At 48.6% G+C, this 72,089-nt stretch overlaps 1 protein-coding gene across 1 annotated transcript; it reads left to right on the plus strand.

Annotated features, from left to right (window-relative positions):
* Window positions 1–363: 363 nt before the first annotated feature.
* Window positions 364–32,634, plus strand: LOC144591007 (polyunsaturated fatty acid 5-lipoxygenase-like; the record flags this gene model as incomplete). The annotated part of the gene is made up of 10 exons (XM_078395355.1): window positions 364–437; window positions 1,624–1,796; window positions 2,425–2,565; window positions 3,420–3,623; window positions 5,922–6,008; window positions 11,172–11,341; window positions 24,734–24,855; window positions 27,245–27,345; window positions 30,770–30,940; window positions 31,392–32,634. Coding segments are annotated over 10 exons (1,423 nt in total), but the record flags the coding sequence as incomplete, so codon positions are not given.
* Window positions 32,635–72,089: the final 39,455 nt, after the last annotated feature.

The following is a 72,089-nucleotide window of genomic DNA, read 5'->3' on the forward strand; positions in this document are numbered from 1 at the left end:
CCCTGCCCCCCCCCACCCGGCCCCCCTGCCCCCCCCCACCCGGCCCCTGCCCCCCCCCCGCCCCACACGGCCCCTGCCCCCTCCCCCCCCCACCCGGCCCCTGCCCCCCCCCCCAACTCGGCCCCTGCCCCCCCCACCCCCGGCCCCTGCCCCCACCCGGCCCCTGCCCCCCCCCCCCACCCGGCCCCCTGCCCCCCACCCGGCCCCCGGCCCGCTGCCCCCCCTGCCCCCTGCTCCAGCTGTTCCCAGCTGTGGTCTGTGGTTGGGTCGACCAAAACATCTGGATGGCTGTGAAACAAACGCCTGACATCGGCAGTCCTTCATGTCCGGCTGAACCTGTTGCTTCTGTCTTTGTCTCTGCAGCATTTCAAAGCTGTTTCCGTGTGAAGAGACACATACTGAGGTTCAGCCTGTAGCCTACATAACTTCAGTCAAAGGTACGTTTTTCCTCAGATCCTGAGTCCCTGGGTCCCGGCTGCCCAAACCTCTTCTCCGAGCACAGCGTCAGTAGAAAAGGATGGATCTCCAAAATGGAGATGAGGAATTTCTGTAGCCAGAGGATGGTGAATGTGTAGAATTCATTACGGCAGACGGCTGTGGAGGCCAAGTCAATGGGTATTTTAAAAGCAGCGATTAATAGGTTCTTGAATAGTAAGGGTGCCAAAGGTTATGGGGAGAAGGCAGGAGAATTGGGTTGAGAGGGAAAATTAGATTATGCACGATTGAATGGTGGAGTAGACTCAGTGGGCCGAATGGCCTAATTCTGCTCCTATACCTATGGACTTATGGACTCAACATCCCATGATTTTACTGTCGCTGGTACAGAACTGCCGCCACCCGCATTGTCACTAACCACTGTGTGTGGGGAGCTCCCTGTAGGGGGTTGTGGGTGGTGGGCAGGGCTGTGATGCCCTTCCCTGTATTGCCCACCACCAACACTGGTGCCAAGAGGACAGTGGCCAACTCAGGCTGGGCACGACTTCAACACTGCTGGAAACTCTGCCACTGGTTGGGAAGCCAGAGGTGGAGGGGCCAAGTCGTCCCGTGGGTGAGGGGAGGGGCCAGTGGAGCAGAAAGTCTCCCAGACTCATCTGACACCTCTTGAACTTCTGTCCAGTGGCAATCTGCTCCAAGTGACATGTAGCCTCTGAGAATCTGTTGAGTGGGAGAGATGGACACAGTGCCATGGGGTTAATGCAAGAAATCTTACTGCCATACATTGATGAAGTTGGGTGGCACGGTGGCGCAGCTGGTAGAGTGGCTGCTTCACAGTGCCAGAGACCTGAGTTCGATACTGACCTCGGGTGCTGTCCGTGTGTGTGTGTGGAGTTTGCACGTCCTCCCTGTGACCTCGTGGGTTTCCTCTGGGTGTTCTGGTTTCCACCCACACTCCAATGATGTGCGAGTTTGTAGGTTAATTGGCTTGTGCAAATTGGCCCTAGTGTGCAGGGAATGGAAGAGAAAGTGGGATACATAGAACTAGTGTGAAGCTGATTGGTGGTCGGTGTGGACTCGGTGGGTTGAAGGATCTGTTTCCATGCTGCATCTGTGAACTAAACTCGAACTAATGTCCATTCTTCCAATGTCGGATGAGATGAACGTGTGTCTGCTTTGTTTCATCAGACTATGTGAATGAGCATTGGAAAGAAGACAGGTTATTTGGTTATCAGTTCCTGAACGGATTGAACCCTATTCTCATCAAACAGTGTAAAGAGATTCCAGAGAAGTTCCCTGTGACCAAGGCAATGGTCGGCCCCTTTCTTGGACGAAAGACCAGTCTGCAGCAGCAAGTCCAGGTCAGTCGCAACACGGCTCCCACCATCAGCGAACACATGGAGTACAACCTCTCACGTTCCAGAGAAAACAAGCCGAGTCTATCCAACCTCTCCCTTGTACCTGAAACCCTCTAATCCAGGCAGCATTCGAGTAGACCCCCTCTTCACCCTCTCCAAAGCCTCCATCTTTCCGGTAATGGGGTGACCAGAATTGCACGCTTTGCTCCAAATGCCTTCTATGAATAAATGTCCTTTATGAATAAACCAGTTCTGAATCCATACGACCAAGTCACTCCTCTCATAATTTTATTCACTTCTATCAAGTCTCCCCTCAACCTCTGACGTTCCTGAGAAAAGATCAATCCAACCTCTCCCTGTAGCTGTAGCCCTCCAGTCCAGGCAAGCCTCCAATATTGCAACCAGCCCTTGAAGGAAACGAGGACTGACCCAGCTTTGTGTCTGCAGTCTGAGGTTGCCAATCAACAAGTGTGCAAGCATTAATGAACTCAACAGTCATTAACAAGATGATTTTGCAGCAGAATTTTGGAAACGAGACTGCCTCCTTCCTGGCTTTCTGTTGCATGTGGAACTTGCTTGCTGACGCAGTCCACCAGTTCTTTTTACATGTCTGGTCCTGTTCTCATTACAGAAAGGGAATATATACCTTGTTGACTACGAGATGCTGGATGGAATTAAAGCCAATCCGGTAGCCGGGCACGAATATCTCGCAGCACCAATGTGTCTTCTGTACGCGAATCCAATGAACGAACTACTCCCAATTGCCATCCAGGTACGGTCTCTCCCGCCACCACCAGCCCTGCTCCTGCATCCTTCCTGAACACCCCTTTTCTCACTCTTCCTCCAGGGCTATTCTCAAAGTAATGCAACTCTCGTCTTCAGCTGATGAAGTTCTTTAGGCTTTGCATGTCTGAGACTGTTTCTTCATCTGTCTTGCTCTTCCTTTCTCTGAATTGGTCAATTCTAGGCCTCCATAGTTATCCAACGTGGAAACAGGCCCTTGGGCCCAACTTGCCCCATACCGACCAACATGCCCCACCTACACTAGTCCCACCTGCCCCCACCGACCACCATACCCCACCTATACTAGTCCCACGTGCCCACACCGACCAACATGCCCCACCTACACTAGTGTAACCTGCATGCATTTGGCCCATATCCCTCTAAACCTGTCCTATTCATGTACCTGTCTAAATGTTTCTTAAACGTTGCAATAGTTCCTGCCTCAACTACTTCCTTTGGCAACTCGTTCTAGACACCTACCATCCTTTGTGTAAAAAAGTTACCCCTCGGGTTCCTATTGAATCTTTCCCCCCTCACCTTAAACCTACGCCGTCTGTGGCAATGAATTCCACAGATTCACCACCCTCTGGCTAAATAGATTTTCCCTCATCTCCATTCTACGGGTACGTCCTTTAATTCTCAGGCTGTGCCCTCTGGTAAAGAAATTCCTCCTCATGCTGCTGTCCTCAGTTTAGTTTAGAGATACAGTGTGGAATCAGACCTGGGTCTCTGGTGCTGTCAGGCACCATCTCTACCGCTGTGTCACCTCTGCTCTTTGCTGTCCTGTCTCACTCATGTCATTCCGCTTGCCTTGGGTTTACCTGTGAATTGTGTTATTGACAGATCAGCCAGCACCCTGGGCCGGAGTGCCCGATATTTCTGCCGAGCGACAGCGAGTTGGACTGGCGTCTGGCCAAGATCTGGGTCCGCAACGCTGACTCGCAGGTTCACCAGTTGGTCTCACACTTGCTCAGGACACACCTGTTTGGTGAAGTCTTCTGTATCGCAACTTTACGCAAGCTCGCAAGTGCACACCCGATATTCAAGGTACTCCCAGGTCACGCGCAGTGTCTTGTGAACAAAGCAGAGCTTTGGAGCAGTTAGCAGAGGGAGCCGCCAGCTTTGCTACACTATGACGGTGGAGCTAACCTTCTCTCACACCACGGCCACTGTTCTTCCAATGTCCACAGCAGTTGTAGTCGAGAGTGACGATGCAAATGTAGACCGTGCAGCACTGACACGGGTCCTTCAGCTCATCACGTCTGTGCCCACCATGCCAATCTAGTTAATGCCCTCTGCCCTCACAAGGTCCATATCCCCCCCATTCCCTGCCTGACCCTGTGCCTGTCTAAGTAAACAGTAGAGCACATGAACAGGCCCTTCAGATCATCACATCTGTGTAACCATGATGTCAGTCTTTGCCTGCACCTGGTCCATACCCCCCCCCCCCCCCACCCCCCCACATTCCCTGCCTGACCATGTGTCTTTCTAAAGGAACAGTACAGAACAGGCCCTAAAGCCCACAATGTCTGTGCTGAACATGATGCCTGGACAGAATCCTATCTGCCTGCACATGATCCATATCCCCCCATTCCCTGCACTTCCATGTCCTTATCTAAAAGTCTCTTAAAAAACACCATTGAATCTGCCTGCATCACCATCCTGGCAGGGCATTGCACGCACCCACCACCCTCTGTATCAAGTAAAAGCTTGCCCTGCACAACTCCTCTCCACATTGCCCCTCTCGCCTTATAGCTCTGCCCTCTAGGATTTGATATTTCCACCATGCGAAAAGAATTCTGAGTAAATAACGCCTTTCACAATTTTACAAAAATGTCCATCAGCACCTTTACGTTTATGATTAAATCAATTAAGATCTAGATTTACGAATGTTACTGCCGAGGTACAGTGAAAGCTTTGTTTTGTTTGCTGTCCAAACAGATCAGATTTAAACAAAACAATCAGGTCAAACTCAAGAACAATAGCAGGAGCAAAGGGGAAGAAAATATCCTGATCCCTCCGATGAGAACTTGGTGGGAGGAGTGTCTACCTCACTTACTGCAGAGACTAGAGGAACAAGCAACTACCCCCCCCACCCTCCACCATGTTCCCCTCCCTCATTCCCCCACTCTCCATTCCCCCTCCCTCTATCCACCCCTTCAACATGACCTCACCCTCCACCCCTACCCCTCCATCTCCCCCTCCCACCCTCTATCCCCTCCTCCTCTCACATGTCCCCATCCACACCGTTCCCTAGAGCCCCCATCCCCCTCCCACAAGCCCCCACCTTCCTCCCCCTTATCCCCCCCTCCACAAGTAGAAACATCTGGGATTTGGAGGTTGCTGTTTTGAGCGTTGCTGTGAATGTTTCTGAGAGTGTGTTCATGATGCCCATCAGAACGAGTCTTCCACACATCTGTGATGTCTCCACCAGTGGCAGAGTGTTTGCTCCCTGCATCCCAGCGAGTGCACACTGGAGCACTTCACTTAATGGGGCCGGGTTTGGGATGACACTTCTCCCTTGTGCCAGTCCCTCTCAACACGAAGCTCAACTGAATGGCGGTGATGGACATGAAGGGCTGGAGTAACTCATTGCCTTTAGACAGCATCTCTGGAGTAACATGGATAGGTGACGTTTCACAGAGTGCTGGAGTAACTCAGCGGGTCAGGCAGCATCTGTGGAGAACATGGATAGGTGACGTTTCACAGAATGCTGGAGTAACTCAGTGCCTTTAGACAGCATCTCTGGAGTAACATGGATAGGTGACGTTTCACAGAGTGCTGGAGTAACTCATTGCCTTTAGACAGCATCTCTGGAGTAACATGGATAGGTGACGTTTCACAGAGTGCTGGAGTAACTCAGTGCCTTTAGGCAGCATCTCTGGAGTAACGTGGATAGGTGACGTTTCATGTCAGGACCCTCCACAGTGCTGAGGCCAGGCGCCAGCTCTAAGACACCTCCACAAACCTACCCCATGACCATGACCCATAGATGGACCCCAACACCAGGCCGTCATCTCCAAGACTTTTCTAATCTCATCGCCTATGGCGATCTCCCCTCCATAGCCTCCAACCTCATGGTTCCCCAGCCTCGCACGGCCCACTTCTATTTCCTCCCCAAACTCTCCAAGCAGGACTGCCCCCTGGCAGACTCATTGTCTGCCTGCTCTTTACCACTGTGCTCATCTCGATTCCATCCTATCCACCAACCCCTTGTCCAGTCCCCACCCACCTACATCCGAGGCACTTCACACGCCCTTCAACACTTTGACTGACAGTGAAGTTTGTCACCTCTTTATCTTGCCTAACGTTGCTCAAAGTAAGTTCAAACTTTTCACCTTTCAGCTTTTGATGCCTCATGTGAAATATACTTTGCACATCAACATTGCAGCGAGGAAACTCCTTATCTCCGAAGGTGGCGTCTTTGATCGGGTGAGCCTGTTATTCCATATTTTTATTGGAAGTATTTAGGATATATTGGCTGTTCAGAAATCCTAATTCCACAGTCATTGACTTGTCGAGTCATGCAACACGAAACAGTCCACGAAATGGACGCATTGTGATAATTTTCCAATGTTGAATAGATTCGGCATCAGTTGCTGTGGATTGGAGGATAGCTAATGTTATCCCACTTTTCAAGAAAGGAGCGAGAGAGAAAACGGGGAATTACAGACCAGTTAGCCTGACTTCGGTGGTGGGAAAGATGCTGGAGTCAATTATTAGAGGTAATAACGGTGCATTTGGATAGCAGTAAAAGGATAAGTCCAAGTCAGCATGAAAGGGAAGTCATGCTTGACTAATCTTCTGGTGTTTTTTTGAGGACGTGACAAGTAAAATGGATGAAGGGGAGACAGTGGATGTAGTGTATCTAGACTTTCAGAAAGCGTTTGGTAAGGTCCCGCACGGGAGATTGGTGACAAAAATTGGAGCACATGGTATTGGGGGTAGCGTGTTGACATGGATAGAGAATTGGTTGGCAGACAGGAAGCAAAGAGTAGGAGTAAACGGGTCCTTTTCCGAATGGCAGACAGTGGCGAGTGTGTTGGGGTCGCAACTGTTTACCATATATATTAATGATTTGGAAGAGGGAATTAGAAGCAACACTAGCAAGTTTGCAGATGACACAAACCTGGGTGGCAGTGTAAACTGTGAAGAGGATGTTAGGAGGTTGCAGGGTTACCTGGACAGGTTGAGTGAGTGGGCAGATGCTTGGCAGATGCAGTATAATATAGATAAATGTGAGGTTATCCACTTTGGCGGCAGAAACAAGGAGGCAGATTATTATCTCAATGGAGTTAGGTTAGGTAAGGGGGGAGGTGCAGCGAGACCAGGGTGTCCTTGTACACCAGTCACTGAAAGTTGGCGTGCAGGTACAGCAGGCAGTGAAGAAAGCTAATGGAATGTTGGCCTTCATAACAAGAGGATTTCAGTACAGGAGTAAAGAGGTTCTTCTGCGGTTGTATAGGGCCCTGGTAAGACCACATCTGGAGTATTGTGTACAGTTTTGGTCTCCTAATTTGAGGAAGGACATCCTTGTAATTGAGGCAGTGCAGCGTAGGTTCACGAGATTGATCCCTGGGATGGCAGGACTGACATATGAGGAAAGATTGAAAAGACTAGGCTTGTATTCACTGGAGTTTGGAAGGATGAGAGGGGATATTATAGAAACATATAAAATTATAAAAGGACTGAAGAAGCTAGGTGCAGGAAAAATGTTCCCAATGTTGGGCGAGTACAGAACCAGGGGCCACAGTCTTAGAATAAAGGGGAGGCCATTTAAAACTGAGGTGAGAACAAACTTTTTCACCCAGAGAGTTGTGAATTTGTGAAATTCTCTGTCATAGAGGGCAGTGGAAGCCAAATCATGGGATGGATTTAAGAGAGAGTTAGATAGAGCTCTGGGGGCTAGTGGAATCAAGGGATATGGGGAGAAGGCAGGCACGGGGTATTGATTGGGGACGATCTGCCATGATCACAATGAATGGCGGTGCTGGCTCGAAGAGCCGAATAGCCTCCTCCTGCACCTATTTTCTATGTTTCTATGTAACACAAGGAAACACAGAATCTAGTCTCCAAAAAAAGACACAAAGTGCTGGAGTAACGCAGCAGGTTAAGCAGCATCTCTGGAGAACATGGATAGGTGACGTTTTGGGTCGGGACCCTTTTTCAGACTGATTGTGGTGGGAGGGGAGAGAGCTGGAAGAGAGGAGAGGGCAGGACAAAGCTTGGATGAGGGTTTTTTTATTTATTGGCAGATGGTTGGACAGAGATGAAAAGCCAGAAGGTGTGAAACTTCAAAAAGGATTGGAGTTGCACATTGTGAAGTTAGAGGAAGGAATGTAAGTGGATGGGGAGGGGGGAAGACTTAGGTGCGAGTCCAGAGGGGGGAGAGAGTGAAAAAGAAAGGAGGAGGGGTGAGGTTTTTTAGTTACCAAAAATTGTAGAATTCAATGTCCATACGATACTTGAGTGGTCTATATAAGACCGCAAGATGTAAGGGCAGAATTAGGCCATTTGGCACATTGAATGAAGTACCCCACCCATTTATAATGGCTATCTGTTTCTCTCTCAACCCCATTCTCCTGCCTCTCACCCTTACCAATCAAGAATCCTTCAATCACCGCTTTAAAAATACCCAATGACTTGGCCTTCAGAGCCGTCTGTGGCAGTGAATTTGTGTTGGCAGACATCACCGACCAAAGCCAGCCTGCCCACCTGCAGCCATCCTGTGGTGACACCTTCAGTGCTGGTCTGGGCTCTAGTGGAGAAGTGGGGGAGTGTTCAGTGTCTATCCCCCACACCCCTCACCCTGGCTCATCCTGGCTGTTCCACTTAATTACTCACTTCCTGGCCATTACATTTGCAGCTTTGGCACAGGATTAACAACGGCAAACTGTTAAAGGAAGAATTCATCATTTAGTTTCGAGATGCAGCCCACCGAGTTCATGCTGTCCATCGATCACCTCTTCACCTGCACTCTCTTGTTTCTCCAATTCTGAAGAAGGGTCTATTTCTAAGTCATCCCACTTTCTCATCCACTCCTGACACACTAGGGGGCAATTTACAGAGGCCAATGAACCTACAAACCCGCCCGTCTTTGGGATATGGGAAAGAACCTGAGCACCTGAAGGAAACCCAGGCAGAAACCACACAGACAGCACCCGTACTCAGAATGGACAGGACCTGTGCTCTAGATCTGTGAGGCAGCAGCTCTACCCGCTGTGCAACTGTGCTGCCCTCATTCTAAATTCTTAAATACAATGTGCATCCCATTAAAAAAAATACTTCCAGGGAACAAAGGAATATCTGACATGGAAGACACACAGTGCTGGAGTGACTCAGTGGGTCAGGCAGCATCTGTGGAGAACATGGATAGGTGACGTTTCACATAGTGCTGGAGTAACTCAGCGGGTCAGGCAGCATCCCTAGAGAACATGGATAGGTGACGTTTCACAAAGTGCTGGAGTAACTCAGCGGGTCAGGCAGCATCCCTAGAGAACATGGATAGGTGATATTTTGGGCCAAGACCCTTCAGAATTGGAGTCTGCAGTGAAACACAAAGTGCTGGAGGAACTCTGGGTCAGGCAGCATCTGTGGAGGGAGGTAATGGACAGACAACTCTTCGGGTTGGGACCCTTCTTCAGACGGAACCGCTGAGGTTTCATAGAACAGTAGAGCAAAGGAACCGAAGATGTTTAGACCGAACATGATGCCAAGTTAAATTGATCCCACCTGCGTGCACACGATCCATGTTCCTCTATTCCTTGCATTTCTATGTGCTTATCTTAAACCACTACCGTATCTGCCTCCACCACCACCCCTGGCAGCACGTTCCAGGCCCCCACCTCTCTCCACGTAAACAACAAAACGGCCTGCACATCTCCATTAAACCTTTAGATAAACACAAAATGCTGGAATAACTCAGCGGGACAGGCAGCATCTCTGGATAGAAGGAATGGGTGAGATCCTTCTTCAGACTGAGTCATGGGGAGGGAGTTGAGAGATGAGGAAGTGTAAGAGATCAAAAGAGATGCAGGTCAAGGAAAATGTCGAATACATCATTATTAGCTGGGAGAAGGTGACAACAAAGCAAACAGATGGTGGAAGAACTGGAAAGGGGAGGGATGGAGAGAGAGGGAAAGCAAGGGTTAGTTGTAGTTAGAGGTCAATGTTCATACCCCTGGGGTGTAACCTGCCCAAGCGAAATATGAGGTGCTGTTACTCCAATATGCGCTGGGCCTCACTCTGACAATGGAGGAGGCCCAGGACAGAAAGGTCAGTGTGGGAATGGGAGGGGGAGTTAAAGTGCTGAGCGACCGGTAGATCAGGTAGGTTTAGGCGGACTGAGCGGAGGTGTCCAGTGAAACGATCACCGAGCCTGTGCTTGGTCTTGTCATTAAACCTTTCCCCCTCTCACCTCAGCCTCCAATCCTCATCCTAACCTCTACCGCCCTCTAGTGTTGGCTATTTCCAGCCTAATCTATCTATGCCTCTCATAATGTTACATACTTCTATCAGGTCTCCCCTCAAACACTGCAGAGAAAACAATCCCGGTTTGTCCAACCTCTCCCTGTAGCTGAAACCCTCTAATCCAGGCAGCATTCTGGTAAACTACTTGGCACCCTCTCCAAAGCTTCCACATGTTTCCTGTAATGAAGCGACCAGAACTGCACACAATACTCCAAATGCAGCCCTCCCAACCCTTCCCAACTTGGCCATAAGTTTCCACTTTCTTATATCGTTTTCACCATTCCGATTTCGCCTCACATTTTTCTGCAAAACACATGCCTTGCCGCTCGACCTGCCCCTTGCCTCGCGGCCAGCCCCGCCTCGCAAAAGTCCGGCCTTGCCTCACCCGCGGCACAGCCTCGCTATTACCCCCGGCCCCGCTGCATAGTGTGAGGCCCGTTGATGTTGGGAGACGATGGGGTGGGTGAATGGGGGAGGGGGGCAGGGGAGGGGGGGTGGGGAGATGGAGGAAGGGAGGGGGGGTGGGGAGTAGAGTGGGGTTGGGAGGGGAGGAGAGTGGGAGTGGAGGTGTGGGGGAGTGGACGTTTGGGGGAATGGGGATAGAGTGGCAGGGGAGAGTGGGTGGGGGGGAAGGGGAGTCGAGTGGGTGGGTGGGGACATGGACCGTTGTGATTTACTGTTGAAGATCACTGGAGCAAGTATGTCTTCAATGAAATTAGGAATGTGCAGTTTTAAATTAAACTCTTCATAACTTAGTCATACATTTTATGACCGTTGTTCTTTTATTCAATACCAAGAGAATTGGGATGTGTAAGGAACAAGCAAAATAGAAGAAACAAAACAAAGCACATTTTTCTTTGTGATGTAAAAGGTTTTTCTGTTCAATAATCTTTCTATAAATAGCAGAATATACTCATGATAGGCCTGACATTGTACACGTAGTCCAAGAACTACAGACTGTTGGAAATAATAGTCGTTTTTCACACATGAATGTAGCACAATGCGTATGCACATTTGGCGTGCATACTTTTTTTTGCTGAAAAGTTGCTTTGCGCGCCAAATTAGGTAGGATCCTATAGAACTGCATCATGACTTTCTACTGAGTTTTTTAATCTGTTGTTCCAGGCATTCTCTTCCGGAGGAACTGCCACCGCGCAGATCGTGCAGCGTGGCCTGGAGGGCGCTACCTACCAATCCATGTGTCTCCCAGACAATCTGGCTGCTCGAGGAGTGAAAACGATCCCCAATTATTACTACAGAGATGATGCTCAGAAGATCTGGAAGGCCATCAAAAAGTGAGAGAACCCTAACCCTGCCTCGGATGTCTCCCCCGCCTTCGTCTGACACAACCTCACCTATTAAAGCCATTTACAGTCATTGAGGAGACAAGGGGTTGGTAGACGTGAGTCCTTGAACAACCCATCCACTGAGCAGTGACTGATACCTGAGGCAGTGCTAAGGCCACATACAATCACTGCATTTGAGTAGTATTTAGACACTTCTGCAAGGTGCAGGTGGATACTGATCTAATACAGGGAGATGCGATCACGTAGAGGGTGGCACAGGGGCACAGCAGCAGGAGAGTTGCCTTAGGGACACCTTTTTTACTCGGGGTGTTATCTTTGGGCATGGGGCATCTTGGTCAGCATGGATAAGTTGGGTCAACGGTCCTTTCTTGTCACATATAGAGGTACAGTGAAATTTGATTTACCAAACAGTCATACAAAAAAAGCAACAAGATACATAACTACATGAAGATGAAACACCAACTTCAACAGCCACCACGGTGACATGTGAGAATCCCCAGGCACACAGCATACGTGGAGATCACAGCCATCAGTTCAAAGGGTCTGTTCCCGAGCTGTGTCAATCTGTGTGAGGTGTTGCACTTCAAGAGGCCAAATATAAGTGGAAAGTATAGAGTCAATGGCAGGACCCTTTGGATCATTGGTGTACAGAGGGATCTTGGGGCTTCAAGGCCATAGCTCCCTGAAAGTGGCAGCACACATATTTGGTAAAGAAGGCACATGATAAGATTGCCATAATTGTTCAGGGCATTGAGAAGAAGCATCAGGAAGTCATGATGCAGAATTATAAGACTTTGATTTGGCGCATTGAGTATTAAACATAGGAAATAGGTGCAGGAGGAAGCCATTCGGCCCTTCGAGCCAGCACCGCCATTCATTGTGATCATGGCTGATTTTCCACAATCAGTAACCTGTGCCCAACTTCTCCCCACATCCCTTGATTCCACGAGCCCCCAGAGCTCTATTTAACTCTCTCTTAAATTCATCCAGTGATTTGGCCTCCACTGCCCTCTGTGGCAGAGAATTGCACAAATTCAAAACTCTCTGGGTGAAAAAGTTCCTTCTCACCTCAGTTTTAAATGGCCTCCCCTTCATTCTAAGACTGTGGCCCCTGGTTCTGGATTTGCTCAACATTGGGAACATTTTTCCTGCATCTAGCTTGTCCAGTCCTTTTATAATTTTATATGTCTCTATAAGATCCCCTCTCATCCTTCTAAACTCCAGTGAATACAAGCCTAGTCTTTTCAATCTTTCGTCGTATGACAGTCCCACCATCCCAGGGATCAATCTCGTGAACCAACGCAGCACCTCCTCAATTACAAGGATGTCCTTCCTCAAATTAGGAGACCAAAACTATACACAATACTCCAGATGTGGTCTTCCCAGGGCCCTATACAACTGCAGAAGAACCTCTTTACTCCTATACTGAAATCCTCTCGTTATGAAGGCCAACATGCCTTTGTAAATTTTCCTGGTGTGGGACGAATAAAGGAATATATTATGCCATCAGCTCACCAATCTCCCGTGTGGGACCTTTTCAAAGGCTTTCTGAAAGCCTAGATACACTACATCCACTGGCTTCTCTTCATCCATTTTACTTGTCACAACCTCAAAAAAATTTCAGAAGATTAGTCAAGCATGATTTCCCTTTCACAAATCCATGCTGACTTGGACTTATCCTTTTACTGCTATCCAAATGCACCGTTATTACCTCTTTAATAATAGACTCCAGCATCTTCCCCATCACCGATGTCAGGCTAACTGGTCTGTAATTCCCCGTTTTCTCTCTCGCTCCTTTCTTGAAAAGTGGGATAACATTAGCTATCCTCCAATCCACAGGAACTGATCTTGAATCTATTGAACATTGGAAAATGATCACCAATGCGTCCACTATTTCTAGAGCCACATCCCTGAGTACCCTGGGATGCAGACCATCAGGCCCTGGGGATTTATCAACCTTCAGTCCCATCAGTCTACCCAATACTATTTCTCGCCTAATGCAAATTTCTTTCAGTTCCTCTACCCCCCGAGATCCTCTGTCCTCTACTCTAGTACATCTGGGAGATTGTTTGTGTCTTCCTTAGTGAAGACATCCGAAGTACCTGTTCAATGCTTCTGCCATTTCCTTGTTACCCATAATAATTTCATCCATGTCTGCCTTCAAGGGACTCACATTTGACTTTGCTACTCTATTTCTCTTAACATATCTAAAGAAGCTTTTACTGTTCTTCGTTATATTCTTGGCCAGCTTCCCCTCGTACTTCATCTTTTCAGCCCCTATTGCCCGTTTTGTTACCTTCTGTTGTCCTTTGAAAGTTTCCCAATCCTCTGGCTTCCCGCTACTCTTTGCTGTGTTATACATCTTTTAGTTTTATTCCATCCCTAACTTCCCTTGTCAGCCACGGTTGCCTCCTACTCCCCTTAGAATCTTTCTTCCTCTTTGGAATGAAATGATCCTGCATCATCTGGATTATGCCCAGAAATTCCTGTTCCACCGTCATTCCTGCCAGGATCCCTTTCCAGTCGACCTTGGCCAGCTCCTCTCTCATGCCTTCATAGTCCCCTTTGTTCAACTGCAACACTGACACTTCCGATTTAACCTTCTCCCTCTCAAATTGCAGATTAAAACGAATCATATTATGATCACTGTCTCCAAGCGGTTCCTTTACCTCGAGTTTTATCAAATCTGGTTCATTGGACAACACTAAATCTAGAATTGTCTTTTCTCTGGTAGGCTCCAGTACAAGCTGCTCTAAGAGTTCATCTCAGAGGCACTCTCCAAACTCTCTTTCTTGGGGTCCAGAACCAACCTGATTTTCCCAGTCTACCTGCATATTGAAATCCCCCATCACCACAGTGGCATTAGTGTATGTAGTATTGCATGTAGTTATGGTTGCCCCATTACAGGAAGGACGTGGATGCTTTGAAGAGGGTGCAGAAGAGTTTAGGGGTGGCACTGTGGCGTTGCGGTAGAGTTGTTGCCTTACAGCGCCAGAGATTCGGGTTCCAGGCTGACTGGCTGCTGTGTGTACAGTTTCCTGTGACTGTTATGGTGCCCTGAGCTTCGAAATTAAGACAGGCGACACGGAGAATTCTTTGAGAAGTTAAAAGCCCTTATTTGCAAACAACGGCTGGGACAATCAGGAAACCAACCACCTGACTGCCCACTTTGTACACCAGGCAGCCTATTTTTATAGAAGTCTTCCAAACCTTATTTTCTTTATCTCACCTCATACCCACACTCTTTTCTACAATCATTCATTTCTTTGCAGTCACCCGTCTGTCCCGCCACCATTAAATCCCATTTAGTAATTTATCCTTATCTTAATGCTCACATCTCTTCATATTCCGCCACCCTTGTTTTCTATTCTAGTCCATCCATCATCCCAAGACATATGTCTTTTCTTATCTCTCCACCATTATCTTGCATCCAAATGTGACAAGGTTAATGTTTGGTGCACATTAAAGGAATGCCTAAGCAGTTACAATGTGACAAAGTATAAAGAATGCCTAAGTAGTATACATCAAAGTATAAAGAATGCTGAGATAAAGCAGTCACAATGTAACTGGTAAACTAATTATAGCAGTTACAATGCCCCAAAATATAAAGAATGCCTAAGCAGTTAATGTTAAACTCCCATATATCCCCCCTTTGACACCTAAGTGGTCTCACAGAAAAAGAAAACTAAAAGCCGCACATGTTGTTAACTTAAATCATAAATCCAATCACAATCATTAGCCGCCAACAGGGTATTTAGATATATATAGTGTGCAGCTTGTCAGTGTTCTCTTTCTGACATACTAACATCCTGGGTTACTAGGCCAAAAACCCACCCCCATTTGCCTGGGGTAGGAAAAAAGACCCAGCTACCCTTACAAACTACATCCTTAACAATCCTCCAAAGCAATTTGCTTGTCATTGTAGTATTCTATCGGCGGGGTCTGCTTCCCTTGGAGGTTAGACTCGCTCTGGTCCTGAAACAACGGAAGCTGCTTCGCAGTGGCTTTTACGAGTAGAGATTTGATGCATGGAAAAACACAACACAGTACAACAGCAATTACAAACAGGGCGATTCCGATAGTAATCCCGATTTTAGCCAACCACGCTCCCCAGCTGCCTAGCATGTTTTCCAGCCAGCCAAAGAGTCGATGCCCAAAACCTGCATTTTGTTTAACTTCTTTCCTTAGATTTTTCTATTTTTCCATTGCCTTAGTAAAAAGCCCGTCCGTCCGGGTTGGTATTGTTGGGTATAAAAGTACAACAGTGTTCCCCAAAAAGGATATAGACACCCCTTTTTCAGCCAATAACCAATCCAGGGCCTGCCTGTTTTGCCACGCCATCTTGCTGGTGGCACATATGATGCATTGTGATAGTTTCATAGTTTGTGCCGTGTATTGTGCCCACTTATACCAATCATTAGTGGCCGCTGTGAGCCACGTAACCGAGTCATAGCCATCCCTATTCTTAATGTCCCTTCGATTCCGCACCTGCTCCCCTGACCCCAGCAGGGCAACGTTAGGGCCAGTCTGGTTCCGCCAAGTCTAAATCTGTAAAGTCGAGGACTTCCAAGTCTGAGTGGGAAGAGGCAATAGTGGCCTCCCCCATGTCGCCTCCGCCCATATTGTAATGAGGAAGACGGGGGCCCATGACCTCATCTTCAGCAACCTCAGAATCACTAATGTCGCCCAAGATTTTATGAACTGGGCAATGCTTGATCCTTCCCCTACGTTTGTGTTCTCACGTTCGCTTACCTCGAGGTTATTCCCAGGTTGTGCCTGTGGGACAGTCCTTGTGCAATGATTGAGATGGTACCATGTAGATCGGCCTTCTACCTGGACAGCAGTCGGTGAGGCTTTAGTTACCGTGAACGGTCCTTCACTTCTTGGCTCATTCCACCTTCGTCGAAAGGCTCGCACATAGACCTGATATCCGGGTTTAATAGGTCCTTCTCCCTGGTCCACCTCTGGCTCCTTTTGCTTTTCCTGTGTATAAATAGACTTGTGTATCATAGTTAACTGTCGCATGTATTGTTTAAATCCCACCTCTAATTGTTCCAAGCTTGGTTCCTTGTAAGGATCTCTCCATTTGGGCATCGGCATGGGTCTGCCAGTGAGCATCTCATGTGGTGTTAAATGAGTTATTCGATTAGTTTGCATGCGACAGCTCATTAATGCCAGTGGCAGGGCATTGATCCAATTTAACTTTGTGGTTGCACAAATCTTATTCAGCTTGGCCTTCAATGTTCCATTAACTCTTTCTACCATGCCCTGAGATTGAGGGTGGTATACACACCCAAATCTTTGTTTCACTCTTAGGGCTTGCAGCACCAACTTAACTGTTTTTTTGGATAAAAGCTGCTCCATTGTTGGAACTGATTTCGGTTGGTATGCCGAATCGTGGGATGAGCTCGTTAGTCAGAAACTTGACTACAGTTCCTGCACCCAAATCTTTAGACGGTACCGCCTCCAACAGGCCCTGTATAGTTAGTGCTATGCCTTCCTCTGCATCTGGCTTCAAGGGGTATTGCGGTCTCCTTGGCGGAATTGCCCCCTGCTTTAGTTCTATTTCTACCGGGTTTGCGGATTTCACTTTTCCGACATCTGTATCATGTTGTGACCCTAAGCCAGGCGGCAGTCTGTTTAACGTCCTCCTTTACCTGACCTTCTCCCTTCGTCAATAAAAGGAGATGTTGCTGGGGACTAACTTCAACTTCTTTTGTTGTTCCCACCATATCTATGCTCACCACTATCTTGATATAATTATCGTCCTCGGATTTCCATACCTTCGGTGTAATCTATTCGCAGTTAATAATAGTGTCCACCTGTTTCATCAGGGGCCCCATGTCCCTGGACTGATATCCCTTATTTACTAGTAATGTCACATGGGGTGCAGTTCCTGGCACCCCAAACCACTGTTCAAAAAAAGTGTTCCATTTAATCTGCAGGGCTGCCCCTTGTTTTCCAACTATTATGGCTTCTGCCCTTAGGTGCTGCTGGCCGCATGTTCCCAGGCGCCACAACCATTCCTGCTCTATGTCCTGGGTCTCGTCAAAATGTACCGTACAATGTAGCTCAGTTTTGGGTGGGGTTGCTTCAGATAATATGGTCATCACTCCCTCTTTCCACCTGTTCCACGTTTTCCAAATTTGATCTTCTATATTTCCTATCCAAAATACATGAACTTTTCTAGCTTCCCGCATGAACAACTGAGCATTCGACCTTTCCACGCTCAGACCATCTTTGGTACATTCCAACTTGAATTCTAGTTTCAACAAGGCATCCCTGCCTAGCAGATTAATGGGGGTTCCTTCAGACACCAATATCGGTAATACTATTTCTCTATTGCTTATTTTCAAACTTACGAGGGTTGTGCATCGTGTTAACTGTGTTTTTCCCGAGAACCCTACAGTTTTAACAAATGTTCCTGACATGGGAAGGTGGGAGGCATACTGCGGCTGCACACCAGTATATGTGGCCCCAGTGTCTACCATCATAGGTGTTAGTCGCCCTCCCAAAATTACCTGAACCATGGGTTCTTCTTCTGCCTGTCGCGTTATCATTGGGTAAAGTTCCTTCCCATCCTGGTTCTCTGGGCTCCCCTAATATCTAGCATTGGGGTTCATGAGTCCAGTTGGGCCTCCAGTCGGGCCCGTTGGGGCCGACCCTGGGTTAAAACACTGCTCACCCTCTATGGGTTCCTGTTGGTATGGACCGGGCCACGGACGGTGTGGGCAGTCCCTCCTCAGGTGCCCTACCTGATTACATCCCCAACATATTTTATCAACTATCCGTCTACTTACTGGCCTTCCTCGTCCCCTTCCTTGTGTCCCCCCTTGGGGGGCCCAGTCCTGTCGGGGCTGATTTCCTGATTTATTTTGTCCCTGATAGGGCATTTGCGGAAACGTTCCCCCAAAGACATTTATTATTGGCATGGGATTCTCCGGCCTCCGTCTGGCTCTGCCATAGGACTCACTATGCATCGGTGCATTGTTCATTTCTGCTGTTTCAGCCGGGTCTGTTGTTACTGCCAGCATTTCATTTCCTTTTTCACGTTCTTTCTTTTTCAGTTCTTCTAGTTGCATTTGCATCAATTTTCTCTGCACCTCATCTTGTTGGTCCACCAGTCTTTGTCTATCCTTACGATATTTGTCGACTGCATGAACCAGGTGGTCCCTGAACTGGGAGTGGGGTATGGTTGACAATCCCACCACTTCCTCCAGTCTGGACTTAACCTGAGGGGGCATGGCATCTACCACAAAGTGGTCATTAACTCATTACCGTCTATTTTTTGTTCGGTTTCAAGTCTCCACTTTTTCAGTTGATCCTCCAGATAAGCCGCTGGGTTTTCCGTGTTCCCCAGCGGGTCTCCCCTCAATGTCTTTGGGTCCACCTTGAGCGGGTAACAGTCTCTGAGGGCCTGCAATACCTCCCGTCTGACTCGGTCATATGGCCGGCCATCAACCATCGGGTTATTTGCTGCGTTTTTTTATCCCAGCCATTTCAAATAGTTCTGCTAATTTCGTGGTTCCTATCACTTTCACCAGTAGTGCCTTCAAATCTCCCATAGCCAATAACCGTCCCGTAGTTTCCTCCTCAAAGGCCCTAATCCATTTTCCTGCCCCGTCATATATGTTGGGCAAGGTGTTTTTCAGCCCTTCTAGGTCTCGGGTCGCCCAAGGAATATACTGGGTTTGAGCTGCCTTTTTCAATAGACAATAGACAATAGGTGCAGGAGTAGGCCATTCGGCCCTTCGAGCCAGCACCGCCATTCAATGTGATCATGGCTGATCATTCTCAATCAATACCCCGTTCCTGCTTTCTCCCCATACCCCCTGACTCCGCTATCCTTAAGAGCTCTATCTAGCTCTCTCCTGAATGTATTCAGAGAATTGGCCTCCACTGCCCTCTGAGGCAGAGAATTCCACAGATTCACAACTCTCTGACTAAAAAAGATTTTCCTCATCTCTGTTCTAAATGGCCTACCCCTTATTCTTAAACTGTGGCCCCTGGTTCTGGACTCCCCCAACATTGGGAACATGTTTCCTGCCTCTAACATGTCCAACCCCTTAATAATCTTATACGTTTCGATAAGATCCCCTCTCATCCTTCTAAATTCCAGTGTATACAAACCTAGTCGCTCCAGTCTTTCAAAATATGACAGTCCCGCCATTCCGGGAATTAACCAAGTAAACCTAAGCTGCACGCCCTCAATAGCAAGAATATCCTTCCTCAAATTTGGAGACCAAAACTGCACACAGTACTCCAGGTGCGGCCTCACTAGGGCCCTGTACAACTGCAGAAGGACCTCTTTGCTCCTATACTCAACTCCTCTTGTTCTTCACTGCCTGCTGTACCTGCATGCTTCCTTTCAGTGACTGATGCACTAAGACACCCAGATCACGTTGTACGTCCCCTTTTCCTAACTTGACACCATTCAAATAATAATCTGCCTTCCTATTCTTACCACCAAAGTGGATAACCTCACACTTATCCACATTAAACTGCATCTGCCATGCATCCGCCCACTCACACAACCTGTCCAAGTCACCCTGCAACCTCATAGCATCTTCCTCACAGTTCACACTGCCACCTAGCTTTGTATCATCGGCAAATTTGCTAATGGTACTTTTAATCCCTTCATCCAAGTCATTGATGTATATTGTAAATAGCTGCGGTCCCAACACCGAGCTTTGCGGTACCCCACTAGTCACTGCCTGCCATTCCGAAAGGGACCCATTTATCCCCACTCTTTGCTTTCTGTCTGTCAACCAACTTTCTATCCATGTCAGTACCCTACCTCCAATACCATGTGCTCTAATTTTGCCCACCAATCTCCTATGTGGGACCTTGTCGAAGGCTTTCTGAAAGTCGAGGTACACCACATCCACCGGCTCTCCCCTGTCAATTTTCCTAGTTACATCCTCAAAAAATTCCAGTAGATTAGTCAAGCACGATTTCCCCTTCGTAAATCCATGCTGACTCGGAACGATCCTGTTACTGCGATCCAAATGCTCCTCAATTTCGTCTTTTATAATTGACTCCAGCATCTTCCCCACCACTGATGTCAGACTAACTGGTCTATAATTTCCCGTTTTCTCTCCCTCCTTTCTTGAAAAGTGGGATAACATTAGCTACCCTCCAATCCACAGGAACTGACCCGGAATCTATAGAACATTGGAAAATAATTACTAATGCGTCCACAATTTCTAGAGCCACCTCCTTAAGCACCCTGGGATGCAGACCATCAGGCCCTGGGGATTTATCAGCCTTGAGTCCCATTAGTCTACCCAAAACTTTTTTCCTGCCTAATGTGGATTTCCTCCAGTTCCTCTGCCACCCTAGGATCTCTGGCCACTAGAACATCTGGGAGATTGTTTGTATCCTCCTCAGTGAAGACAGATCCAAAGTACCGGTTCAACTCTTCTGCCATTTCCTTGTTCCCCATAATAAATTCCCCTGCTTCCGTCTTCAAGGGACCCACATTTGCCTTGACTATTTTTTTCCTCTTCACGTACCTAAAAAAGCCTTTACTATCCTCCTTTATATTATTGGCTAGTTTACCCTCGTACCTCGTTGCCTTTTTAGTTATCTTCTGTTGCTCTTTAAAAGAGTCCCAATCCTCTGGCTTCCCACTCTTCTTTGCTATGTTATACTTCTTCCCTTTTATTTTTATGTTGTCCTTGACTTCCCTTGTCAGCCACGGGTGCCTCTTACTCCCCTTAGAATCTTTCCTCCTCTTTGGGATAAATTGATCCTGCAACTTCTGCATTATTCCCAGGAATACCTGCCATTGCTGTTCCACAGTCTTCCCTGCTAGGGCCTCCTTCCGGTCAATTTTGGCCAACTCCTGCCTCATGCCTCTGTAATCCCCTTTGCTATACTGTAATACTGACACCTCCGATTTTCCCTTCTCCCTCTCCATTTGTAGAGTAAATTTCTAGGTCTCGGGTCGCCCAAGGAATATACTGGGTTTGACCTGCCTTTTTCAAAAGTAACGGCATTATTCCACCCCTCAGCTCCAGTCTCCCGTTTGCCATCCCCTGCTGTGGTTCTACCTGTATGTTTTCCCACCTCATTCCTCCCTGGGCGTACACCTGGCTTTCCTTTCTTTCTCTCTTTACGATCTCTTCCAACTCCATTATGTCTGTCTCTAAGTGCTTCATGTGTGCCTCTATTTCCCTTCTATACTCCAATGTCCTCGTTCTTTCCCCATCACTTTCTAATTCCGATTCATTCTCAAAGTTTTGCCCTTTCTTTGATGCCTGCTGATTACTTGCCTGTGATTCTGCGTTGCCGTCTCCCTCATACTCCTCATTTGCTGCCTAACAGGTCTCATAGATCTTTCTGTCCCTGAGGTCCTGCAGCCTTCTAATGTCTGCTTCTAGTTCCCGTTCTTCTTGCTTCATCCTTTCCTTTTCTCGTTGCCCCCTTCTCTGTCTATATGCCTTCATCGTTCCAAGCTGTGACTTCTCCCTCTATCTCCACTATTCCCTTCACCAAAGGACACTGCTTTATTCCGTCCTGGCCGGAATAGGGAGGGGGATACCCAGGGTCCCTTAGGCTGGGATACAGAGTTGATTTTTTCTCCTGAAACTCCTGACTTTCATGCTGTTTTTCGGGTTTGTTTGGGGTGGTATTCCTTTCTTGGTATGCTTTCCTCAGCCTCACTCCTTCTATTTTGAATAATTTAAGCACGCCTAGTTCCTTTTCCTTTTTCGTTGCTCGCGTTTCCGATTTGTCCTTAGGCCTATAGTTCTTAATCAACAGTTCCATTTCATCACACATATTTATATCGAACGTGCCTTCCTTGGGCCATTTCGTAACCAATTTTTTCGTCCTTTTCCCCCATTTTTCAGAGTGTTTTTTAATATCCTCTTTGGATACGGGAATTTCTTACTTAATAGTTCAACTGCAGTTATCTTATTCATTGTACTCGTCCTTTTTAGTGCACTTGGTCAGTCAGTTCAAATGCAGTCTTTGTTCGTTCCGTCTCTATGGTCACTATATTACCTATTACGCTACTTCTATCTTCTACAGTTAGTTCTACTATATTCCTTTAATATTTTCCAATTTTTTCTTTATGTTATCCAATTATTCCAATTCTTATTCTGCCTGTACAGACCCCTATTCACTTAGGGCGGTATCCACAGAATGCCTTATCCTGCCCGTACAGACCCCTAGTTACCTTGGGCGGTATGCACAGAACATCTTATCCTGCCTGTGCAGACCCCCAGTTAACTAGAGTGGTATCCACAGGACGTATTTTCTTTTCCGTGCAGATCCCTAGTTAACTAGAGAGGTATCCACAGGACCCTCATCTATTCAGTCCCCTATCCTCTTAGGGCGGTATCCACGAGGTCTTAATCATATCACACAAAATCTACTTTCTTAACTTAACTATTTTCTACTTACCCCACTGCGCAGCCTTCTTGAGCAATCCAAATAAAGCGGAAAACCGCCTACCTTTTTGCGGGTGGCCACCCTTATCCTGTTGTCCCGGGAAACCTCTGTGGGGCTAGGAAGCGCCCTTGGCTGGTCGTCTTTTACCCCACTGCGCAGCCTTCTTGAGCAATCCTCCGGATCTTTTTCGGAGCCTTTCTTAATTTCGAAGCTCAGGGAACCAAAACAAAATTGGCGTAGTCGGCAGGATCGGAAAGAGGCCCATTCGGTAAGATAGGCAACACGGAGAATTCTTCGAGAAGTTAAAAGCTTTTATTTGCAAACCGGCTGGGAGAATCAGGAAACCAACCACCTGACTGCCCACTTAGTACACCGGGCAGCCTATTTTTATAGGAGTCTTCCAAACCTTATTTTCTTTATCTTACCTCATACCCACACTCTTTTCTACAATCATTCATTTCTTTGCAATCACCCGTCTGTCCCGCCACCATTAAATCCCATTCAGTAATGTATCCTTATCTTAATGCTCACATCTCTTCATATTCCGCCACCCTTCTTTTCTATTCTAGTCCTTCCATCATCCCAAGACATATGTCTTTTCTTATCTCACCACCATTATCTTGCATCCAAAAGTGACAAGGTTAATGTTTGGTGCACATTAAAGGAATGCCTAAGCAGTTACAATGTGACAAAGTATAAAGAATGCCTAAGTAGTATACATCAAAGTATAAAGAATGCTGAGATAAAGCAGTCACAATGTAACTGGTAAACTAATTAAAGCAGTTACAATGTACCAAAATATAAAGAATGCCTGAGCAGTTAATGTTAAACTCCCAGATGACCACGTGGGTTTTCACCGGGGCTGCATTTTTTCCCCACACCAAAGATGTGTGGGCTTACAGGTTAATTAGCTTGGGTGAAGATTGTAAATTGTCCCTGGTGTGTAGGATAGTGCTAGTGTACGAGGTGATCGCTGGTCGGCGCGGACTCGTTGGGCCAAAAGGTCAGTTTCCACTCTATATCTCTAAACTAAACTAAGAGTTCATGAGAAAGATGCCTGGATTAGAGGCTATGTGGAGAGGTTGGACAAACTCTGGAGCATCGGAGGCTGAGGGGAGACCTGATAGAGGTATACAAAATGTCCTGAGTGCTAGTTGTCAGAGTTCTTTTCCAATGTGTGAGGGCACAGGTTTAGGTAAGAGGGGGAGGAGTTTACAGGAAATGTGCAAACCAAGTTGTTTGATACCGAATGATGAGTGTTTGGGACATGCTGCTGGGGGCAGTGATGGAAATAGATGTGAGAGGCAGCAAATGGAGGGCTTTGATTCAAGGAGTTAGTTTAACTTGGTATCATGTTAGGCATGGACAGTGTGGGCCAGGAAGCTGCTTCCACTGCTATACTGGTCTATTTTCTAAAAGTGAACAACTCTTCCACCTAATATTTTATTTTCCCTATCCTTGCCCAATCACTATGCCTTTCCATGTGCCCTGATGCTTCCTACATCCTCGTCGACTCTCACCCTACACAACCTGTATCCTCTCTCCGTCTCCCTCCTGAGTGACAGATGGAGGGTTACAGATTCCTGTGCTGGAGTCGGGATGTATGAGGTTTGACGAGACCTACACACAAGACTGGAACTGTAAGATTGGAGCCTGAGCCTGCCGCTGCTGTTCCGAGAGTGGCACAAATGGGTAAACTGGTCGCAATGTTATTTTCTCTTTGAGCGTTACTCCAGCCATTTGTTTGAAATCCTCATCCACAAGTCCTTCCATGACCCAGCCCATCTTGACTGACCTCTCCCACCCTCTGACCTGCCCTTCCCTCCCTCGTGACTCCCCTCTCATTGCCCCTTGCATCTCGTCAGTCGCTCACAGATCCTTGTTGCTTTCATCCACTTGCTCCAGTGTACAGAAGCAAATCCAACAGTGGTCTTGAGTTTTCTACACCATTCCTTCATAAATGCTCTCCTTCCTTCAAAGGTTTACAAAAAACATTGTTGACCTTTACTACAAGAATAACGCCAGTGTCCAGAGTGATACTGAACTTCAAGACTGGGTGAAGGAGATCTTCACCGAAGGATTATTGGCCAAGCAATCGTCAGGTACTCTTCTACCCTCGTCTTGTTGATCAGTGTCGATCGGCCGCTGTTGGTATCCAGTCCTCATAAGGTCATACTTGATAGGAGTAGAATTAGGCCATTTGGCCCATCAAGTCTACTCCACCATTCAATCATGGCTGATCTATCTCTCCCTCCCAACCCCATTCTCCTGCATTCGCCCCGTAACCGCTGACACCCGCACTAATCAAGAATCTATCTATCTGTCCTGTCACGAAGCTCTGGGGTAGACAATCAGGAGGCAGTGCCCTCTATCCCTTATCACCTTATCCCTGTGCCCTCTAGTTTTAGACTCCCCTACCCTGGGGAGAGATTGTGACCATTTATCCTCTCTCTGCCCCTCATGATTTTATAAATTCAACATTAGTTTTGTTTAGTGTAGTTTACTATTGTCACATGTACCGAGGTACAGTGAAAAGCTTTTGTTTACATGCTATCCAGTCAAAGGTAAGACTGTACATGACTACAATCACACAGTGCACAGGCAAAGGGCACATCCTCCAGTGCAAAGATATAACATTGAAATCTGATAAAGCTCGATTGAAGACAGTACAAAAGTCTCCAATAGGGTAGATGGGAGGTCAGGACTGCACCCCAGTTGATGAGATGACCATCCAGTTGCCTAATTACAGCAGGGACGAAACTGCACAAAGGGAGGAGGGTAAAACATTTTACAAGATATGACATTATCTGCACTGTATCTGGGCCTAATTTTTAGTTTAGCTTCGAGATACAGCGCGGAATCAGGCCCTTCGGCACACTGAGTCCGTGTCGACCAGCGATCCCCGCACACTAGCACTATCCTACCACATACGAGGGACAATTTGCATTTATAACAAGTCACTTAAGCTACATACCTGCACGTCTATGGCGTGTGGGAGGAAAACGATGATCGCGGAGAAAACCCACGTGGTCACGGGGAGAATGTATAAACTCCGTACAGACAGCACCTGTTGTTGGGATGGAACCCGGGTCTCTGGTGCTGCAAGCACTGTAAGGCAGCAACTCTGCGCCACCGTGCCGCCCTTATTGACAGAACGAGGGCACGCCATTAGCTTTGTGTTTGCGACTCCTTCAGATATCCCCATGAATTCTGGATAGGTACATGGATGTGCAGGGATATGGATTATGTGCCGGCAAATAAAAATTGGTCTTCGCATCATGTTCAGCACAGACATTATTTAGAAAACATAGAAAATAGATGCAGGCGAAGGCCATTCGGCCCTTCGAGCCAGCACCGCCATTCATTGTGATCACGGCTGATCATCCACAATCAGTAACCCATGCCTGCCTTCTCCCCATATCCCTTGATTCCACTAGTCCCTAGAGCTCTATCTAACTCTCTCTTAAATCCATCCAGTGATTTGGCCTCCACTGCCCTCTGTGGCAGAGAATTGCACAAATTCACAACTCTCTGGGTGAAAAAGTTCCTTCTCATCTCAGTTTTAAATGGCCTCCCCTTTATTCTAAGACTGTGGCCCCTGGTTCTGGACTCGCCCAACATTGGGAACATTTTTCCTGCATTTGCTGAAGGAACTGCTACTGTGCTGTAATGTTCTCTGTTGTAGGAAATATGTTGTTAAGCTGGAAAGAGAGCAGAGAAGATATACGAGGATGTTGCCAGGACAATAAACAATAGGTGCAGGAGTAGGCCATTCGGCCCTTCGAGCCAGCACCGCCATTCAATGCGATCATGGCTGATCACTCTCAATCAGTACCCCGTTCCTGCCTTCTCCCCATACCCCCTCACTCCGCTATCCTTAAGAGCTCTATCCAGCTCTCTTGAAAGCATCCAACGAACTGGCCTCCACTGCCTTCTGAGGCAGAGAATTCCACACCTTCACCACTCTGTGACTGAAAAAGTTCTTCCTCATCTCCGTCCTAAATGGCCTACCCCTTATTCTTAAACTGTGGCCCCTTGTTCTGGACTCCCCCAACATTGGGAACATGTTTCCTGCCTCTAATGTGTCCAATCCCCTAATTATCTTATATGTCTCAATAAGATCCCCCCTCATCCTTCTAAATTCCAGTGCCTGAGCTATGGGTAGAGGTTGAGCAGGTCAGGACTGTATTCCTCAGAGCGCAGGAGGTTGAGAGGCAATGTGATAGAGGTGTAAAAGATCATGAGGGAAATAGATCGGAAAAATGCACGGTCTTTTATCCAGAGGAGGGGAATCAAGAGCCAGAAGACATAGGTTGAAGCTGAGAGGAGGAAAATTGAATAGGAATTGATGGGAATTTGTTCTCAAGGGTGGGATGCTGACACTGCTCGGCAGAGTGTTGATGCATTCATTGCTGCAGTTTGCATTCTATGTGCTGAGTGCTTTGTTGGTCTCCAGTTCATTCTTGTAACACCTCTGATCTTTCTCACTAGGCTTCCCTTCATCATTCCTCTCCAAGGCTGAACTCATCAAGTTCCTAACCATGGTCATCTTCACCTGTTCCGGCCAGCACTCTTCAGTCAACGCTGGACAGGTCAGCTCACATTTCACACAACACAATGCACTGAACGGTCACGCACACAGCAGCAGCATCCAGCGCAGTCTGGAACCTGACCTCAGGTGCTGTCTGTGTGGAGTTTGCACGTTCTCCCCGTGACCACATTGGTTTCCTCTGGTGCTCCGGTTTCCCCCCACATCCCAAAGATGAGCAGATTTGTAGGTTAATGGGCCCTCTGTAAATTGTTCCCTTGTGTGTCGGGAGTGGATGAGAATGTAGGATAACATGGAGCTCGTGTGAACGGGTGATCGATGGTCGGCATGAACTCGGTGGGACGAAGGGCCTTCAGTGCAGTATCTCCAAACTAAAACTAATCCCTAATCCATGACCTTTACAAACAATGGATAACCTTGGACACACTAATGATGTGTGTCCTCATCTCTTCCCATTGCCCAGCCATCCAACCCAAACATCACCCCTGCACCATTTGATGAATAAACTCCAAGATGCCATTTCCCAACCCGTCCTGCCACTTTGGTTGACCCCTGCTGAGGTTTCTGAACTGCTTCCTTTTTGTGTCCTTCAGTTTGCGTTGTTCCACTGTGTTCTTCCGACCTAAATTCCAAACTTCATCCGCAATATTGATGATCTCCCAGTATCCACCTCCCCTCACATCCGGAATCTTGGAATCATCTTTGATCAAACCCTCTCCTTCGACAAACACATCACAAAGACAGCCTTCTTCCACCTCAAAAACATTGCCCGTCTCCGTCCATCCCTCTCCTTCACAGCTGCAGAAACCCTCATCCACGCCTTCATCACCTCCCGTCTGGACTACTGCAACAGCCTCCTCTATGGCTCACCCTCAAAAATCATCAGTAAACTTCAATATTCAAAACTCCGCTGCCCGTCTGCTCACCCACTCCCCGATCCGTGACCATATCACCCCCGTCCTTTACAAACTCCACTGGCTCCCCATCCCCCAGAGAATCCAGTACAAAATCCTCCTCATGACCTACAAAGCCCTCCATAACCTGGCCCCATCCTACCTGACTGACCTCCTCCACAGGCACACTCCAACCTGCACCTTCCGCTCTGCTGCTGCCAATCTCCTGTCCCCCCCCCATCCGGACCAAACTCAGATCCTGGGGGGACAGGGCTTTCTCCATCGCTGCTCCCACCCTCTGGAACTCACTACCCCAAACCGTCAGAGACTCCTCCTCACTCACCACATTCAAAACATCACTGAAGTCTCACGTCTTCAGCACCGCCTTCAACCACTGAAGGTCACCTCACCCTCTGTCTCCTTTCTCTGTTCGTTTACTTATCTATTTATTCACTTCTCTATGTTCTACAAATCCCTGTAAAGCGTCTTTGAGTGTTTGAAAAGCGCTATATAAATGTAATGCATTATTATTATTATTAAATATAAATCTATCGATCTCCTTCCTTCCCCCCCCCCCCCCCCATCCCAGTTCTTTGGCACGACCCCCATCTCCTCGAGCTCCATCCAACCCTGCTCCATAGAGCATGTCCTGGTAACCCCAGGCACATACAACACGATAAAACTTTATTCATCCGTGTGGGGACATTTGTCTGCAGGCAGTCACAACACACAAGGAAGACAAAACTTGAAATTAAAAGTGAAGATAAAAAGACAAAGAGAAGCAACTGTTGTCTGGCTGCCGTGTGCACAGCGCCTTCACCGGAACAAACAAACACAGACTTATCCCCTGGGCAGAGGATTCTAAACTAGAGTTGTCGTGTGTTCTCCCCCCCCCCCCCCCCCCCCACACACACACACACACACACACACACCGGGTCCCTCTTTGTTCTGCCACCGTCCCTCATGGTACCTCCCCCACACTGGGTCCCCACTGTCTTCCCCTCCCCCCTCACGCTCATCGACCGCGAGGCCCCACTGCCATCGAGGCTCCCATCGCCGTCACCGCTGCGGCTCCTTCAGCCCAGACAGGCCTGGCTTCTCCACTGTCCCCTGGAAGGCCTGTGGGGAGTCGGGCTGACTGAGGCACATTCTGGTCTTCGATCGTCGTTCTGGTCGGCGGTGGCGCAGTTGTTCTGAGGGTAGATCGGGTCCGTGCGGGTTCCCGGGACATCTGAGAATCTTCCTAACACTGGGAATGTCTCCCGCCGCTGGCAATGTCTTTGGAGGGAAAATGTGCCGCAGTTGGAGAACCACGTGCAGTTCTGATCGCCCCAATTCAGGAAAGATGTGGAAGAATTGGAGAGGGTGCAGATGTTTACCAGGGTGCTGCCTGAATTAGAGGGCTTCAGCTACAGGGAGAGGGTGCAGATGTTTACCGGGGTGCTGCCTGGATTTGAAGGCTTCAGCTACAGGGAGAGGGTGGCTAGTCTTGGATTGTTTTCTCTGAAACTTCGGAGAGGGAGAGGAGACTTGATAAAAGTGTGCAAAATCATGAGAGGCGTACGTGGGCAGACAGTCAGAACCTTTTTTCCAGGGTGGAACTAGCCAACAGAGGGGGTAGAGCTGTGAGGTACAAGGGGGAAGGTTTAATGGAGATGTAGGGTGTGGTGGGGCCTGGGACGCGTTGCCAGGGTGGTGGTGGAGGCAGATACGATAGTGGTGTTCAAGAAGCTTTTGGACAGGCAGATGGAAGTGCAGAGAATAGAGGTGGGAGGGGAAGATGGAACGGACTGGACTGGGGAGGGGAGTGGGACGTTCTGGGGAAGGGAGAGTGCGATGGGATTGGAACTGGAGCTGGTCCACTCACACCCATTGCTTCCTGATTTCAGACTTGACCCAAAACTACGACTCATCTGGTGTGCAGCCCATACACGGCTCCACTGCAGAACCTCTTCATAGTATGCCCACTCTGATAAAGGTCTGGGTCTGAAGCAGATGTTGGTGAGGCCACACCTGGAGTATTGTGTTCAGTTTTGGTCACCTTGCTATAGGAAGAATATTGTTAAGCTAGATAGTGCAGAGAAGATTTACGAGGATGTTGCCAGGACTCGAGGGCTTGAGTTATAGGGAGAGGTTAGGACTTTATTCCTTGGAGTGCAGGAGTTTAAGAAAATACGAGGAATAGAGAGGTTGAATGTACAGTCTCTTACTCAGTGTAGGGTAATCAAGAACCAGAGGACTTGGGTTTAAGATGAGGGGCAACTTTTTCACAGAGGGTAGTGGGTGTATGGATAGACTGGTACATGGATAGGGAAGGTTTAGAGGGATACAGGGCAAACAAATGCACGTGGGAATAGCATAGATGGGGTATCTTGGTTAGCATGAGCAATTCGGGCTGAAGGGCCTGTTTCCATGCTATATGTCTATGACTATGCGTCCTGACCTTAAACGTGTCCTGTCCGTTCCCTCCTCAGATGCTGCCTGACCTGCTCAGTACTTCCAGTACTTGATGTTTTGCTCCAGATTCCCACATTTGCATTCTACTGTGTGTCTATATCATGTTTGTTTTCCTAGTATGAGTGGAGCTCCTGTGTACCAAACAACCCGTCCCTAATGAGGAAGCCTGCACCGACCAAAAAGGGCCAAGTCACCAAAGAAGATATTGCCGACACTTTGCCAAAGGGAATTCAAAAACTCACAGTGATTGCAACCACCTATCTGCTCAGTCAACCATCTCCCATTAACGTAAGTAGCAGAAAACCTTTTCAGCCAAACAGAGAAATGTTGCACTAAAAGAATGAGTTGTTTTTCTGTCTCTCTGGCATTTCTTCTGTGTGTGTGTGTGTGTGTCCCTGTGTGTCTGCGTCTCCCGGCGTGTGTCTGCCTGTGTATGTATTTTTCTGTGTGTCTTAAGTGTGCCTGTCTGGGTCTGTGTATGCATGTCTGCGCACCTATGTCAGTGTGTGTGCTTATCTATATGTGTGTTTGACAATATGTGTCAGTGTCAGTATGTGTGTCAGTGTATGTGTGTGAGTACATCTGTGTACCTGACTAAATGTTTTTGTGTGTGTCTTTCTAAGTGTGTGTGTACAGTTTGTGTGCGTACCAAGGCCAGCACGCGCTCTGTGTGTGTGTGTGTGTGTACCGAGCTGTCGCCCTGGTTTGACCACAATACCCTTCTCTTCACTCCCTGCAGACCAAGCTGGGTAGTTACGTGGAAGAACGTTTCACTGAGCTGAAGGCGGGAGCGTGCATCTTAGAGTTCCAGCAAGACCTGCAGAAGATCGAGCAGGAGATTATAAAGAGGAACAAGGCCCTTCCTCTGCCCTACAACTATCTCCTGCCCAGTTTGATTGACAATAGCGTGGCAGTCTAACCATGCCATTGCACCTTCACCTAACTGCTTCCTGCTTTGGCCTAGATTAAAATTATAATTGCAAAACCTTTATTGCCAAATTAAAGCAGCCAATCTCTCCCGCCCTCTCCTTTCCTGTCTCATTATCCCCTCTGATCTTCACCGCACACATCCAACCTGACATTCCCCTCTCAATGAATTCCAAGGCCCTTCCATCACCTCCACCTGGAACCTGAGGAGCAACTTTTTCACTCAGAGGGTGGTGGGTATATGGAATGAACTACTAGAGGAGGTAGTTCAAGCAGAAACTATAACAATGTTTAAAAGGCATTTGGACAGTGCCTGAGATCCAGTTCTCATGTCCTCTGCTCTCAGTCAGATCAAGGGGACTATTCATTTTGTTCTTGCCTCCCTCTCCACCAGTCTCCCATTGAATAAAACCTCCCTCTAACTGAAGAGCGAAACTCTTCCTCACTCCAGTGCATACAATGAGGTCTCCTCTACACTGGAGAAAGCAGGCAGACCTGCTGACTTATGGTCTTATGTGACCCCCACCTCCCTGATCCAATCTGGGGCTTTGCTCAATTCACACCCTGAAGACCATGTTCATCAGATACAGGAGCAGAATTAGGCCATTCAGCCCATCAATTCTTCTCCACCATTCGATCGTGGTTGATCTATCTTTCCTACTTTCTCCCCGTAATGTTTGATGTCCTTACTGATCCATACTGAAGGCTGGTTTTTAAAGCAATTGTTGCCCTGACCACTTTGCTCAGTTGCTAATCAGCAACACTCCCGCTCTGCAGGAACTTGCTTGCTATTCCCTCTCCCGTGCACTGCCTCTCCTTCTCTAGAGACACTGCCAGCCATGGCAGCGTTCCTGGGTTTTGTTTCCGTTTCCAGCATCTGCACTTTGATGAATTGAAACTCAAAAGGTTTATTTTTTATTGATCAAAATGAAATATAAATTCCAAAGCTGGCTTTCATTCTGAATTTTGTCTCTAAAGCTTGTAACTGCAACACTATAGGGGTGCATGCTTAATGTTCTCGTTAGGAGTTGAGAATAAAATTGCATCAGTGCTTGACAAAACTCTGTTCTGTGGGCATTTGTGTACAGATGCACGAGTTAAGCAAGATCCTTAAAATGACAAAGCGACATGTTACTGTCAAAAATGCTGGAGCCAGGCTTACCGGAATATTGCATCAGATGGTTGATCTGATCCAGCAGTCCTGAATAGAGATACTTGAAGTGGGTAGGAAGAAACTGCAGATACTGGTTTACACCAAAGTACAAATAGCTGGGAGTGTACCTGGACAGTAAACTGGACTGGTCCAGAAATGCTGAGGCCCTGTACAAGAAGGGACAGAGCAGGCTGTACTATTTGAGAAGGCTCTGCTCCTTCAACGTCTGCAGTGAGATGCTGCAGATGTTGTACCAATCGGCGGAGGCCAGTGCCATCTTCTTTGCTGCCGTGTGCCGGGGCAGCAGGGCGAAGGCCGCAGACGCCAGTAGGATCAACAAACTCATCAGCAAGGCTGGTTCCATCCTGGGCTTGGAGTTGGATTCATGGGAGGCGGTCTTGGAGGGGAGGATGCTCCTCATAACTGTGGAGCATCCTGAACAATGCAGCTCACCCCCTCCGTGACACACTGGTCAACCTGAGGAGCACCTTCAGCAACAGACTGGTCCCACCAAGATGCAGCACAGAACGCCACAGGAGATCCTTCTTCCATTTGGCTATCAAACTGTACAAACCCTCTCCCTTCTGTCGTGGGGTCGACTGAGACTGATTCCCCTCCACAATCTTTGCCCATTCCCAATCCTTTCCACTCCTCACTTTAATCTCATCTTTCATGTAGTTTGTGTTTTTATGACTTGGCAAATCAATTTCCCTCCTGGAATAAATACAGTTCTATCGAACCGTACGGAAATGTCCACCACGAGAGGGCAGAGCTGTAACGTGAGAGGGGGAACGTTTAATGGAGATGTACAGGACTGTTGTTTTACACAGAGTGGTGGGGGAATTTCTGTAGCAGGATCACACAACACAGCATAACACAACACAGTAGCACACAGTACAGTGTAGGATCCACAGTACAGGGCAGTATGCAGGAGAAAAGAGTGCAGGGGGAGTCTGCAGGGAGGGCTCCAGGGAAGTGCAAGAGGGCAGCGTGCAGGGGGGTTTGTAGGGGTGGATGCCGGGAGGGTGGGGGGTGTAGGGGTAGATGAGCTCACTGCAGGAAGGCATCACAGCCTGGGCATGCCCTTATCAGAGGCTGCCTGCCACCCTGTATGGCAGCAGTGTGCATGACTGCTCTGGATGGCAGTGCATTTCTGCACTGGAAGGCAAGCAGTGTGTATTGCTGCACTGGAGGGCAAGCAGTGTGCATTGTTGCACTGGAGGGCAGCATGCGTTGCTGCACTGGATAGCAACAGTGCATTCCTGCAGCCTAATGCTTGCTGTTGCATCCCTGATCATGCTTGGGCCCGGCCCAGCCTGGGGCAGTATTACTCAACGCCAGCCCTCCCCTCTGCTCTGCTCTGCAGCTGCCTGTGACTGAACAACCCCGGACATGTCGGCAAACAGCACTGACATTCCTCACCCTCCCGCACTGCCTCTCCCCTCTGCTCCGCCACATCTGAAACCCCTTCAGTCCCCACACCCCCCGGCCCATTCCCGAGTCTCTCCATCTCACGATCTGGGATCACCTCACCCCAGCTTGTTCCACGGGACCCTGCCCTTCAGCCCCCTGAGTGGCCCCTTGACCAAGAACACTGCCCGCCACCCTCCACCATAGGTGGTGCAGCGGGTAGAGCCACTGCCTCACAGCGTCAGAGACTTGGGGTCAATCCTGACAACGGGTGCTGTCTGCGGAGTTTGTATGTTCTCCCCGTGACCGCGTGGGTTTTCTTTGTGTGCGCTTGTTTACAAAGACGTGCAGGTTTGTAGGTTAATTGTCCCTGGTGTGTGTAGGATAGAACATGTGTCTAGGGTGATCGCTGGAAGACACGCACTCGGTGGGCCGAAGGGCCTGCGTTCACACTGCATCTTTAAATTAGAGTAAAAGGGAAGTACACTTCCAGCGACTGATTCGCTTTGGTTGCTTAGTTTAGACATACAGCAAGGAAGCAGACCCTTCCCCACCGAGTTCACATCGACCAGAGATCACCCCGTACATTTGCACAATCCTACACACTAGGGACAATTTACACAAGGCAATTAATCCACAAACCTGTGAGTTTTTGGAGTGTGGGAGGAAACCGGAGCACCCGGAGAAAACCCACGTGGTCACAGGGAGAACGTACAAACTCCGTACAGACAGCACCCGTAGTCAGGATCGCACGCGGGCGGGCCTCCGGCGCTGTGAGGCAGCAGCTCTACCCCCATCCTTTCTCTACCTCTCTCCCCTCAGACGTTCTGCATAATCTGAGCCCCAGCTGGGTCTTCATCACCAGCCCCCATGTTGCTCACCATCTCAGTACCATGGGTCATTTGACCCCATTACAGACACAATCTAACTGTTGTTCCCTCTGGTAACCAACAACCAGTCCCTTCATGTGCGGTAGCTCCATGTGACTTTAGTTCTGTTACCATTATACATTTGAATCTTTGTCAGTAATGTTTTTAAAGTGCCGTGAACGCAGCCTGGTTTGGGAACAGCTCTATCCAAAACCACAAGATCATCACGCAAACCCACCTACCTTCCATTGACTCTACCGACACTTCACTCTGCCTTGGCAAGGCCAGCAGCATAATCAAAGACCAGTCTCGGCCCAGGTAGACACTTGGATGAAGGGATTTAAAGTATTTCAGTGACTGAGGACACCCAGATCTCGTTGTACGTCCCCTGTTCCTAACTTGACACCATTCAGATAATAATCTGCCTTTCTATTCTTACTTCCAAAGTGAATAACCTCACACTTATCCACATTAAACTGCATCTGCCATGTATCCGCCCACTCACACAACCTGTCCAAGTCACCCTGCAGTCTTATTGCATCTTCCTCATAATTCACACTACCCCCCAGCTTAGTATCATCTGCAAATTTGCTAATGGTACTTTTAATCCCTTCGTCTAAGTCATTAATGTATATCGTAAATAGCTGGGGTCCCAGCACCGAACCTTGTGGTACCCTGGTCACTGCCTGCCATTCCGAAAGGGACCCATTTATCCCCACTCTTTGCTTTCTGTCTGTCAACCAATTTTCTATCCATGTCAGTACCCTACCCCCAATACCATGTGCCCTAATTTTGCCCACTAATCTCCTATGTGGGACCTTGTCGAAGGCTTTCTGAAAGTCGAGGTACACCACATCCACTGACTCTCCCCTGTCAATTTTCCTAGTTACATCCTCAAAAAATTCCAGTAAATTTGTCAAGCATGATTTCCCCTTCGTAAATCCATGCTGACTCGGAATGATCCTGTTACTGCTATCCAAATGCTCAGCAATTTCGTCTTGTATAATTGACTCCAGCATCTTCCCCACCACTGATGTCAGACTAACTGGTCTATAATTACCCGTTTTCTCTCTCCCTCCTTTCTTAAAAAGTGGGATAACATTTGCTATCCTCCAATCCACAGGAACTGATCCTGAATCTATAGAACATTGAAAAATGATCTCCAATGCTTCCACTATTTCTACAGCCACCTCCTTAAGTACCCTGGGATGCAGACCATCAGGCCCTGGGGATTTATCAGCCTTCAGTCCCATCAGTCTACCCAAAACCATTTCCTGCCTAATGTGGATTTCCTTCAGTTCCTCCATCACCCTAGGTTCTCCGGCCCCTAGAACATTTGGGAGATTGTGTGTAAGTTCCTCAGTGAAGACAGATCCAAAGTAACGGTTTAACTCGTCTGCCATTTCTTTGTTCCCCATAATAAATTCCCCTGCATCTGTCTTCAAGGGACCCACATTTGCCTTGACTATTTTTTTCCTCTTCACGTACCTAAAAAAACTTTTGCTATCCTCCTTTATATTATTGGCTAGTTTACCCTCGTACCTCATCTTTTCTCCCCGTATTGCCTTTTTAGTTAACTTTTGTTGCTCTTTAAAAGAGTCCCAATCCTCTGTCTTCCCACTCTTCTTTGCTATGTTATACTTCCTCTCCTTAATTTTTATGCTGTCCCTGACTTCCCTCGTCAGCCACAGGTGTCTCTTACTCCCCTTAGAGTCTTTCCGCCTCTTTGGAATAAATTGATCCTGCAACCTCTGCATTATTCCCAGGAATACCTGCCATTGCTGTTCTACCGTCTTCCCTGCTAGGGCCTCCTTCCAGTCAATTTTGGCCAGCTCCTGCCTCATGCCTCTGTAATCCCCTTTGCTATACTGTAATACCGACACTTCCGATTTTCCCTTCTGCCTTTCCATTTGCAGAGTAAAACTTATCATGTTGTGATCACTGCCTCCTAATGGCTCTTTTACCTCTAGTCCCCTTATCAGATCAGGATCATTACACAACACTAAATCCAGAATTGCCTTCTCCCTGGTAGGCTCCAGTACAAGCTGTTCTAAGAATCCATCTCGAAGGCACTCTACAAACTCTCTTTCCTGGGGTCCATTTCCAACCTGATTTTCCCAGTCTACCTGCATGTTGAAATCTCCCATAACCACCGTAGCATTACATTTTTGACACGCCAATTTTATCTCCTGATTCAACTTGCACCCTATGTCGAGGCTACTGTTTGGGGGCCTATAGATAACTCCCATTAGGGTCTTTTTACCCTTACAATTTCTCATTTCTATCCATACTGATTCAACATCTCCTGATTCTATGTCACCCCTTGCAAGGGAATGAATATCATTCCTTACCATCAGAGCAACCCCACCGCCTCTGCCCACCTGTCTGTCTTTTCTATACATTGTGTACCCCTGAATATTCAGTTCCCAGCCCTGGTCCTCTTGTAGCCATGTCTCAGTGATCCCTACAACATCATACTTGCCCATGACTAACTGAGCCTCAAGCTCATCCACTTTATTTTTTATACTACGCGCATTTAAGTACAACACTTTAACTTCTGTATTGACCTCCCCTCTCACATCGGTCACAATTGGCCCTGCCCTTAATTTCTTTTCCCCTCTAGAACTTCTGTTCCCATTCTTCCGAGAGTCTTTTGCAATATCTCCTGCATTCCCTTTTTTTACCTCATCTTCATATTCACAATTTGTTAACCCCTCCCCCCCACTACTTAGTTTAAAGCCACAGGTGTCACACTAGCAAACCTGCCTGCCAGAATGTTTGTCCCCCTGCTGTTAAGATGTAACCCGTCCCTTTTGTACAAGTCACCCCTAGCCCAGAAGAGATCCCAGTGGTCCAGAAATCTAAATCCCTGCTCTCTGCACCAGCCCCTCAGCCATAAATTCATACCCTCTATCTCTCTGTTCTTGGCCTCACCAGCACGAGGTACCGGTAGCAGTCCAGAGATAACCACCTTCGACGTCCTACTTCTCAGTGTTTTTCCCAACTCTCTAAACTCCCGCTGTCGCACCTCCTTCCTCTTCCGCCCGACGTCATTCGTGCCCACATGCACGACTTCAGGTTGGTCGCCTTCCCTCACTAGGATTTTCTGAAGCCGGTCCGTGATGTGTTGAACCCTGGCACCAGGGAGGCAACAGACCATCCTCAAGTCCCTCCTGCTGCCACAGAATCTTCTGTCCGTCCCTCGGACGATGGAGTCACCGACCACTACGGCTCTTCCTGACTTCGGTCTCCCCTGTCGAGTATCCTTGCCAACAGGTCCGCCACTCGGACTGGAAACGTCTTCTGCCCCGACAGTTCCCAAGAGGGTATACCTATTTGCAATAGGCACAGCCACTGGGGTCTCCTGTAGTCCTCGTCCACTCCCCCCTGAAACAGTCTCCCACCTTCGCTCGACCTGGACCCTTGGCGTGACAGCCTCACAATAGGTCCTGTCGAGGAAACTCTCGCATTCCTGGATGACCCTGAGGTCATCCAACTGCCTCTCCAACTCCACCACACGTCCCTTCAGGAGCTGCACCTGGACACAGTTCTTGCAGGTGTAGCTCCCAGAAGCTCCAGCGACGTCCCTATCTTCCCACATCCTGCAGGAAACACACTGCACCAACTTTTCCGCCATTACCTTGTGTCTACAAACAGTTCTGGCTTAAAACAATTGTAACCTCCTCACCTCAGCCTCCTCGCCGAAGACTCGCAGCAAAAGACTCGCACTTTTCTCACTGGGCACTTCCCTCACTGGGCTGCACCAATCTCCCGTGTGGGACCTTATCAAAGGCTTTCTGAAAGTCTAGATACACTACATCCACTGGCTCCTCTTAATCCATTTTACTTGTCACAACCTCAAAAAAATTTCAGAAGATTAGTCAAGCATGATTTCCCTTTCACAAATCCATGCTGACTTGGACTTATCCTTTTATTGCTATCCAAATGCACCGTTATTACCTCTTCAATAATAGACTCCAGCATCTTCCCCATCACCGATGTCAGGCTAACTGGTCTGTAATTCCCCGTTTTCTCTCTCGCTCCTTTCTTGAAAGTAGGATAATATTAGCTATCCTCCAATCCACAGGAACTGATCCTGAATCTATTGAACATTGGAAAATGATCACCAATGCATCCACAATTTCTCGAGCCACCTCCCTGAGTACCCTGGGATGCAGACCATCAGGCCCTGGGGATTTATCAACCTTCAGTCCCATCAGTCTACCCAAAACTATTTCTCACCTAATGCAAATTTCTTTCAGAACCTCTGTCCTCTACTCTAGTACATCTGGGAGATTGCTTGTGTCTTCCTTAGTGAAGACATCCGAAGTACCTGTTCAACTCTTCTGCCATTTCCTTGTTACCCATAATAATTTCACCCGTGTCTGCCTTCAAGGGACTCGCATTTGACTTTGCTACTCTTTTTCTCTTAACATATCTAAAGAAGCTTTTACTGTTCTTCATTATATTCTTGGCCAGCTTCCCCTCGTACTTCATCTTTTCAGCCCCTATTGCCCGTTTTGTTACCTTCTGTTGTCCTTTGAAAGTTTCCCAATCCTCTGGCTTCCCGCTACTCTTTGCTGTGTTATACATCTTTTAGTTTTATTCCATCCCTAACTTCCCTTGTTAGCCACGGTTGCCTCCTACTCCCCTTAGAATCTTTCCTCCTCTTTGGAATGAAATGATCCTGCATCTGCTGGATTATGCCCAGAAATTCCTGTTCCACCATCATTCCTGCCAGGATCCCTTTCCAGTCGACGTTGGCCAGCCCCTCTCTCATGCCTTCATAGTCCCCTTTGTTCAACTGCAACACTGACACTTCCGATTTAACCTTCTCCCTCTCAAATTGCAGATTAAAACTAATCATATTATGATCACTACCTCCAAGCGGTTCCTTTACCTCGAGTTCTCTTATCAAATCTGGTTCATTGGACAACACTAAATCCAGAATAGCCTTTACTCTGGTAGGCTCCAGTACAAGCTGCTCTAAGAGTCCATCTCAGAGGCACTCTACAAACTCTCTTTCTTGGGGTCCAGAACCAACCTGATTTTCCCAGTCTACCTGCATATTGCAATACCCCATCACCACAGTGGCATTAGTGTATGTAGTATTGTATGTAGTTCTGGTCGCCCCATTACAGGAAGGACGTGGATGCTTTGAAGAGGGTGCAGAAGAGTTTAGGGGTGGCACTGTGGCGTTGCGTTAGAGTTGTTGCCTTACAGTGCCAGAGATTCGGGTTCCAGGCTGAGTATGGGTGCTGTATGTACAGAGTTTGTACGTTCTCCCTGTGACCATGTGGGTTTTCACCGGGTGCTGCGTTTTTTCCCCACACCAAAGATGTGTGGGCTTACAGGTTAATTGTCTTGGGTGAAGATTGTAAATTGTCCCTGGTGTGTAGGATAGTGCTAGTGTACGAGGTGATCGCTGGTCGGCGCGGACTCGTTGGGCCAAAAGGTCAGGTTCCACTCTATATCTCTAAACTAAATTAAGAGTTCATGAGAAAGATGCCTGGATTAGAGGCTATGTGGAGAGGTTGGACAAACTCTGGAGCATCGGAGGCTGAGGGGAGACCTGATAGAGGTATACAAAATGTCCAGAGTGCTAGTTGTCAGAGTCCTTTTCCAATGTGTGAGGGCACAGGTTTAGGTAAGAGGGGGAGGAGTTTACAGGAAATGTGCAAACAAAGTTGTTTGATACCGAGTGACAGATGGAGGGGTGCAGATTCCTGTGCTGGAGAGACCGTTCCCACCGTAACTCCCTGGTCCACTCGTCCCTTCCTACCTAAACCACCCCATCCCCGGGCACTTTCCCCTGCAACCGCAGGAGATGCAACACCTGTCCCTTTACCTCCCCCCTCAACTCCATCCAAGGACCCAAACAGTTTTTCCAGGTGAGACAGAGGTTCACCTGCACCTCCTCCAACTCGCAGTCCGCAGTCTAGATGTCAACTTCTTTACATCGGCGAAACCAAACGCAGGCTCGGCGATCTAAATGGCCTACCCCTTATTCTTAAACTGTGGCCCCTTGTTCTGGACTCCCCCAACATTGGGAACATGTTTCCTGCCTCTAATGTGTCCAATCCCCTAATTATCTTATATGTTTCAATAAGATCCCCCCTCATCCTTCTAAATTCCAGTGTATACTAGCCCAATCGCTCCAGCCTTTCAACATACGACAGTCCCGCCATTCCGGGAATTAACCTAGTGAACCTACGCTGCACGCCCTCCATAGCAAGAATATCCTTCCTCAAATTTGGAGACCAAAACTGCACACAGTACTCCAGGTGCGGTCTCACCAGTGCCCGGTAGTTTTCTATTGTCACATGTACCGAGGTACAGTGAAAAGCTTTTGTTTACATGCTATCCAGTCAAAGATAAGACTGTACATGATTACAATCACACAGTGCACAGGGAAAGGGCACATCCTCCAGTGCAAAGATATAACATTGAAATCTGATAAAGCCCGATTGAAGACAGTACAAAGGTCTCCAACGGGGTAGATGGGAGGTCAGGACTACACCCCAGTTGATGAGATGACCATCCAGTTGCCTAATTACAGCAGGGACGAAACTGCACAAAGGGAAGAGGGTAAAACATTTTACAAGATATGACATTATCTGCACTGTATCTGGGCCTAATTTTTAGTTTAGCTTCGAGATACAGCGCGGAATCAGGCCCTTCGGCACACCGAGTCCGTGTCGACCAGCGATCCCCACACACTAGCACTATCCTACCACATACGAGGGACAATTTGCATTTATAACAAGTCACTTAAGCTACATACCTGCACGTCTTTGGAGTGTGGGAGGAAAACGATGATCTCGGAGAAAACCCACGCCGTCACGGGGAGAATGTATAAACTCCGTACAGACAGCACCTGTTGTTGGGATGGAACCCGGATCTCTGGTGCTGCAAGCACTGTAAGGCAGCAACTCTGCGCCACCGTGCCTCTCTTATTGACAGAACTGATTATTGACAGAACGAGGGCACGCCATTAGCTTTGTGTTTGCGACTCTCTTCAGATATCCCCATGAATTCTGGATAGGTACATGGATGTGCAGGGATATGGATTATGTGCCGGCAAATAAAAATTGGTCTTCGCATCATGTTCAGCACAGACATTATTTAGAAAACATAGAAAATAGATGCAGGAGGAGGCCATTCGCACCTTCGAGCCAGCACCGCCATTCATTGTGGTCATCCACAATCAGTAACCCGTGCCTGCCTTCTCCCCATATCCCTTGATTCCACTAGTCCCTAGAGCTCTATCTAACTCTCTCTTAAATCCATCCAGTGATTTGGCCTCCACTGCCCTCTGTGGCAGAGAATTGCACAAAATCACAACTCTCTGGGTGAAAAAGTTCCTTCTCATCTCAGTTTTAAATGGCCTCCCCTTTATTCTAAGACTGTGGCCCCTGGTTCTGGACTCGCCCAACATTGGGAACATTTTTCCTGCATTTGCTGAAGGAACTGCTACTGTGCTGTAATGTTCTCTGTTGTAGGAAATATGTTGTTAAGCTGGAAAGAGAGCAGAGAAGATATACGAGGATGTTGCCAGGACTAAAGTGCCTGAGCTATGGGGAGAGGTTGAGCAGGTCAGGACTGTATTCCTCAGAGCGCAGGAGGTTGAGAGGCAATGTTATAGAGGTGTAAAAGATCATGAGGGAAATAGATCGGTAAATGCACGGTCTTTTACCCAGAGTAGGGGAATCAAGAACCAGAAGACATAGGTTGTAGCTGAGAGGTGCAAAATTTAATAGGAATTTATGGGAATTTGTTCTCAAGGGTGGGATGCTGACACTGCTCGGCAGAGAGTTGATGCGTTCATTGCCGCAGTTTGCATTCTCTGTGCTGAGTGCTTTGTTGGTCTCCAGTTCATTCTTGTAACACCTCTGATCTTTCTCACTAGGCTTCCCTTCATCATTCCTCTCCAAGGCTGAACTCATCAAGTTCCTAACCATGGTCATCTTCACCTGTTCAGGCCAGCACTCTTCAGTCAACGTTGGACAGGTCAGCTCGCATTTCACACTACACAATGCACTGAACAGTCACGCACACAGCAGCAGCATCCAGCGCAGTCTGCAACCTGACCTCAGGTGCTGTCTGTGTGGAGTTTGCATGTTCTCCCCGTGACCACATGGGTTTCCTCTGGTGCTCCGGTTTCCCCCCACATCCCAAAGATGAGCAGATTTGTAGGTTAATGGGCCCTGTGTAAATTGTTCCCTTGTGTGTCGGGAGTGGATGAGAATGTAGGATAACATGGAGCTCGTGTGAACGGGTGATCGATGGTCGGCATGAACTCGGTGGGACGAAGGGCCTTCCGTGCAGTATCTCCAAACTAAAACTAATCCCTAATCCATGACCTTTACAAACAATGGATAACCTTGGACACACTAATGATGTGTGTCCTCATCTCTTCCCATTGCCCAGCCATCCAACCCAAACATCACCCCTGCACCATTTGATGAATAAACTCCAAGATGCCATTTCCCAACCCGTCCTGCCACTTTGGTTGACCCCTGCTGAGGTTTCTGAACTGCTTCCTTTTTGTGTCCTTCAGTTTGCGTTGTTCCACTGTGTTCTTCCGACCTAAATATAAATCTATCGATCTCCTCCCCCCCCCCCATCCCCCATCCCAGCTCCTTGGCACGGCCCCCATCTCCTCGAGCTCCATCCAACCCTGCTCCCTAGAGCACGTCCTGGTAACCCCAGGCACATACAACACGATAAAACTTTATTCATCCCTGTGGGGACATTTGTCTGCAGGCAGTCACAACACACAAGGAAGACAAAACTTGAAATTAAAAGTGAAGACAAAAAGACAAAGAGAAGCAACTGTTATCTGGCTGCCGTGTGCACAGCGCCTTCACCGGAACAAACAAACACAGACTTATCCCCTGGGCAGCGGATTCTAAACTAGAGTCGTCATGAGTTCTCCCCCCCCCCCCCACACTCACCGGGTCCCTCTTTGTTCTGCCACCGTCCCTCATGGTGCCTCCCCCACACTGGGTCCCCACTGCCTTCCCCTCCCCTCTCACGCTCATCGACCGCGAGGCCCCACTGCCATCGAGGCTCCCATTGCCGTCACCACTGCGGCTCCTTCAGCCCAGACAGGCCTGGCTTCTCCACTGTCCCCTGGAAGGTCTGTGGGGAGTCGGGCTGACTGAGGCACATTCTGGTCTTCGATCGTCGTTCTGGTCGGCGGTGGCGCAGTTGTTCTGAGGGTGGATTGGGCCCGTGCGGGTTCCCGGGACATCTGAGAATCTTCCTAACACTGGGAATGTCTCCCGCCGCTGGCAATGTCTTTGGAGGGAAAATGTGCCGCAGTTGGAGAACCGCGTGCAGTTCTGATCGCCCCAATTCAGGAAAGATGTGGAAGAATTGGAGAGGGTGCAGATGTTTACCAGGGTGCTGCCTGGATTAGAGGGCTTCAGCTACTGGGAGAGGGAGCAGATGTTTACCAGGGTGCTGCCTGGATTAGAGGGCATCAGCTACAGGGAGAGGGTGGCTAGTCTTGGATTGTTTTCTCTGGGACCGGAGAGGGAGGGGAGACTTGATAAAAGTGTGCAAAATCATGAGAGGCATACGTGGGCAGACAGTCAGAACCTTTTTTCCAGGGTGGAATGAGCCAACAGAGGGGGTAGAGCTGTGAGGTACAAGGGGGAAGGTTTAATGGAGATGTAGGGTGTGGTGGGGCCTGGGACGCGTTGCCATACGATAGTGGTGTTCAAAAAGCTTTTGGACAGGCAGATGGAAGTGCAGAGAATAGAGGTGGGAGGGGAAGGTGGAACGGACTGGACTGGGGAGGGGAGTGGGACGTTCTGGGGAAGGGAGAGTGCGATGGGATTGGAACTGGAGCTGGTCCACTCACACCCATTGCTTCCTTATTTCAGACCTGACCCAAAACTACGACTCATCTGGTGTGCAGCCCATACACGGCTCCACTGCAGAACCTCTTCATAGTATGCCCACTCTGATAAAGGTCTGGGTCTGAAGCAGATGTTGGTGAGGCCACACCTGGAGTATTGTGTTCAGTTTTGGTCACCCTGCTATAGGAAGAATATTGTTAAGCTAGATAGTGCAGAGAAGATTTACAAGGATGTTGCCAGGACTCGAGGGCTTGAGTTATAGGGAGAGGTTAGGACTTTATTCCTTGGAGTGCAGGAGTTTAAGAAAATACGAGGAATAGAGAGGTTGAATGTATAGTCTCTTACTCAGTGTAGGGGAATCAAGAACCAGAGGACTTGGGTTTAAGATGAGGGGCAACTTTTTCACACAGAGGGTAGTGGGTGTATGGATAGACTGGTACATGGATAGGGAAGATTTAGAGGGATACAGGGCAAACAAATGCACGTGGGAATAGCATATATGGGGTATCTTGGTCAGCATGAGCAATTCGGGCTGAAGGGCCTATTTCCATGCTATATGTCTATGACTATGCGTCCTGACCTTAAACGTGGCCTGTCCATTCCCTCCTCAGATGCTGCCTGACCTGCTCAGTACCTCCAGTACTTGATATTTTGCTCCAGATTCCCACATTTGCATTCTACTGTGTGTCTATATCATGTTTGTTTTCCTAGTATGAGTGGAGCTCCTGTATACCAAACAACCCGTCCATAATGAAGAAGCCTGCACCGACCAAAAAGGGCCAAGTCACCAAAGAAGATATTGTCGACACTTTGCCAAAGGGAAGTCAAAAACGCAGTGATTGCAACCACCTATCTGCTCAGTCAACCATCTCCCATTACCGTAAGTAGCAGAAAACCTTTTCAGCCAAACAGAGAAATGTTGCACTAAAAGAATGAGTTGTTTTTCTGTCTCTCTGGCATTTCTTCTGTGTGCGTGCGTGCGTGCTTGCGTGTATTTTTCTCTGTGTCATAAATGTGCCTGTCTGGGTCTGTGTATGCACCTATGTCAGTGTGTGTGCGTATCTATATGTGTGTTTGTCCGTGTGTGTGCACGAGTGTCAGTATGTGTGTGTTTGTGTGTGTCAGTGTATGTGTGTGAGTACATCTGTGTACCTGACTGTAAATGTTTTTGTGTGTGTCTTTCTAAGTGTGTGTGTGCAGTTTGTGTGCGTACCAAGGCCAGTACGTGCTCTGTGTGTGTGTACCGAGCTGTCGCCCTGATTTGACCACGATACCCTTCTCTTCACTCCCTGCAGACCAAGCTGGGTAGTTACGTGGAAGAACATTTCACTGAGCGTGCACCTTAGAGTTCCAGCAAGACCTGCAGCAGATCGAGCGGGAGATTATAAAGAGGAACCAGGCCCTTCCTCAGCCCTACAACTATCTCCTGCCCAGTTTGATCGACAATAGCGTAGCAGTCTAACCATTCCATTGCACCTTCACCTAACTGCTTCCTGCTTTGCGCCTAGATTAAAATTATAATTGCAAAACCTTTATTGCCAAATTAAAGCAGCCAATCTCTCCCGCCCTCTCCTATCCTGTCTCATTATCCCCTCTGATCTTCACCGCACACATCCAGCCTGACATTCCCCTCTCAATGAATTCCAAGGCCTTTCCATCAACTCAACCTGGAACCTGAGGAGCAACTTTTTCACTCAGAGGGTGGTGGGTATATGGAATGAACTACTAGAGGAGGTAGTTCAAGCAGAAACTATAACAATGTTTAAAAGGCATTTGGACAGGTACATGGAGAGGAAAGATTTAGAGGGTACTGGACAAACAAAGACAGGTGGGACCAGTATAGATGAGGCATGTTGGTCGGCATGGAATTAGGCCGAAGGGCCTGTTTCTGTGCCGTATGTCTGTATTCTGCCATTATCTGCTTTGGTGATGGTGCTGTGCCTTTCAGATGGTCTTTACCCCTGTTTCTCCTCTAGCATATATGATCTTCTCCACTGAGAGTGCCTGAGATCCAGTTCTCATGTCCTCTGTTCTCAGTCAGATCAAGGGGACTATTCATTTTGTTCTTGCCTCCCTCTCCACCAGTCTCCCATTAAATAAAACCTCCCTCTAACTGAAGAGTGAAACTCTTCCTCACTCCAGTGCATACAATGAGGTCTCCTCTACACTGGAGAAAGCAGGCAGACCTGCTGACTTATGGTCTTATGTGACCCCCACCTCCCTGATCCAATCTGGGGCTTTGCTCAATTCACACCCTGAAGACCATGTTCATCAGATACAGGAGCAGAATTAGGCCATTCAGCCCATCAAGTCTTCTCCACCATTCGATCGTGGCTGATCTATCTTTCCTACTTTGCATGCTTAATGTTCTCGTTAGGAGTTGAGAATAAAATTGCACCAGAGCTTGACAAAACTCCCCCTTTCCAAGGTCACTAAGGGCTAGGAGCAGAATTAGGCAATTCAGCCCATCGAGTCTACTGCGCCATTCAATCATGGCTGATTATCTCTCCCTCCTAACCCCATTCTCCTACCTTCTCCCCATAACCCCTGACACCCATTCTAAAGAATCTATCTATCCTTGCCATACAAATATCCATTGACTTGGCCTTCACAGTCTGCTGTGGCAATAACTTGCACAGATTCACCACCCTCTGAATAAAGAAATTCCTACGTGTATGAAGGAACTGCAGAAGCTGGATTATACCAAAGATAGACAGAGTAACTCAGCGGAACAGGCAGCATCTCCAGAGAGAAGGAATGGGTGATGTTTTGGGTAGAGACTCCTCTCCTCAGACTCGACCCGAAACGTCACCCATTCCTTCTCTTTAGAGATGCTGCCTGTCCCACTGAGCCACTCCAGCATTTTGTGTCTATCTTTAAAGAAATTCCACCTCTTCTACTTCCTAAAGGAACGACCTTTAAATCTGTGGTTGTGCCCTCTGGTCCTGGACTCTCCCACACCTGGAAACATCCTCCACATCCACTCTATCCAAGTCCTTTGGTCATGAGACACAGGAGCAGAATTAGGCCATTTGGCAAATCAAGTCTGCTCTGACATTCAAACATGGCTGATCTCTTCCTATCAACCCCATTCTCCTGCCTTCTCTCCATAACACCCGTACTAATCAACAATCTATCTCTGCCTTAAAAATATCCACCTCTGACTCCCCCCCACCGGGCCTACCATGGGATGGGTCAGCTTCTTGCCGTTAACATCGCACGGCCCCATTCTTTACCGTCACTGAGGGAGGGGGCAAGGGGCCTGGGGGTAAGTGTACTGACCCACCAATCTCCAATCCACCCCTCCAACACCCTTGCCCTTTATCGCTTCCTCCCACCCCCCTCTCAGCCCTTCAACACCCTCACCCCTTATTGCTTCCCCCCTATCCCTTCAACTGCCACTAACCCCCTCAACCCCCCCCCCCCCACTGTTGCAACCCCCTCTGGCTTCCTCCCTCTTCAATGCCCCCAGCCATTTACCTTTCTCTCACCCCCACCCCGCCCTGGCCAGCGGCCCTACCCTGCACCCGACCACCCACCCTCGATCCGACCCTGCACCCGACCTCCCACCCTCGATCCTACCTGCACCCTCGACCGTACCCTGACCCCACCCGACCTCCCACCCTCGACCCTACCCTGACCCCACCCTACCCTGACCCCACCCTCGACTGTACCCCGACCTCCCATCCCCTACACCCGACCTCCCACCCTTGACCCCGGACTCCCACCCTCGAACCCCTGCACTCTGACCCTCGACCCATCCCTGACCCCACCCTTGACCCAGCACTCCCTCATTCCGACCACAGAAGTGGCTGATGGAATATCATGCAGCAAAGTGTGGAGTCATGCATTTTGGTCGTAGGAATAAAGGCATAGACTATTTTCTAAATTGAGGGAGAATCCAGAAATCGGAGGTGCAAAGGAACTGCTGGTGCAGGATTCCCAAAAGGTTAATTTGCAAGTCGAATCTGTAGTTAGGAATTCAAAAATAGGCATTTAATGCTAATGCAGGTCAGGCCGCATTTGTGAGCAGTTTTGAGCACCATATCTGAGGAAGGATGTGCTGGCTCTGGAGAGGGTCCAGAGGAGGTTTACAAGAATGTTCCCAGGAGTGACTGGGTTAACCTATGATGAGCGTTTGTCGGCACTGGGCCTGTACTTCGTGGAGTTTAGAAGGATGAGGGGGGACCTCATTGAAACTTGTGGAATAGTGAACGGCTTGGATAGAGTGGATGTGGTGAGGATGTTTCCACTAGTGGGAGTGCTAGGTCTAGAGATCATAGGTTCAGAATTAAAGGATGTTTCTTTAGGAAGGAGATGAGGAGAAATTTCATTAGTCAGAGGGTGGTGAATCTATGGAATACATTGCCACAGAAGGCTGTGGAGGTCGTCAGTGGATATTTTTGAAGGCAGGCATAGATTCATGATTCGTACAGGTGTTAGAGGTTATGGGGAGACGGCAGGAGAATGGGGTTAGGTGGGAGAGGTAGATCAGACATGATTGAATGGTGGAGTAGACTTGATTGGCCGAATGGCCTAATTCTGCTCCAATCACGACCTTTATGACCCCAATCCCACTCCCGATCCATTCCCCCTCTTGCTCCCCACATAACTCTCTCCCCATCCCCAATCTCCTCCCTCTTTCCACTCTCCCCATCACCAACTCATCTCCACTCCATCTCCCCCTCACACCCCCTCACCGTATGCGCCCCTCAGTGATGATCACCAACTCCATTTCCACTCCGCCCCCCCTCCCCGTCCCTCCCCAACCCCCTTCCCTTCTTCCATTAGCACCAAAGTGCCGACGGTGAGTAAGGTGGGTCTAAAATTGTCGCGCTATCATGTACCGTTTTGGCTGTAGTTCAGGAACAAACAAACAAACGAGTTTCCGTATATAGATGCAATAGTTCAGCCTGTTCTCCGTGCTATGGGAAATGAAGGAGCATGGTGTGGTGTTGCATTGTTGACAAAGTTGCAGATTGTCTTGCGAGATCTTGTGTCCCTTAGCCATTAATGTCAGTAAAAGGGTAAATCTGTCAGTCTCACATGCTTGTAGGCTGGGATAGATCCTTCAGAAAACACAAACCTTATCAGATCTTCCTGTAATGTTGTTTGAAGTGTCTGTTCTACTGGCGTATGATGTTTATAAACAGCACATTCAATGGGTTGAGTAGTCTGAAATCATTTGTGGCTAGAACTAATCGACAAATTTTTGATTAGTAAGGATGTCATGGGCTACGGGAAGAAGATAGGAGGAAAAATAGATCAGTCCTGAGGACTGATCTATTTTCAAGGCATGAGGTGATGGGCTGGTGGGCTCTGCCTTTAGTTTTACTCATTGGCATGGAATTGCAGATGCGTCAGTCGGAATGCGAGTGCCCCCCTCCCCACCCGGATCAACTCCCTCAGATGCTTGGACTGGGACAAGGGGCACTTAGTAGATGAGCAGTCCAGTTGGTGAAGACGTTCGGCGCATTAATGATCTCAATCCACGCCGCTCTGCAGCGAAAATGGCCAATGTCTCCTCATCTCTGCCTTTCCGAGCCGGCTCAGGGAGCAGCTTCAGACGCGGCCACAAGCCGTCATCTCTCATGGGTACAGAGAAGATTTACGAGAATTTTGGCAGGACAAGAAGGTCTATAGGGAGAGGTAGAGTAAGCTGGGCCTCTATTCCTTGGAGCACAGGAGGATGAGGGGTGATCTTATAGAGGTGTATAAAATCGTGAGAGGAATAGATTGGGTAAACGCACAGAGTCTCTGGAGGACCAGAGGACATAGGTTTAAGGTGAAGGGGAAATGATTTAATAGGAATCTGAGGGGTAGCTTTTCCACAGAAAGGGTGGTGGGTGTATGAAACAATCTGCCAGAGGAGATAGTGCGTATATATATGTGTATATATATATATATATATATATATATATATATATATATATATAATCAGTCTGAAGAAGGGTCTCGACCCGAAACGTCCATCAGTCTGAAGGTCTCGACCCGAAACGTCCATCAGTCTGAAGAAGGTCTCGACCAGAAACGTCACCCATTCCTTCTCGCCTGAGATGTTGCCTGACCTGCTGAGTTACTCCAGCATTTTGTGAATAAATACCTTTGATTTGTCGTAGCATCTGCAGTTATTTTCTTACACTATGTATAATCAGTCATGCATTTCTCAGCACATGGTTCTCCCTATCATGATCACTGTTCTCTCACATACATTTCATTGGAGCCTACCTATACACATGCGCAATCAGTGACATCAAACTTATTTCCAGAAACCCTAATATTGAGAATAAAATAACTATGATCACATGTCAAGATATTTTTTCATTCTATATTAGTGTAATAAAATGTTTTATACCTACCTACATTGTACCTACATACATTATACCTACATACATACCTACACTGATACGGAGGTGCTAGGTTTAGACATGAATAATGTACATTGCTACCATAGTTTAGTTTTGATTTTAACATATAATTGAGGGGGTCGGTGCAATATTGTGCTGACCCTCACTTTTGTGAAAAATGAGTTACATGCATTAACACGATCCTTACCCACTTACTTTTACCTGTAAACATTTAATATTTAAAATCAACCGATAAGTTGGTCAAATAACATAGGCACCTTGTTTCTTTTGGTGATTTATGGATATTTCAAATGTGAATATCTCATAACGACATTTGTGGGTAAGCAGTACATTGCACCAACCCCCTTCAATTTTACATCATTCAAAAATGAACTTCATAAAAAAGGATAACACTTTTTATTTCTGTCATTCATGGTAAGATTTACTTCATTTTGTGTGCGAGATATACAGGGTTGCACTGTTTCGCACATCAGCTAACCAATGAAAAGATCAGGTCCTGATTCATACCAGCTCTTCACCTCCCCCCCCTTGTCTGAAGAAGGGTCCCAACCTGAAACATCACCCATCCTTTTTCTCCAGAGATGCTGCCTGACCCGGTGATTTACTCCAACACTGTGTCTATTTGAATTGGATTCATGCTTCATGGATTCATGCCACATTGATTTGATCATTTTAGTGGCTGTCGAGGGTTTTTAACTAATCAATTCACCAATTGAAATTTTCTTGGCTCTAAGTATTAAGTTAAATGACCTTTTGATTATATTGTGGATACTGCAAACTTTTGTTTACAAATGCCTAATCTGTACTTCCATGACTTTTTAAAATAAAACAAAAAGAGATACAGCTCGTGGAGGTGAAATTAAAATTAACAGAAAGCAAAGAACAGTTCATTAAATATGATCAATTGTCCAGATACAGAGTGGATCTCTGGTGCAAATATTCAATCAGTAACATCCAAAGTTTAAAGATTTCGAAGCAACAACTCCACAAGAAATAGTTATAAATGTTAACTATCAACTTATCCAAGAAGTTGAACAAATATAATTGTTTGCAAACATTTTATACACGAAGAAATTGCAGAGTTGTGAACACTGCCCAGTCTAGCACACAGTATCTACTTACTAAATGGCGCTGACATTTACCTATACTCCACTACGGTTTTCAACGTCGAGTGGTCCATCTCGGTATCTGGACTCGTCGCCTTCCAAAATGGCGACGGAGCGGACGGCTGCTCCCGCGCGGCAGGAAAAAAGGCGCGCATAGGCGATGTCCCGCCCCCAATCCCCTCTCCCATTGGACAGCAATGCGTGCGCACGAATCTCGTCTCCGCAGCGCATCTCTGATTGGTCCATCACCCCGTGACCGGAAGGACAGCGCGTCGCCCCGATTGGTCGGCGCAGCTGTCCATCAGAGAGGCAGGCGCCCTGCCAACCGTCGAGGGGCGCCGCCGCCGCCGCCATTTTGCGGCCGTTGGTTGGAGACGAGACCAAGGGAGGAGCACCCGTTGATTTCGTGCGCACTGTCTCCTCTGTTGTTGGAAGGAGCTGCAGATGCTGCTTTAAACCGAAGATAGACACAAAGTACTCAGCGGGGACAGGCAGCATCTTTGGGTCGGGCCCCCACTTCAGATGAAGACTATCCGATGAAGGGCTCGACCTGAAACGTCGCCCATTCCTTCTCTCCAGATGCTGCCTGTCCCGCATTATGTGTCGACGTTCACTTTCTCCTCTCGTGTTTGTTTTAATGGGAGTTGGCTGCCCAACAGTCAATGCAGCCAGGAGTTTACAATGATGAAGTACGGGACACGATGCCCCTTGACCAAATCCTCCTCACCTTTGATCGCAATGTGGCCTCCAAGACAGCAAGGTTTTGTTCTCGACCAAAAACCTCACCCATTCCTTCTCTCCAGAGACGCTGCCTGTCCCGCTGAGTTATTGTCTCCAACGTTTTGTGTCAATCTTGAGGAAGAGGACGTCGTGTTCAGCCTGGGCATGATGCGGCCTTACCCACTTACTTTTACCTGTAAACATTTAATATTTAAAATCAACCGATAAGTTGGTCAAATAACATAGGCACCTTGTTTTTTGTGTGATTTATGGATATTTCAAATGTGAATATCTCATAACGACATTTGTGGGTAAGCAGTACATTGCACCAACCCCCTTCAATTTTACATCATTCAAAAATGAACTTCATAAAAAAAAAGGATAACACTTTTTATTTCTGTCATTCATGGTAAGATTTACTTCATTTTGTGTGCGAGATATACAGGGTTGCACTGTTTCGCACATCAGCTAACCAATGAAAAGATCAGGTCCTGATTCATACCAGCTCTTCACCTCCCCCCCCCCCCCCCCTTGTCTGAAGAAGGGTCCCAACCTGAAACATCACCCATCCTTTTTCTCCAGAGATGCTGCCTGACCCGGTGATTTACTCCAACACTGTGTCTATTTGAATTGGATTCATGCTTCTGTACCACATTGATTTGATCATTTTAGTGGCTGTCGAGGGTTTTTAACTAATCAATTCACCAATTGAAATTTTCTTGGCTCTAAGTATTAAGTTAAATGACCTTTTGATTATATTGTGGATACTGCCGGGAGACCCCTGACCCCACACTCTCACTGTGGGATGACCCCTGACCCCACACCTTCGCCGTACGGGGACGTCTCTGTGTTTAAAAGTTGCCCCTCAGCTTCCTATTAAATCTTTCCTCTCTCACCTTAAACCAATGTCGCCTGGTTCTTGATTCCTCTATCCTGGTTAGAATACTGTGCATTCACCCTATCTATTCCCCTCATGATCATATACACCTCTATAAGATCATCTCACAGCCTCAAGCGCTCCAAGGAATAAGGTCCCAGCCTGTCCAACCTCTCCAATAGTTCAGGCACTCAAGCCTTGGCAACATTCTCGTAAATCTACCCTGCGCTCTTTCCGGCTTAATAACATCTTTCCTGTAGCAGGGTGACAATGCTCCAAGTGCAGCCTCACCAATATCTTATTGGTCCATCATGTAACAGAACATCCCAAGTGGAATACATTGGCCATCTCCTGTAGCTCCTCGTGTGAATGGCTGCTCTGCCCTATTCGCCCCCAGTTAGTCCTTTTCTCCTCAATATACTGTTAAAATCTCTGAAATCTCATCTGTCGGATCTATCTCTTTCCCCCTTTTTGCCCTCCTTATTCCTTCTTCAGTATGCTCCTCAATTCCCTAAACTCCTCCAGCTGATCCCAGCTGTCTATATCATAAGACATGGAAGCAGAATTAGGCCGTTCACCCGTCGAGTCTACTCCGCATTCCAATCATGGCTGATCTATTTTTCCCTCTTAATCCCATTCCCCTACCTTTGCCCCATAACCTTTGACGCCCTTCCTAATCAGGAAGCTATTCATCTCCACTTTAAAAATACCCAATGTCGTCCTCCACAGCCGTCTGTGGCAATGAATTCCACATTCACCAAGCTCTGGTGAAATAAATTCTTCCTTATCTCCATTCTAAAAGCGCGTCCTTTTGTTCTGTATCTGTGCTCTCTGGTTCGGGACACTACTATTGCTGGAAACAACCTTTTCACGTCCCGTCTACCTCGGGGCCCCGCGCCTCCTTTTTCCTTTCCAGAGCCTCAATTTCTCTTGTCATGCACAATCTCATACACCCACCTGCCTTGCCCTCAATCTAACAGAAACATGCATGCCTTGAACTCTATCAAACTTTTGAAATGATCTGACATACTGCATTTCTCTTTGCTCATAAACAACTTGCTTCAATCAAGCATTGGAGGGTCCTGCCTCACACCATCAATGCACAGTACCTCCTATTCTGCTTGGGTAGTCTGCAACCCAATGGAGTAAACTTTGGATTCTCCAGTTTTCAGTAATCTGTACCCCCTGGTACACAGTCGGTGAGTCAGGCAGCATCTCTGGAGAGAAGGAATCGGTGACGTTTTGAGTTGAGACCCTTCTTCAGACAGCATTTTGTGTCTACCTTCGATTTAAAGCTGCATCTGCAGTTATTTCCTGCACAATCTGTACCCCCTGTTCCTTTCTTTCGTGATCCCCACATGTTCTCTCACCCACTTTATTCAAACCTTCAGTTCATCACTCCCCTGTTTCTTACCTTTCCCCACCAGCCTCCATCTGCTCTTCACCTACTTCTTAACCCACCTAGTCTGTTCCCTTCCCCTCTTGTTCCCTCTGACTCCACCACTCACTCTCTGCTTCAGCAGGGTGACGCAATGCTCCAAGTGCAACCTCACCAGTGGCTTGTACATCATGTAACATAATATCCCAAATGTTATACTTTGGCCATCGTCTGTGGCTCCACATGTGAATGGCTGCTCTGCCTGGAATTGGGCAGCCATGGGTGATGGTAAGGCAGATATGCAATGGCGTTTCAGTGGCTTTTGGATAGGCTCATGGATGTACATGGGATGGAGGGTATGGATCATGTACAGCCGCACTTATGCAACGGGATGTTTGTCATTTTATTGCCGGGAGACCCCTGACCCTACACTCTCACTGTGTGATGACCCCTGATCCCACACCTTCACCGCACGAGGACGACTCTGTGTTTAAAAGTTTCCCCTGAGGTTCCTATTAAATCTTTCCTCTCTCACCTTAAACCAATGTCGTCTGGTTCTTGATTCCCCTATCCTGGTTAAAATACTGTTTATTCACCCTATCTATTCCCCTCATGATCTTATACACCTCTATAAGATCATCTCACAGCCTCGAGCGCTCCACAAATAAGGTCACAGCCTGTCCAACCTCTCCAATAATTCAGGCACACAAGTCCTGGCAACATCCTCGTAAATCTACCCTGCGCTCTTTCCGGCTTAATAACATCTTTCCTGTAGCAGGGTGACAATGCTCCAAGTGCAGCCTCACCAATATCTTATTGGTCCATCATGTAACAGAACATCCCAAGTGGAATACATTGGCCACCTCCTGTAGCTCCTCGTGTGAATGGCTGCTCTGCCCTATTTGCCCCAGTTAGCCCTTTTCTCCTCAATATACTGTTTAAAATCTCTGAAATCTCATCCGTCGGAGTTATCTCTTTCCCCCTTTTTGCCCTCCTTATTCCTTCTTCAGTATGCTCCTTAATTCCCTAAACTCCTCCAGCTGATCCCAGCTGTCGATATCATAAGACATGGAAGCAGAATTAGGCCGTTCACCAGTCGAGTCTACTCCGCATTCCAATCATGGCTGATCTATTTTTCCCTCTTAATCCCATTCCCCTACCTTTGCCCCATAACCTTTGACGCCCTTCCTAATCAGGAAGCAATTCATCTCATCTTTAAAAATACCTAATGTCGTCCTCCACAGCCGTCTGTGGCAATGAATTCCATATTCACCAAGTTCTGGTGAAATAAATTCTTCCTTATCTCCATTCTAAAAGCTCGTCCTTTTGTTCTGCATCTGTGTGCTCTGGTTCGGGACACTATTACTGGAAACAACCTTTTCACGTCCCGTCTACCTCGGGGCCCCGCGCCTCCTTTTTCCTTTCCAGAGCCTCAATTTCTCTTGTCATGCACAATCTCATACACCCACCTGCCTTGCCCTCAATCTAACAGAAACATGCATGCCTTGAACTCTATCAAACTTTTGAAATGATCTGACATACTGCATTTCTCTTTGCTCATAAACAACTTGCTTCAATCAAGCATTGCAGGGTCCTGCCTCACACCATCAATGCACAGTACCTCCTATTCTGCTTGGGTAGTCTGCAGCCCAATGGAGTGAACTTTAGATTCTCCAGTTTTCAGTAATCTGTACCCCCTGGTAGACACAAATTGCTGGAGTAACTCAGCGGGTCAGGCAGCATCTCTAGAGAGAAGGAATGGGTGACGTTTTGGGTCGAGGCCCTTCAGACAGCATTTTGTGTCTATCTTCGAGTTCGATTTAAACCAGCATCTGCAGTTCTTTCCTACACAATTCTTTCCCCTGTTCCTTTCTTTCGTGATCCTCACAGGTTCTCTCCTTTATTCAAAAAACCTTCAGTTCACCATTTCCCAGTTTCTTGCCTTTCCCCACCAGCCTCCATTTGCCCTTCACCCACTTACATAACCCACCTGGTCTGTTCCCATCCCCTCTTGTTCCCTCTGATTCCGTCACTCACTCTCTGCTTCAGCAGGGTGACGCAATGCTCCAAGTGCAACCTCACCAGTGGCTTGTACATCATGTAACATAATATCCCAAATGATATACTTTGGCCATCTCCTGTGGCTCCACATGTTAGTAAACAACCATTTGTAGTGGCCTGGCGGGGAGGCCAGAGAAAAGGCAAGACGCCAGGCAGTTTTAGGTAAGGTTCTTTATTAGGCTGTGAGCTCCTGCTCACAGCGTAGTCCACCTAGGGATGAGCCACGCCTCCCAACGTGCTGGCTTTTAACCCCTTACGCCTGTCCGTCACGTGACGAGGGGGCTGACCCTAGGAGTGGCCTGATCCCCAGGGACCGCCACAGGACCCCCCCAAGAACCGGAGGTACAAAACGGACAGGAGGGCACATGAGGCGACCATCCCGGGTGCGCACCATGACCGGCGCAGGGACCGGCGACTGACCGACAGGTGGAGGGGTCGTAGCAGACACTGGCGGGGGTAACGTGGACCGGGGGCGACCGCGCGAGCGGGGCTGCGCAACCGGCACCGTCCGATCAATGTCCACGTGTGCCGGCTTCAGCCGTGCGACCGAAAGTCTCACTGCGACCCCCCATGTCCAGAACGAATGTGCCCGAGCCGTGTTGCAGGACCCGGAAGGGGCCCTCGTACGGCCGTTGGAGAGGTGATCGGTGCGCATCCCTGCGCAGGAACACAAACTGGCAGTCCTCCAGAGCGGCAGGGACGTGCGAATGGAAGGTCCCATGACGTGACGTGGGCACAGGTGCCAGCCTGCCCACCGTCTGCCGAAGACGTTGCAGGGCGTCCGAAGGCTGCTCCACTCGACCCTGCGCCGGTGGGATGAACTCCCCGGGAACCGTCAAGGGGGCCCCGTACACCAACTCGGCGGAGGAGGATGCCAAGTCCTCTTTGGGCGCGGTGCGGATCCCCAGCAAAACCCACGGCAGGGCGTCCACCCAGTCTGGGTCCGTGAGCCGAGCCTTCAGGGCAGCCTTTAGCTGGCGGTGAAAGCGTTCCACCAACCCATTCGACTGTGGATGGTACGCTGTAGTGTGGTGTAGGCGGACACCCAAGAGGCATGCCATGGCCGACCACAGTTCCGAAGTGAACTGCGGCCCCCGGTCGGATGTAATGTCCAGTGGCACCCCGAACCGGGCGATCCAGTGCGCCGCCAAGACCCGAGCGCAGGTGGCCGTCGAGGTGTCCGCCAGTGTGAAGCGATCGACCACGGTGAAGAGGTGGGTCATGCCCCGGGACGGCGGCAGCGGCCCCACGATGTCCACATGAATGTGGTCGATCCGCTGCCTAGGGACACCAAACTCCTGCAGCGGCGCACGCACGTGTCGCTGGATTTTTGCAGTTTGGCATGGGATGCAGGTGCGCGCCCAGTGTGCTACCTGCTTACGCAGCCCGTGCCACATGAAGCGGGAGGCTACGAGGGCCACCGTCGCCCGAATGGAGGGGTGAGACAGCCCGTGGAGCACCTCGAATACCCTGCGCCGCCAGACGACAGGGACGATGGGCCGCGGCAGGCCAGTTGAGGTGTCGCACAACAGCGTTGTGTCCCCGGGGCCACAGACAATGTCCTCCAGCTGCAGGCCGGACACGGCTGTACGATAGGCGGCCATCTCCTCGTCCCCCAGCTGTGCGGCTGCTAGGGCGGAATAGTCGATCCCCCCGGCCATTTGTAGGACGGTGTGGACCGCGGGTCTAGACAGGGCGTCGGCACCCTGTTGTTTTTGCCCTCCACGAAACGAATTGAGGTGGTGTACTCAGACACGTACGACAATTGCCTTTGTTGCCGCGCAGACCACGGATCCGAAACTTTGGCGAACGCAAAGGTGAGCGGCTTGTGGTCTGTAAATGCGGTGAAGGGTCTCCCCTCCAGGAAGTACCGAAAGTGGCGTACGGCGAGGTAGAGGGCGAGGAGCTCACGGTCGAACGCGCTGTAACGCCGTTGGGCCCCGCTGAGGTGCCTGCTAAAGAAGGCGAGTGGCCGCCAACACCCATCGATGTGCTGCTCCAGCACTGCACCGACCGCCACCTCAGAAGCGTCCACGGTCAGGGCGGTTGGGGCATCCTCCTTGGGATGGACGAGCATCGTGGCCCTGGCCAGGGCCTCCTTAGCATGCTCGAACGCCGCTCCTGCTTCGTTGTCCCACTCGACCTCCTTGCGACGACCAGCCATGAGGTGGAAGAGTGGGCGCATAGTTCCGGCTACCGCCAGCAGGAAGCGGTGATAGAAGGAAATCATCCCGGCGAATTCCTGCAGGCCCTTGACAGTGGTCGGTCGGGCGAACCGGCGGACAGCGTCGACCCTGTCTGGAAGAGGTACCACCCCTTGTGGGGTCACCCGATGGCCGAGGAAATCGATGGCCGTCACCTCAAAACGGCACTTGGACATGTTAATGGACAAACCGTACTCGCTGAGGCGTTGACACAGCTGGCGGAGGTGGGTGCAGTGCTCCTGCCTCGAGCGGCTGGCCACGAGTACGTCGTCCATGTAAACAAACACAAAGTCTAGACCACGGCACACACAGTCCATAAGCCGTTGGAAGGCCTGTGCGGCGTTCTTCAAACCGAACAGCATCCGTAAAAACTCGAATAGGCCAAACGGAGTAATGATGGCAGTCTTGGGGATGTCGTCGGGGTGGACCGGGATTTGATTATACCCGCGCACAAGGTCCACCTTGGAGAACACGGATGCTCCGGCCAGGTGGGCATTAAAGTCCTGGATGTGCGGGACCAGGTACCTGTCGGCAAAGGTCGCGTCATTCAAGCGCCGATAGTCCCCGCATGGTCGCCTGCCCCCGTCCGCCTTAGGGACCATGTGGAGTGGTGACGCCCACGGGCTATTGGAGGGGCGCACGATGCCCATTGACTCCATCCGACGAAACTCCTCTCGAGCTAGACGGAGCTTATGTGGAGCGAGACGCCGCGCTCGGGCGTGCACGGGTGGCCCGGTGGTGAGGATCTGATGCTGCACCCCGTGCTTGGGAGCGGAGGAGCGGAAGTGGGTTTGCACAATGTCCGGGAAATCCGCCAGGATGCGCGCGTACGTCGCATCCACGGACGACAGGGGTCCGACGTTGGGGGAGACCGGCCTCAGCGTGCTGGAGTGCACCAGGTGCTGCCGCCTGACATCCACGAGCATGGAATGTGCCCGCAGGAAGTCGGCACCCAGCAGCGGCTGGAAAACATCGGTGATGATGAACCCCCATGTGAACCAGCTGTCGCCGAAGTTAAGGGTGAGCTTGCGGACCCCGTAAGTGTTGATGGGGCTACCGTTCGCCGCAGTGAGGAGGGGGCCGCGTTTGAAGGAGGTGGAAGGAGGTAGGACGCTCACCTCTGCTCCAGTGTCCACGAGGAACCGACCCCCGGTGCGGCGATCCCGAGCGAACACGCGATGGATCTGGCCGGCTACCGAAGGAATCACTGACGGCCGGCCCTTGCGTTTCCCGGAAAGGCACAAGGTAGGCGACATTGTTTCGCATTCGGTCCCCAGCGACGGTGATAATAGCACCAGCCCCCTCTGCTAGTGTCCGGCGGTGGTGCAGACTGGGATGCCCACCAGCGATCTCCGGTGGCCTCCAGCGGTATTGCAGGTGGTGCTGCTTGGGCCGACCACCAGCGACCTCTGGTGGCGTCTGGCTGAACTTTGCCGCGGAGGTCGCCCTGAAACAGGGTCGACGGCGGCCCCGGCTTGCTGAGCGCATCCCGACGCCGTGGAAAAGACGGCCAGCGCGTCCAGGTCCTCCTGACGGGACATCCAGATCTGGTCAGCGCGCTCGCCCAGCCCCTGCGTGTCGGTGAAGGGGTCCCCGGCGAGCTGAGAGCGGAGGTCGACTGGGAGCTGTCGAAGGTAGGCTTGTTTAAATAGGAAACAGGGCGGGTGGTCGCTCATAAGGGCGAGCATGTCCTCCAGAAGGGCCGACGGTCGTCGGTCCCCGAGGCCCCCCTTGCTCATAATTCGAGTTGCCCGCTCGGCCTCGCTGAGCCCGAACCTCCTGATAAGGAGGTCTTTGAGGCCCGCATATTTGTTAGCCGCAGGGGGGGGGGGGGGGGGCGGTCAGGTAGGGTTTTATTCGCTTAGCTGTCTCCTGGTCGAGGGCGCCGACGACAGCAAACTGTGCCTCTGCCTGCTGGAACCAGACCTCAGGCTCTTCGGTCCACAGGGTCGGGAGTTTGAGGGAGACGGCATCGAGGTCGGCAGGACCGGGTTGTGCATTACTGCGAGACATCACGACTCGTGATGAATGTCGAGGTCACCAGTGTAGTGGCCTGGCGGAGGCCAGAGAAAAGGCAAGACGCCAGGCAGTTTTAGGTAAGGTTCTTTATTAGGCTGTGAGCTCCTGCTCACAGCGTAGTCCACCTAGGGATGAGCCACGCCTCCCAACGTGCTGGCTTTTAACCCCTTACGCCTGTCCGTCACGTGACGAGGGGGCTGACCCAAGGAGTGGCCTGATCCCCAGGGACCGCCACACCTTGCTCATAAACAACCTGCTCCAATCAACCGTTGCAGGGTCCAGCCTAAGAATATCAAAGCACAGTACCTCCTATTCTGCTTGGGTAGTCGGCAGCCCAATGGAGTGAACTTTGGATTCTCCAGTTTTCAGTAATCTATATCCCCTGTTAGACAGTCGGCGAGTCAGGCAGCATCTATGGAGAGAAGGAATGGGTGACATTTTGGGTTGAGACCCTTCTTCAGACAGCATTTTGTGTCTACTTTTGATTTAAAGCAGCATCTGCCGTTCTTTACTACACAGCCTTTTTCCCCGTGTTCCTTTCTTTCGTGATCCCCACAGGTTCTCTCACCCACTTCTTTATTCAAACCTTCAGTTCATCACTCCCCAGTTTCTTACCTTTCCCCACCAGCCTCCATCTGCCCTTCACCCACTTCTTAACCCACCTAGTCTGTTCCCTTCCCCTCTTGTTCCCTCTGACTCCACCACTCACTCTCTGCTTCAGCAGGGTGACGCAATGCTCCAAGTGCAACCTCACCAGTGACTTGAACATCATGTAACATAATATCCCAAATGATATACTTTGGCCATCTCCTGTGGCTCCGCATGTGAATGGCTGCTCTGCCTGGAATGGTGCAGCCATGTGTGGTGGTAAGGCAGATATGCAGTGGCGTTTCAGTGGCTTTTGGATAGGCTCATGGATATACATGGGATGGAGGGTATGGATCATGTACAGCCACACATACGCATGTAAATGCAACGGGATGTTTTACTGCCGGGAGACCCCTGACCCCACACTCTCACTGTGGGATGACCCTTGATCCCACACCTTCACCGTACGGGGACGTCTCTGTGTTTAAAAGTTGCCCCTCAGGTTCCTATTAAATCTTTCCTCTCTCACCTTAAACCAATGTCGCCTTGTTCTTGATTCCCCTATCCTGGTTAAAAGACTGTTTATTCACCCTATCTATTCCCCTCATGATCTTATACACCTCTATAAGATCATCTCACAGCCTCGAGCGCTCCACGAATAAGGTCCCAGCCTGTCCAACCTCTCCAATAGTTCAGGCACTCAAGCCCTAGCAACATCCTCGTAAATCTACCCTGCACTCTTTCTGGCTTAATAACATCTTTCCTGTAGCAGGGTGACAATGCTCCAAGTGCAGCCTCACCAATATCTTATTGGTGCATCATGTAACAGAACATCCCAAGTGGAATACATTCGCCATTTCCTGTGGATTCACATGTGAATGGCTGCTCTGACCCTATTCGTCCCCGGTTCGCCCTTTTCTCCTCAATATACTGTTAACATCTCTGAAATTTCATCTGTCGCAGCTCTCTTTCCCCCTTTTTGCCCTCCTTATTCCTTCTTCAGTATGCTCCTCAATTCCCTGAACTCCTCCAGCTGATCCCAGCTGTCTATATCATAAGACATGGAAGCAGAATTAGGCCATTCACCCGTCGAGTCTACTCCGCATTCCAATCATGACTGATCTATTTTTCCCTCTCAATCCCATTCCCCTACGTTTGTCCCATAACCTTTGACGCCCTTCCTAATCAGGAAGCTATTAATCTCCACTTTAAAAATACCTAATGTCGTCCTCCACAGCCGTCTGTGGCAATGAATTCCATATTCACCAAGCTCTGGTGAAATAAATTCTTCCTTATCTCCATTCTCAAAGCTCGTCCTTTTGTTCTGCATCTGTGCGCTCTGGTTCGGGACACTACTATTACTGGAAACAACCTTTTCACGTTCCTTCTACCTCGGGGCCCCGCGCCTCCTTTTTCCTTTCCAGAGCCTCAATTTCTCTTGTCATGCACAATCTCACACACCCACCTGCCTTGCCCTCAATCTAACAGAAACATGCATGCCTTGAACTCTCTCTATCAAACTTTTGAAATGATCTGACATTCTGCCTTTCTCTTTGCTCATAAACAACTTGCTTCAATCAAGCATCGCAGGGTCCTGCCTAACACCATCAATGCACAATATCTCCTATTCTGCTTGGGTAGTCTGCAGCCCAATGGAGTGAACTTTAGATTCTCCAGTTTTCAGTAATCTGTACCCCCTGGTAGACACAAATTGCTGGAGTAACTCAGCGGGTCAGGCAGCATCTCTAGAGAGAAGGAATGGGTGACGTTTCGGGTCGAGGCCCTTCAGACAGCATTTTGTGTCTATCTTGGAGTTCGATTTAAACCAGCATCTGCAGTTCTTTCCTACACAATTCTTTCCCCTGTTCCTTTCTTTCGTGATCCCCACAGGTTCTCTCCTTTATTCAAAAAACCTTCAGTTCACCATTTCCCAGTTTCTTGCGTTTCCCCACCAGCCTCCATCTGCCCTTCACCCACTTACATAACCCACCTGGTCTGTTCCCTTCCCCTCTTGTTCCCTCTGACTCCACCACTCACTCTCTGCTTCAGCAGGGTGACGCAATGCTCCAAGTGCAAGCTCACCAGTGGCTTGTACATCATGTAACATAATATCCCAAATGTTATACTTTGGCCATCTCCTGTAGCTCCACATGTTAGTAAACAACCACTGCTCATAAACAACCTGCTGTAATCAACCGTTGCAGGGTCCAGCCTAACAATATCAAAGCACAGTACCTCCTATTCTGTTTGGGTATTCTGCAGCCCAATGGAGTGAACTTTGGATTCTCCAGTTTTCAGTAATGTACCCCCTGGTAGACAGTCGGCGAGTCAGGCAGCATCTATGGAGAGAAGGAATGGGTGACGTTTTGGATTGAGACCCTTCTTCAGACAGCATTTTGTGTCTACCTTCGATTTAAAGCAGCATCTGCAGTTATTTCCTGCACAATCTGTACCCCCTGTTCCTTTCTTTCGTGATCCCCACAGGTTCTCTCACCCCTCCTTTATTCAAACCTTCAGTTCATCACTCCCCTGTTTCTTGCCTTTCCTCACCAGCCTCCATCTGCTCTTCACCTACTTCATAACCCACCTGGTCTATTCCCTTCTCCTCTTGTTCCCTCTGCCTCCGCCACTCACTCTCTGCTTCAGCAAGGTGAGGCAATGCTCCAAGTGCAACCTCACCAGTGGCTTGTAGATCATGTAACATAATATCCCAAATATTATACTTTGGCCATCTCCTGTGGCTCCACATGTGAATGGCTGCTCTGCCTGGAATGGTGCAGCCATGGGTGGTGGTAAGGCAGATATGCAGTGGCGTTTCAGTGGCTTTTGGATAGGCTCATGGATGTACATGGGATGGAGGGTATGGATCATGTACAACCACACATATGCATGTAAATGCAACGGGATGTTTGTCATTTTACTGCCGGGAGACCCCTGACCCTACACTCTCACTGTGGGATGACCCCTGATCCCACACCTTCACTGTACGGGGACGACTCTGTGTTTAAAAGTTGCCCCTCAGGTTCCTATTAAATCCTTCCTCTCTCACCTTAAACCAATGTTGTCTGGTTCTTGATTCCCCTATCCTGGTTAAAAGACTGTGCATTCACCCTATCTATTCCCCTCATGATCTTGTACACCTCTATAAGATCACCTCACAGCCTCGAGCACTCCACGAATAAGGTCCCAGCCTGTCCAACCTCTCCAATAGTTCAGGCACTCAAGTCCTGGCAACATCCTCGTAAATCTACCATGCACTCTTTCCGGCTTAATAACATCTTTCCTGTAGCAGGGTGACAATGCTCCAAGTGCAGCCTCACCAATATCTTATTGGTGCATCATGTAACAGAACATCCCAAGTGAAATACATTGGCCATCTCCTGTAGCTCCTCATGTCAATGGCTGCTCTGCCTTATTCGCCCCGAGTTAGCCCTTTTCTCCTCAATATACTGTTAAAATCTCTGAAATCTCGTCCATCGGAGCTCTCTTTCCCCCTTTTTGCCCTCCTTATTCCTTCATCCGTATGCTCCTCAATTCCCTAAACTCCTCCAGCTGATCCCAGCTGTCTATATCATAAGACATGGAAGCAGAATTAGGCCATTCACCCGTCGAGTCTACTCCGCATTCCAATCATGGCTGATCTATCTTTCCCTCTCAATCCCATTCCCCTACCTTTGTCCCATAACCTTTGACACCCTTCCTCTTCAGGAAGCTATTAATTTCCACTTTAAAAATACCCAATGTCGTCCTCCACAGCCGTCTGTGGCAATGAATTCCAAATTCACCAAGCTCTGGTGAAATAAATTCTTCCTTATCTCCATTCTAAAAGCTCGTCCTATTGTTCTGCATCTGTGCGCTCTGGTTCGGGACACTACTATTGCTGGAAACAACCTATTCACGTCCCGTCTACCTCGGGGCCCCGCGCCTCCTTTTTCCTTTCCAGTGCCTCAATTTCTCTTGTCATGCACAATCTCATACACCCACCTGCCTTGCCCTCAATCTAACAGAAACATGCATGCCTTGAACTCTCTCTATCATACTTTTTAAATTATCTGACATACTGCATTTCTCTTTCCTCATAAACAATCTGCTCCAATCAACTGTTGCAGGGTCCTGCCTCACACCATCAATGCACAGTACCTCCTATTCTGCTTGGGTAGTCTGCTGCCCAATGGAGTGAACTTTGGATTCTCCAGTTTTCAGTAATCTGTACCCCCTGGTAGACACAAATTGCTGGAGTAACTCAGCGGGTCAGGCAGCATCTCTAGTGAGAAGGAATGGGTGACGTTTCGGGTCGAGGCCCTTCAGACAGCATTTTGTGTCTATCTTGGAGTTCGATTTAAACCAGCATCTGCAGTTCTTTCCTACACAATTCTTTCCCCTGTTCCTTTCTTTCATGATCCCCACAGGTTCTCTCCTTTATTCAAAAAACCTTCAGTTCACCATTTCCCAGTTTCTTGCCTTTCCCCACCAGCCTCCATCTGCCCTTCACCCACTTACATAACCCACCTGGTCTGTTCTCTTCCCCTCTTGTTCCCTCTGCCTCCGCCACTCACTCTCTGCTTCAGCAAGGTGAGGCAATGCTCCAAGTGCAACCTCACCAGTGGCTTGTACATCATGTAACATAATATCCCAAATGTTATACTTTGGCCATCGCCTGTGGCTCCACATGTGAATGGCTGCTCTGCCTGGAATGGTGCAGCCATGGGTGGTGGTAAGGCAGATATGCAGTGGCGTTTCAGTGGCTTTTGGATAAGCTCATGGATATACATGGGATGGAGGGTATGGATCATGTACAGCCACACATACACATGTAAATGCAACGGGATGTTTGTCATTTTACTGCCGCGAGACCCCTGACCCTACGCTCTCACTGTGGGATGACCCTTGATCCCACACCTTCACCGTACGGGGACGACTCGTTGTTTAAAAGTTGCCCCTCAGGTTCCTATTAATTCTTTCCTCTCTCACCTTAAACCAATGTCGCCTGGTTCTTGATTCCCCTATCCTGGTTAAAAGACTGTTTATTCAACCTATCTATTCCCCTCATGATCTTATACACCTCTATAAGATCATCTCACAGCCTCGAGCGCTCCACGAATAAGGTCCCAGCCTGTCCAAACTCTCCAATAGTTCAGGCACTCAAGCCCTGGCAACATCCTCGTAAATCTACCCTGCACTCTTTCCGGCTTAATAACATCTTTCCGGTAGCAGGGTGACAATGCTCCAAGTGCAGCCTCAGCAATATCTTATTGGTGCATCATGTAACAGAACATCCCAAGTGGAATACATTCGCCATCTCCTGTGGATTCACATGTGAATGGCTGCTCTGCCTTATTCGCCCCCGGTTCGCCCGTTTCTCCTCAATATACTGTTAAAATCTCTGAAATTTCATCTGTCGTTGCTATCTCTTTCCCCCTTTTTGCCCTCCTTATTCCTTCTTCAGTATGCTCCTCAATTCCCTGAACTCCTCCAGCTGATCCCAGCTGTCTATATCATAAGACATGGAAGCAGAATTAGGCCATTCACCCGTCGAGTCTACTCCGCATTCCAATCATGGCTGATCTATTTTTCCTTCTCAATCCCATTCCCCTACCATTGTCCCATAACCTTTGACGCCCTTCCTAATCAGGAAGCTATTAATCTCCACTTTAAAAATACCTAATGTCGTCCTCCACAGCCGTCTGTGGCAATGAATTCCATATTCACCAAGCTCTGGTGAAATAAATTCTTCCTTATCTCCATTCTCAAAGCTCGTCCTTTTGTTCTGCATCTGTGCGCTCTGGTTCGGGACACTACTATTACTGGAAACAACCTTTTCACGTTCCTTCTACCTCGGGGCCCCGCGCCTCCTTTTTCCTTTCCAGAGCCTCAATTTCTCTTGTCATGCACAATCTCATACACCCACCTGCCTTGCCCTCAATCTAACAGAAACATGCATGCCTTGAACTCTCTCTATCAAACTTTTGAAATGATCTGACATTCTGCCTTTCTCTTTGCTCATAAACAACTTGCTTCAATCAAGCATCGCAGGGTCCTGCCTAACACCATCAATGCACAATATCTCCTATTCTGCTTGGGTAGTCTGCAGCCCAATGGAGTGAACTTTAGATTCTCCAGTTTTCAGTAATCTGTACCCCCTGGTAGACACAAATTGCTGGAGTAACTCAGCGGGTCAGGCAGCATCTCTAGAGAGAAGGAATGGGTGACGTTTCGGGTCGAGGCCCTTCAGACAGCATTTTGTGTCTATCTTGGAGTTCGATTTAAACCAGCATCTGCAGTTCTTTCCTACACAATTCTTTCCCCTGTTCCTTTCTTTCGTGATCCCCACAGGTTCTCTCCTTTATTCAAAAAACCTTCAGTTCACCATTTCCCAGTTTCTTGCGTTTCCCCACCAGCCTCCATCTGCCCTTCACCCACTTACATAACCCACCTGGTCTGTTCCCTTCCCCTCTTGTTCCCTCTGACTCCACCACTCACTCTCTGCTTCAGCAGGGTGACGCAATGCTCCAAGTGCAAGCTCACCAGTGGCTTGTACATCATGTAACATAATATCCCAAATGTTATACTTTGGCCATCTCCTGTAGCTCCACATGTTAGTAAACAACCACTGCTCATAAACAACCTGCTGTAATCAACCGTTGCAGGGTCCAGCCTAACAATATCAAAGCACAGTACCTCCTATTCTGTTTGGGTATTCTGCAGCCCAATGGAGTGAACTTTGGATTCTCCAGTTTTCAGTAATGTACCCCCTGGTAGACAGTCGGCGAGTCAGGCAGCATCTATGGAGAGAAGGAATGGGTGACGTTTTGGATTGAGACCCTTCTTCAGACAGCATTTTGTGTCTACCTTCGATTTAAAGCAGCATCTGCAGTTATTTCCTGCACAATCTGTACCCCCTGTTCCTTTCTTTCGTGATCCCCACAGGTTCTCTCACCCCTCCTTTATTCAAACCTTCAGTTCATCACTCCCCTGTTTCTTGCCTTTCCTCACCAGCCTCCATCTGCTCTTCACCTACTTCATAACCCACCTGGTCTATTCCCTTCTCCTCTTGTTCCCTCTGCCTCCGCCACTCACTCTCTGCTTCAGCAAGGTGAGGCAATGCTCCAAGTGCAACCTCACCAGTGGCTTGTAGATCATGTAACATAATATCCCAAATATTATACTTTGGCCATCTCCTGTGGCTCCACATGTGAATGGCTGCTCTGCCTGGAATGGTGCAGCCATGGGTGGTGGTAAGGCAGATATGCAGTGGCGTTTCAGTGGCTTTTGGATAGGCTCATGGATGTACATGGGATGGAGGGTATGGATCATGTACAACCACACATATGCATGTAAATGCAACGGGATGTTTGTCATTTTACTGCCGGGAGACCCCTGACCCTACACTCTCACTGTGGGATGACCCCTGATCCCACACCTTCACTGTACGGGGACGACTCTGTGTTTAAAAGTTGCCCCTCAGGTTCCTATTAAATCCTTCCTCTCTCACCTTAAACCAATGTTGTCTGGTTCTTGATTCCCCTATCCTGGTTAAAAGACTGTGCATTCACCCTATCTATTCCCCTCATGATCTTGTACACCTCTATAAGATCACCTCACAGCCTCGAGCACTCCACGAATAAGGTCCCAGCCTGTCCAACCTCTCCAATAGTTCAGGCACTCAAGTCCTGGCAACATCCTCGTAAATCTACCATGCACTCTTTCCGGCTTAATAACATCTTTCCTGTAGCAGGGTGACAATGCTCCAAGTGCAGCCTCACCAATATCTTATTGGTGCATCATGTAACAGAACATCCCAAGTGAAATACATTGGCCATCTCCTGTAGCTCCTCATGTCAATGGCTGCTCTGCCTTATTCGCCCCGAGTTAGCCCTTTTCTCCTCAATATACTGTTAAAATCTCTGAAATCTCGTCCATCGGAGCTCTCTTTCCCCCTTTTTGCCCTCCTTATTCCTTCATCCGTATGCTCCTCAATTCCCTAAACTCCTCCAGCTGATCCCAGCTGTCTATATCATAAGACATGGAAGCAGAATTAGGCCATTCACCCGTCGAGTCTACACCGCATTCCAATCATGGCTGATCTATCTTTCCCTCTCAATCCCATTCCCCTACCTTTGTCCCATAACCTTTGACACCCTTCCTCTTCAGGAAGCTATTAATTTCCACTTTAAAAATACCCAATGTCGTCCTCCACAGCCGTCTGTGGCAATGAATTCCAAATTCACCAAGCTCTGGTGAAATAAATTCTTCCTTATCTCCATTCTAAAAGCTCGTCCTATTGTTCTGCATCTGTGCGCTCTGGTTCGGGACACTACTATTGCTGGAAACAACCTATTCACGTCCCGTCTACCTCGGGGCCCCGCGCCTCCTTTTTCCTTTCCAGTGCCTCAATTTCTCTTGTCATGCACAATCTCATACACCCACCTGCCTTGCCCTCAATCTAACAGAAACATGCATGCCTTGAACTCTCTCTATCATACTTTTTAAATTATCTGACATACTGCATTTCTCTTTCCTCATAAACAATCTGCTCCAATCAACTGTTGCAGGGTCCTGCCTCACACCATCAATGCACAGTACCTCCTATTCTGCTTGGGTAGTCTGCTGCCCAATGGAGTGAACTTTGGATTCTCCAGTTTTCAGTAATCTGTACCCCCTGGTAGACACAAATTGCTGGAGTAACTCAGCGGGTCAGGCAGCATCTCTAGTGAGAAGGAATGGGTGACGTTTCGGGTCGAGGCCCTTCAGACAGCATTTTGTGTCTATCTTGGAGTTCGATTTAAACCAGCATCTGCAGTTCTTTCCTACACAATTCTTTCCCCTGTTCCTTTCTTTCATGATCCCCACAGGTTCTCTCCTTTATTCAAAAAACCTTCAGTTCACCATTTCCCAGTTTCTTGCCTTTCCCCACCAGCCTCCATCTGCCCTTCACCCACTTACATAACCCACCTGGTCTGTTCTCTTCCCCTCTTGTTCCCTCTGCCTCCGCCACTCACTCTCTGCTTCAGCAAGGTGAGGCAATGCTCCAAGTGCAACCTCACCAGTGGCTTGTACATCATGTAACATAATATCCCAAATGTTATACTTTGGCCATCGCCTGTGGCTCCACATGTGAATGGCTGCTCTGCCTGGAATGGTGCAGCCATGGGTGGTGGTAAGGCAGATATGCAGTGGCGTTTCAGTGGCTTTTGGATAAGCTCATGGATATACATGGGATGGAGGGTATGGATCATGTACAGCCACACATACACATGTAAATGCAACGGGATGTTTGTCATTTTACTGCCGCGAGACCCCTGACCCTACGCTCTCACTGTGGGATGACCCTTGATCCCACACCTTCACCGTACGGGGACGACTCGTTGTTTAAAAGTTGCCCCTCAGGTTCCTATTAATTCTTTCCTCTCTCACCTTAAACCAATGTCGCCTGGTTCTTGATTCCCCTATCCTGGTTAAAAGACTGTTTATTCAACCTATCTATTCCCCTCATGATCTTATACACCTCTATAAGATCATCTCACAGCCTCGAGCGCTCCACGAATAAGGTCCCAGCCTGTCCAACCTCTCCAATAGTTCAGGCACTCAAGCCCTGGCAACATCCTCGTAAATCTACCCTGCACTCTTTCCGGCTTAATAACATCTTTCCGGTAGCAGGGTGACAATGCTCCAAGTGCAGCCTCACCAATATCTTATTGGTGCATCATGTAACAGAACATCCCAAGTGGAATACATTCGCCATCTCCTGTGGATTCACATGTGAATGGCTGCTCTGCCTTATTCGCCCCCGGTTCGCCCGTTTCTCCTCAATATACTGTTAAAATCTCTGAAATTTCATCTGTCGTTGCTATCTCTTTCCCCCTTTTTGCCCTCCTTATTCCTTCTTCA

Source organism: Rhinoraja longicauda, unplaced genomic scaffold, assembly GCF_053455715.1.
Source record: "Rhinoraja longicauda isolate Sanriku21f unplaced genomic scaffold, sRhiLon1.1 Scf000467, whole genome shotgun sequence".
Taxonomy (NCBI): Eukaryota; Metazoa; Chordata; class Chondrichthyes; order Rajiformes; family Arhynchobatidae; genus Rhinoraja; species Rhinoraja longicauda.